General features: G+C 38.5%; 1 protein-coding gene and 1 pseudogene across 1 annotated transcript in view; both read left to right on the top strand.

The window, feature by feature from the left end:
* Positions 1–18,934, top strand: part of LOC138439272 (arylacetamide deacetylase-like 2) — a 27,007-nt gene extending 8,073 nt beyond the window's left edge. The window contains exons 2-5 of the mRNA XM_069588263.1: positions 9,121–9,343; positions 13,977–14,046; positions 16,266–16,437; positions 18,332–18,934. Coding sequence (XP_069444364.1) covers positions 9,121–9,343; positions 13,977–14,046; positions 16,266–16,437; positions 18,332–18,934 — 1,068 coding nt within the window. The remainder of the gene's footprint in view (positions 1–9,120; positions 9,344–13,976; positions 14,047–16,265; positions 16,438–18,331) is intronic.
* Positions 18,935–30,278: 11,344 nt separating this feature from the next.
* LOC138443779 (arylacetamide deacetylase-like 2) lies at positions 30,279–58,107 on the top strand (annotated as a pseudogene).
* Positions 58,108–72,089: the final 13,982 nt, after the last annotated feature.

Raw genomic sequence — 72,089 nt, 5'->3', positions numbered from 1 at the left:
TTTAAAATTTTGATTTCCTTTTGTTTATTGCTACATTTGAAATGATGCTTTATGTATATATTCACTTGTATATTTTGTTCCAACTGAAGATGCTTATTTGCTTTCTAAGGTTTTTTTTTTTTTTAAATCCCGTAATATTTGCTTAGATAATTATGTTGACTGAAAACAGAGAGAAACTGTTATCCTTTTCTTTCCAGCTTTTTCTCTGCCTTAGTGCCCTGACTGTGACTTCCCAGAATTGTGTTGAGTAGAGAGCAGACATACTTGCCTTAAGAGGAAGCATTCAGTCTTTCACTATTAAATATGATTTTTTTTTGTAGATACCCTTTATCAGATTAAAGAAGTTTCTTTTTATTATAAGTTTGCATAGATTTTTTAAAAAATCAAGAATAGGTGATGAGTTAAGCCAAATTGTTTTTCGGCACTGTTATTATAATTATATATTAGGATGAGCATATATAAATTTTCTTTTTGTATTAGTATCATAAATTACATTGATTTACAAATAGTGTACTAATCTTGCATTTCTGGGGCAGAACTCAATTGATAATAATGGATTGTCATTTTTTTATTGAAAAGGAATGTTATTTAATATTTTGTTAAGGATTTTTGCTTCTATGTGTATGCATGCTCAACAGTTCAGTCTGACTCTTTGCAACCACAAGGACTGCAACCTGCCAGGCTCTCCTGTTCATGGAATTTTCCAGACAAGATACTGGAGTGGGTTGACATTTCCTTCTCCAGGGAATCTTCTGACCCAGAAATCAAATCGGCCTCTTCTGTTTGTCAGGCGGATTCTAAACTGAGCCACCTGGGAAGTGTGCATGTGTGTTTTTATTTGAAATCAAAGTAGTATTTTAGAGCTATTTTGAAATGTTAGTATGCCAAAATTTCTGCTTCAAGGCTGTACTATGTGGACCAGCAGAGTATTTATCTTTCATTATTCCTTAAGTAAATATCGTTTTTTAAGTTTGGTCAACTTATTTCTATCAGAGAACCTTTTCTTTCTTCTTTTTTCAATTTAATTTTGTTTTTTCAATTAATTTATTTTAATTGGAGGCTAATAATTTTAAAATATTGTGGTGGTTTTTGCCATACATTAACATGAATCAGCCACAGGCATACAAGCGTCTCCTCATCCTGAAACCCCATTCCACCTCCCTCTCCACCACAACCTTCTGGGTTGTCCCAGGGCACCAGCTTTGAGTGCCCTGCTTTATGCATTGAACTTGCATTGGTCATCTATTTTACATATGGTAATATACATATTTCAATGCTATTCTTTCAAATCATCTCACCATCTCCTTCCACATAGTCCAAAAGTCTGTTCTTTACATCTGTGTCTCTTCTGTTGTCTTGCATATAGGGTTGTCATTACCATCTTTCTAAATTCTATATGTGTGTGTTAATATACTGCATAGTGTTTTTCTTTCTGACTTACTTAACTCTGTATAATAGGCTCCGGTTCCATCCACCTCATTAGAACTGACTCAAATGTGTGTGTGTTCTTTTTTAAAATAGCTGAATAATATTCCATTGTGTATATGTACCAAAACTTCCTTATCCATTAGTCAATGGACATCTAGGTTGCTCCCATGTCCTAGCTATTGTGAACAGTGCTGCAATGAACATTGGGATACATGTGTCTCTTTCAATTCTGGTTTCCTTGTGTGTATGCCCAGCAGTGGGATTGCTGGATCGTTTGGCAGTTCTATATCCAGTTTTTAAAGGAATCTCCATTCTTCTCCACAGTGGCTATACTAGTTTGCATTCCCACCAACCGTGTAAGAGGGTTCCCTTTTCTCCACACCCTCTACAGCATTTGTTATTTGGAGACTTTTTGATGGCAGTCTTTCTGACTGGCATGAGATAGTACCTCATTTTGGTTTTGATTTGCATTTATCTGATAATGAGTGATGTTGAACATCTTTTCATGTGTTTGTTAGCCATTTGTATATCTTCTCTGAAGACATGTCTGTTTAGTTCTTTAGCCCACTTTTTGATTGGGTTGTTTATTTTTCTGGTATTGAGCTGCATAAGCTGCTTGTATATTTTTGAAATTAATTCTTTGTCAGTTGCTTCATTTGCTATTATTTTCTCCCACTCTGAAGGCTGACTTTTCACCTTGTTTTCTTTAATGTGCAAAAGCCTTTAAGTTTAATTAGGTCCCATTTGTTTCTTTTTGCTTTTATTTCCATTACTTTGGGAGGTGGATCATAGAGGATCATGCTATGATTTATGTCAGAGTGTTCTACCTATGTTTTCCTGTAAGAGTTGTATAGTTTACAAATTGTGGAATTATTTTTTCTAGTTCTATGAAAAATACCATTGGTAGCTTGTTAAGGATTGCACTGAATCTTTAGATTGTTTTGGGCAGTATACTCATTTTCACGATATTGATTCTTACAATCCACAAAAATAGTGTATTTATCCATCTGCGTGTATCATCTTTGATTTCATTCATCAGTGTTTTATAGTTTTCTATATATAAATCTTTTGTTTCTTTAGGTAAATTTATTCCTAAGTATTTTATTCTTCTCATTGCAATGGTGAATGGGATTGCTCCCTTACTTTCTCTGTTTTCTCATTATTAGATTATAGGAATGCAAAGGATTTCTGTGTTTTAATTTTATATCCTGTAACTTACTATATTCACTGATTAGCTCTAATAATTTTCTGGTGATATCTTCAGGGTTTTCTATGTAGAGGATCATGTCATCTACAAACAGAGTTTTACTTCTTCTTTTCCAATCTGGATTCCCTTTATTTCTTTTTCTTGTCTGATTGTTCAATCTTTTATTTTTTTCCCCTCCATTTCTTATAGGCTCTTTTGTAAAAACATAATTTAGCAATTAATTATATGTAAAGGAGTACAGTGGAAGTGAGAAATAGATTTAAGGGACTAGATCTGATAAAGTGCCTGATGAACTATGGATGGAGGTTCGTGACATTGTACAGGAGACAGGGATCAAGACCAGCCCATGGAAAAGAAATACAAAAAAGCAAAATGGCTGTCTGGGGAGGCCTTACAAATAGTGGTGAAAAGAAGAGAAGTGAAAAACAAAGGAGAAAAGGAAAGATATAAACATCTGAATGCAGAGTTCCAAAGAATAGCAAGAAGAGGTAAGAAAGCCTTCCTCACGATCAATGCAAAGAAATAGAGGAAAACAACAGATTGGGAAAGACTAGAGATCTCTTCAAGAAAATTAGAGATACCAAGGGAACATTTCATGCAAAGATGGGCACAATAAAGAAAAGAAATGATATGGACCTTACAGAAGCAGAAGATATTAAGAAGAGGTGGCAAGAATACACAGAAGAACTGTACAAAAAAGATCTTTATGACCAAGATAATCATGATGATGTGATCACTCACCTAGAGCCAGACATCCTGGAATGTGAAGTCAAGTGGGCTTTAGGAAGCATCACTATGAGCAAAGCTAGTGGAAGTGATGGAATTCCAGTTGGGCTATTTCAAATCCTGAAAAATGATGCTGTGAAAGTGCTGCACTCAATATGCAAGCAAATTTGGAAAACTCAGCAGAGGCCACAAGACTGGAAAAGGTCAGTTTTCATTCCAATCCCAAAGAAAGGCAATGCCAAAGAATGCTCAAACTACTGCACAATTGCACTCATCTCACACACTAGTAAAATAATGCTCAAAATTCTCCAAGTCAGGTTTCAGCAATACGTGGACCAAGAACTTGCAGATGTTCAAGCTGGTTTTAGAAAAGGCAGAGGAACCAGAGATCAAATTGCCAACATCCACTGGATCATGGAAAAAGCAAGAGAGTTCCAGAAAAACATCTCTTTCAGCATTATTGACTATGCCAAAGCCTTTGACTGTGTGGATCACAATAAACTGCAGAAAATTCTGAAAGAGATGGGAATACCAGACTACACGACCTGCCTCTTGAGAAACCTATATGCAGATCAGGAAGTAACAGTTAGATCTGGACATGGAACAACAGACTGGTTCCAAATAGGAAAAGGAGTATGTCAAGGCTGTATATTGTCCCCCTGCTTATTTAGCTTCTATGCAGAGTACATCATGAGAAACCCTGGGCTGGAGGAAGCACAAGCAGGAATCAAGGTTGCCAGGAGAAATATCAATAACCTCAGATATGCAAATGACACCACCCTTATGGCAGAAAGTGAAGAGGAACTAAAAAGCCTCTTGATGAAAGTGAAAGAGGAGAGTGAAAAAGTTGGCTTAAAGCTCAACATTCAGAAAATGAAGATCATGGCATCTGGTCCCATCACTTCATGGGAAATAGATGGGGAAACGGTGGAAACAGTGTCGGACTTTATTCTTTTGGGCTCCAAAATCACTGCAGATGGTGACTGCAGCCATGAAATTAAAAGATGCTTACTCCTTGGAAGGAAAGTTATGACCAACTTAGATAGCATATTGAAAAGCACAGACATTACTTTGCCAACAAAGGTCCAGCTAGTCAAGGCTATGGTTTTTCCAGTAGTTATGTATGGATGCGAGAGTTGGACTGTGAAGAAAGCTGAGCGCTAAACGATTGATGCTTTTGAACTGTGGTGTTAGAGAAGACTCTTGAGAGTCCCTTGGACTGCAAAGAAATCCAACCAGTCCATTCTAAAGGAGATCAGTCCTGGGTGTTCTTTGAAAAGAATGATGCTAAAGCTGAAACTCCAGTGCTTTGGCCACCTCATGCGAAGAGTTGACTCATTGGAAAAGACTCTGATGCTGGGAGGGATTGGGGGCAGGAGGAATAGGGGACAACAGAGGATGAGATGGCTGGATGGCATCACCGACTCGATGGACGTGAGTCTGAGTGAACTCCAGGAGTTGGTGATGGACAGGAAGGCCTGGCCTTCTGCAATTCATGGGGTCGCAAAGAGTCAGACATGACCGAGCAACTGAACTGATTGACTAAAAGGAGTACAATTGCTCTCATCTCACACTCTAGTAAAGTAATGCTTAAAATTCTCCAAGCCAGGCTTCAGCAATACATTAAATGTGAACTTCCAGTTGTTCAAGCTGGTTTTAGAAAAGGCAGAAGAACCAGCGATGAAATTGCCAATATCCGATGGATCATTGCAAATGCAAGAGAGTTCCATAAAAACTTCTACTTTATTGACTATGTCTAAGCCTTTGACTGTGTGGATCACAATAAACTGTTGAAAATTCTGAAAGAGATGGGAATACTAGACCACCTGACCTGCCTCTTAAGAAGTCTGTATACAGGTCAGGAAGTAACAGTTAGAACTGGACATGTAACAACAGACTGGTCCCAAATAGGAAAAGGAGTATGTCAAGGCTGTATATTGTCACCTGCATATTTAACCTCTATGCAGAGTACATCATGAGAAATGCTGGGCTGGAGGAAGCACAAGCTGGAATCAAGATTGCCAGGAGAAATATCAGTAACTTCAGATATGCATATGACACCACCCTTATGGCAGAAAGTGAAGCAGAACTAAAAAGCCTCTTGATGAAAGTGAAAGAGGAGAGTGAAAATGTTGGCTTACAGCTCAACATTCAGAAAACTAAGATCATAGCATCTGCTTCCATCACTTCATGGCAAATAGATGGGCAAACAGTGGAAAACAATGTCAGATTTTATTTCTCTACGTATTCAAATCACTGCAGATGGTGATTGCAGCCATGAAATTAAAAGATGCTTACTCCTTGGAAGGAAAGTTATGACCAACCTAGATAGCATATTGAAAAGCAGAGACATTACTTTGTTAACAAAGGTCCATCTAGTCAAGGCTATTGTTTTTCCAGTGTTCAAGTATGGATGTGAGAGTTGGAAATAACGAAAGCTGAGCACAGAAGAATTGGTGCTTCTGAACTCTGGTTTGGAGAAGACTCTTGAGAGTTTCTTGGACTGCAAGGAGATCCAATCAGTCCATCCTAAATGAAATCAGTTCTGATTATACATTGGAAGGACAGATGCTGAAGGTGAAACTCCAGTACTTTGGCTACCTGATGCAAAGAACTGACTCATTTGAAAAGACCCTGATGCTGGGAAAGATTGAGGGCAGGAGGAGAAGGGGACAACAGAGTATGAGATGGTTGGATGGCATCTGCAACTCAATGGACATGGGTTTGGGTGAACTCTGGGTGTTGCTGATGGACAGAGAGGCCTGATGTTTTCCAGTTCATGTGGTTGCAAAGAGTCTGACACAACTGAGTGACTGAACTGAAGTGAAAGAGGAGTACCAGTAGCATATATCACAGTGGTCTAGAAAAATGTATTTACATCTTGTCAATTACTAGGCATCTAACTTGGGTCAGAAACTGGAACTTTCTAGGTCTCAGTATACTCATCAATAAAGCAGACAGCTTATATGATTTTTTTAATACCTCATAAAATTTTAGCAATCTCAGATAGCTATAATAATAAATGCCGTGTAATGTTCTTTCCCCCAACAATTTTTTTTGTGACTGTTCAGTCACAATTCTTTTTTGTGACTATTCAGTGGAAGATACTACAAAGATATTAGAAGGCTACCAAAAACAGTAAAGAGAGCTTTATTTCAATGGCATAGAATTTACAAATTATGTTGTTTTTTCCTCCAAGTCTTTCTTAAAAACAGGAATCTGTTTGCAGTTTAAAAAATGGACATAGCTTTATTAATAAAGTGATAAGTATATACTTTCTGAAATTTTATATAAATTAAATTACAATGAGTTAAATGAAAGTATTTTGAATATCCATACAAAGAAGTTGAAAATCTTTTCTCAGATAATTTTTCAGATAAAATTTATAATTAAGAAATAAGTAGACCAATATAAGATAAGCTGCAAGTAAATTGATCAGATTACTCATTAAAAAAACTCTATATATGTGGATTTATTTAGAAGAAACTATAGCATATGTGTTAGGATGTACATTGAGACCCCTACAGTGTTATTATATTTAATTTTTTAATATTAAAAATATTTTGTTTGGGATATAGCCAATTAACAATGCTGTGATAGTTCCAGGTGAACAATGAAGGGACTCAGTCATACATATACATCTATCCATTCTCCCCCGAACACCCCTCCCATCTAGCCTGGCACATAATATTGAGCAGAGTTTAATGTGCTATAAAAGAGGTTTTTGTTGGTTATCCATTTTAAATATAGCAGTATAGCATGACCTTCCCTAAATCCTTGACTTTTCCTTCCCTTGGGCAGATATGAGTTTGTTTTTTGTCTGTGAATCTCTTTCTGCTTTGTAAGTAAGTTCATGTGTATCATTTCTTTTTAGATTCCGCATATAAGGGATGTCATATAATATTTCTCTTTCTCTCTCTGACTTACTTTGCTCAGTATGACACTCTCTAGGTCCATTCATGTTGCTTCAGATGGCCTTATTTCATTCTTTTTAATGACCGAGTTATATTCTATTGTATATATGCACCACATCTTCTTTATCCATCCCCTGTCAATGGACATTTAGGTTGTTTTCATGTCTTGGCTATTGTAAACAGTGCTGCAATCAATACTGAGGTGCATGGATCTTTTCAGGCCATATTCTTTCCTGGATATATGCCCAGGAGTGAGATTGTAGGGTCCTATGGTAGCTCTACTTTTAGTTTTTTAAGGAACTTCCATATTGTTCCAATAGTGGCTGTACATATTTACATTTCCACTGACAGTGCAGGAAGGTACCCTTCTCTTTACATCCTCTCCAGCATTTGTTGTTTGTGGATTTTTTGATGAAAGTCATTTTGACTGATGTGAGGTGATATCTCATTGTAGTTTTGATTTGCATTTCTCTAATAGCTAGTGATGTTGAATATCTTTTCATGTGCCTGTTGGCTATCTGTGTGTCCTCTTTAGAGGAATGTCTATTCAAGTCTTCTGTCCATGTTTTGAGTGGGTTGTTTTGGTGCTACTAATTGTCATAAGCTGTTTGTAAATTCTGGAGACTAACCCCTTATCAGTCACATCATTTGCAAATATTTTCTCCCAATCTGTGGGTCGTCTTTTTTGTTTATTGTTTCCTTTGCTGTGTAAAAGCTTTTGAACAGGTACCATTTGTTTATTTTTGCTTTTATTTTTATTATTCTGGGAGATGGATTGAAAAGATGTTGCTGTGATTTATGTCAGATAATGTTGTGCCTATGTTTTCCTCTAAGAGTTTTATAGTGTCTGGTTTAATATTTAGGTCTTTAATCCACTTTGAGCTTATTTTTTGTGTATGAAGTTAGTGTGTTTGTCGCTCAGTCATGTCCGACTCTTTGCGACCCCGTGGACTGTGGCCCACCAGGCTCCACCTCTGTCCATGGGGTTTTCCAGGCAAGAATACTGGAGTAGATTGCCATTCCCTTCTCCAGTTTGAAGTTAAAGAATGATCTAATTTCACTTCTTTACATGTGGCTGTCCAGTTTTCCCAGCACCATTTGTGAAGAGACTGTCTTTCCTACATTGTGTAGTCTTGCCTCCTTTGTCATAGATTAATTGACTATAGGTTCATGAGTTTATTTCTGGGGTTTTTATCCTGTTCCATTGATCTATATTTCTATTTTTGTGTCAATACCATACTATTTGATGACTGTTGCTCTGTAGTATTAGTTAGGGAGCCTGATTCCTCCAGCTCTGTTTTTCTTTTTCATGATTGCTTTGGCTATTCAGGGTCTTTTGTGTCTCCTTACAAATTCTGAGATTTTGTTGTTGTTGTTGTTCTAGTTCTCTGAAAAATGTCAATGTTAATTTGATAGGGATTGCATTGAATCCGTAGTTTGTCTTTAGTAGTATAGTCATTTTGACAATATTGATTTTTTTTCAATCCATAAACATGGTATATCTTTCCATCTGTTTGTGTCTTCTTTGATTTCTTTCATCGGCATCTTATACCTTTCAGCGTACAGGTCCTTCGTCTCTTAAGTAGGCTTATACTTAGGTATTTTATTCTTTTTGATGCAACAGTAAATGGAATTGCTTCTTAAATTTCTCTTTCTGATCTTTTGTTGTTAGTGTATTGAAATGAAATTTCTGTGTATTAATTTTGCAACCTGCAACTTTACCAAATTCATTGATGAATTCTAGTAGTTTTACAGTATTATTCATTTTTAATTCTTCCTCTTTGATTACATATTACTAAAAACTGAAATATTTAAAGTTCTAATTTTGTTTGTTTATTTTGACAGGCTATGATATTGGAAAAAATAGGCCTTAAAAGCTTTGAAACATTGTATGCCACATTAATAAAAATGGACTATACACAACCAGTTTCAGATGAAAATGTTACAGTGATGGATACAACATTTAGTGATATTCCAGTACGTTTGTACTTGCCAAAGAGGAAGAGAGAAAGCCAGAGACCATCTGTAATTTATATTCATGGTGGTGCCTTTGTCTTAGGAAGTTACAGTAAGTACTTTCTATATAAGCAAATGTGTGTGAGTATATGTGTTTGTATGTGTTGCACATTATAAGTATTTATATTAAAATAATTTTTATATATTATATTTGGCAGAACTTTTGCTGATATAATTTATGTTTGTAAGTAAGTGTACTTAGCAGAGAGATAAACTGTATCAGTCAAGGTTCATATATATATCCTCACATACTTTTTTGTAAATAAATCATAAAAATATCAGGTGAGATTTTTGCTTTAAAAAGTTATTATCAAATAAAGTTACACTGACAATATATAATGGGAGATTCAAGTAGTAAATTTAAAGCTTAGGTTTGAAATTACCTAATGACCTGATTTTAGGTTCAGAAAAACAGAAGTGAATAAGATGATTTAAATGTTGGTTCAGAAGTGATAATATCTGCAACTTGCAAGTAGCAAATACATATTCATATTGTAGACAGTGATGCATCAATACTTATCACGTTGAAGCTTAGACTCCAATGCATATTTTTGAACTTGAAAAATAAAATACACGTGAGTAATCAAGCTCCTCTTCTCAAGTATATTTCTGTCTAATGTTTGAAGATGATTCCAAGAGGTATGATGGAATTGCTAGGACAGTCACAGACTCATACACATTCCCAAACAGACACAAACTCAAACATGCTCAAACACACACACACACACATTCACAAACACACATATATACACAGTTGCTTTTAGACTATTGATATTATTGATTCACCATACAGCACAGAATATGATTGATATTGTATTGAAGGAACTCCAAAATATAAGAAACAAATGAAAAGACTCTTTTCACCAAAGAGACACAGCCTGAGTGATTATACCCAGAATTTTGACTTTGTGATCTGTTAACATTTCAAAATAATCACAAATGCTACAGTAGTTTGGTGAGTGGTCCACTCTTATTTGATAGATACTCACAATATTAGGATTGGAGAAGGCGATGGCACCCCACTCCAGTACTCTTGCCTGGAAAATCCCATGGACAGAGGAGACTAGTAGGCTGCAGTTCATGGGGTTGTGAAGAGTTGGGCATGACTGAGCGACTTCAATTTCACTTTTCACTTTCATGCATTGGGGAAGGAAATGGCAGCCCACTCCAGTGTTCTTGCCTGGAGAATCCTAGGGATGGGGGAGCCTGGTGGGCTGCCGTCTATAGGGTTGCACAGAGTCGGACACGACTGAAGCGACATAGCAGCAACAGCAGCACAATATTAGGATAGGTACTATTATCATGCTTTTAGAGGTAAGGTAGCTACAGAATGGTTCAGTAATTTGTTCCAAGTCTTATTAGCAAGTGGAGGAACCAAAACCCAAACCAAGGCCTGTTAGAAGGATCAACAGGCTTAATCTTCATACCACTGGTGAGCAGTCTCATCCTACAAACTTTCAAGGTGGTTTCAAGATGTTGTCTCTTGTGTGTATTTAGTTACTATCCTTCATATCAATGCCACTTTCAAACGCTCAAGCTCTTTCAAGTCTCTCAGCTTATCCTCCCTCATCTATCAAGGATGTCTGTGCAAATTCAGCACCCATCTACTCTTTTAGTTCAGTTCAGTTCAGTAGCTCAGTCGTGTCCGACTCTTTGCGACCCCATGAATCACAGCACGCCAGGCTGCCCTGTCTGTCACCAACTCCTGGAGTTCACTCAGACTCGTGTCCATCGAGTCAGTGATGCCATCCAGCCATCTCATCCTCTGTTGTCCCCCTCTCCTCCTGCCCCCAATCCCTCCCAGCATCAGAGTCTTTTCTGATGAGTCAACTCTTCGCATGAGGTGGCCAAAGTACTGGAGATTCAGCTTTAGCATCATTCCTTCCAAAGAAATCCCGGGGTTGATCTCCTTTAGAATGGACTGGTTGGATCTCCTTGCAGTCCAAGGGACTCTCAATAGTTCTCCAACACCACAGTTCAAAAGCATCAATTCTTCGGCACTCAGCCTTCTTCACAGTCCAACTCTCACATCCATACATGACTACTGGAAAAACCATAGCCTTGACTAGACGGACCTTAGTCAGCAAAGTGATGTCTCTGCTTTTGAATATACTATCTAGGTTGGTCATAACTTTTCTTCCAGGGAGTAAGCGTCTTTTAATTTCATGGCTGCAGTCACCATCTGCAGTGATTTTGGGGCCCCCCAAAATAAAGTCTGACACTGTTTCCACTGTTTCCCCATCTATTTCCCATGAAGCAATGGGACCGGATGCCATGATCCTCGTTTTCTTAATGTTGAGCTTGAAGCCAACTTTTTCACTCTTCTTTCACTTTCATCAAGAGGCTTTTTAGTTCCTCTTCCCTTTCTGCCATAAGGGTGGTGTCATCTGCATATCTGAGGTTATTGATATTTCTCCCAGAAATCTTGATTCCAGCTTGTGTTTCTTCCAGTCCAGCGTTTCTCATGATGTACTCTACACTGAAGTTAAAAAAGCAGGGTGACAATATACAGCCTTGATGTACTCCTTTTCCTATTTGGAACCAGTCTGTTGTTCCATGTCCAGTTCTAACTGTTGCTTCCTGATCTGCATACAGATTTCTCAAGAGGCAGGTCAGGTGGTCTGGTATTCCCATCTCTTTCAGAATTTTCCACAGTTTCTTGGGATCCACACAGTCAAAGGCTTTGGCATAGTCAATAAAGCAGAAAGAGATGTTTTTCTGGAACTCTCTTGCTTTTTCCATGATCCAGCGGATCTTGGCAAATTGATCTCTGGTTCCTCTGCCTTTTCTAAAACCAGCTTGAACATGAGGAAGTTCTCGGTTCACGTATTGCTGAAGCCTGGCTTGGAGAATTTTGAGCATTACTTTACTAGCATGTGAGATGAGTGCAATTGTGCAGTAGTTTGAGCATTCTTTGGCATTGCTTTTCTTTGGAATTGGAATGAAACTGACCTTTTCCAGTCCTGCGGTCACTGCTGAGTTTTCCAAATTTGCTGGCATATTAAGTGCAGCACTTTCACAGCATCATCTTTCAGGATTTGAAATAGCTCAACTGGAATTCCATCACCTCCACTAGCTTTGTTTGTGGTGATCCTTTCTAAGGCCCACTTGACTTTACATTCCAAGATGTCTGGCTCTAGATTAGTGATCACATCATCTACTCTTTACTCCTTGCCAACCATATGTGTCCTCAAAAATTACAGACTGTATTAACTCTTAACTTTACTTCTTTCTACTTATATTGCAGAAAAATGCATTTTTGTCTTTTCTAAGATTTAATCTCTTTTTTGTCTGTGGTCATATTTCCTACTATTGTTAAAATTTTAATCAGTATTTTTCTTCTGTCTATAAATGTGTCCTCTCTATTGGCACTTAAACATGTTACAACATCTTCTACCTTGATCTTCCTTGTTTCCAAATATCTCTCTCTAAGTAGTCACTTATCACTCTGTTATTTTTCTCAGGCTCAGTTTTATACACTGTGGAATCCAATTTCTCCTTTAAGAATTCTTAAATTGTGTAATTTGACAATGATCCCTCCTCTTTGCTTCACTGAAATTTTCTGCTCCTTTGGTTTCTATGAAACCAATTTCTTTTGACTTTTGCCTCTCCCCCTTAACTTCACATGCTTCTCCTTCTTTAAAATAAAGCAAACATAAACAAAGGCACAAAATAGGCCTGTTTTTACATTTTACAAGTGTTTGTGTTCTCCGGTAGTCCTTTCATTAGTTTTTGACTCTTCATGCTCTTTTATTTAGACCTTTCCACTTTTCAGCACTACCCCTCACACCTATGCTGTTGATTTCCAAAGCTGTACCTCCAGCTGTAATCACGGTCCTAAGTTTAAGATCAATATATATAGAACTTCAGAGCTTGCCAGTATATTTGGATGAACCACAGATAATTTAAGGTTAGCATGATTAAACAACCTGAATCATATCTACTCCCCATCCCAATAGTCTAGGAAAAAAAATTAACCCAAATAAACAACAAAAGTAAAAACAACTTCAAGAAAGCAAGCAGAGGAACTGCTCTCAGCTGTTGTTTTATCAGTGTGAGAATTACAATCAATTACTTGTTTTTCCTAGGCATCCACATTTAATAACCAATTCTATCCACCCGTCTTCCTAAATAGCTTTTTCTCTCTCTCCATGCTTAAAAAAAATTATCATTTTTATTTCCTTCTGTTGCTTCTCCTTTTTCTTTTTTTACTAACCACCATTTCCTTGTTTATGCCACCCTTTTTCTAATTTGCTTCTGTTATATGCAAATCTGGTAATACATTTTATAACTAAATTCTTTGGTAAAATCTATCACCTTGTTGACAAAGAAATCTTTAATGTAACATCCAAGTACTGGTACCAGTATTCCTATTTTCCAATGTGGTTTCACTTTATAGCCTACTTCTCTCTCAATACTTGTTTCAGTTGTACTTACAGTTAATTCCCTGAGCTCTGTATGTATTCTCATGATTCTTTGAATGTATTTTCTTCTGCAATGACCTTCCCCATTTGATGGCAGCCATCAAATCTTTCATCTCTGGATCCTAACATGTGGCAGCAGGAAAAGTGGAAATGTGAGGATTCCACCAATTAATCATATTTCTGTCATGTTTCACAGTGTTGTTGGTTTTCCATTGCCATTTGTTTACAGGGTAGACTTTCATATTGATTTCTTCATTTCAGAGCATACACCTATGGACCTCCTGAATAGATGGACGGCAAACAAAGTTGATGCTGTTGTTGTTGGAGTGGAGTAAGACAGTGATTTTTTTTTTAGTATTATAATTTTTGCCCTTGTGACATAGTTTTGATTTCCAAAGAAGGCACCCAAGACTCCCAAAGGACTTGGAACCTAGGGATCTTATATTTATGTTAGTAACTTTTACTAATGTTACATTATCTTATCTTCCTCAAAGGTACCTAGTTTCCCTTCACCCTGTCATTGGACAGACTTCTGAGAGGCACACAGCCTGAACATCTTTGGCAACCCCACTGTGGTACTTCTAGAAATGTCTAGGTGCTCAGCTACCCATTATACATTTGGGATGTTGAGTTTTGTGGAGGGTTTTTTTTTTTTTTTTTTGAGTTGGTGATAAAAGATTAATTTTATAGACATTCTTTTTTTCACTGAATTGCCATTGATTTACCATATTGTGTTAGTTTCAAGTATACAGCAAAGTGATATAGTTACACTCATATATATTCTTTTTTAGATTTATTTTCATTATAATTTATTAGAAGATATTGGCTACATAGATACTGTTAATTGGACAAACATCAGATGAAAATGTTGGGGCCATCTGAAAATTTAAAATCATTCTCAAAATGAGAGAACTTAAGTGCTAATGATTTTTGCCCAAATTTCCAACAATATATAAGAAAGACTAGCAAATGTCCAGTACTATATGATCTATTCAGGGGTTCTCTGTACTTCATCTTCATAATGAAGTTTTTTCCCCCCATTTTCCAATCAGTTAAGTAGTACAGAAACATACTTAGAGACTCCTAGCCCAATGGCGAACAGAGAACATAGTAGCATAATACAAGTGGAACCACTGCTGTTCTACTCACTAATGCTGCTGTAGGGCAACCAGAAGAATTGGTTGTTTTCAGAAATACTTCTAATTTATAATAATTAGGATGCTCTCCCTTTCTCTCTATGATTGAACCTAATATACCACTTTATTATTTTAAGATACTTTTAAAATTGTGATGTGTATTGTACTGAGTTTAAGAATTCAGTCAGTTACTTCTGATATTTGTTCTTTTTTTTGTACCCTGAAGAACATTTAAAGTAACAATACATTTGTGATACGTTATTTTCCTTAATTTATACTACATTTCAGATATTTTAGATATTGTTACAATATGACAAGATTGCAAGGGTCATCAGGTCAGCATTTAAGGGTTGATATTGACATTATTAATTCACCAATTCTTTTGCAAAGTAAAAGTATAGAGTAAGATTACTCAATCTTAGTAAGTAGGTAAGATTAACGAATAGAGTTTGCCTCACTATTAGAAGAAAAATTAAGTATATATATATATATATATATATATATATATATACAGTTGGATACATTAACAGATGCTCTAATAATTTGCCTTAGAATGATATTTACAGCTGTCATGCAAGATCACTTACTATACTTAAAAATTTATTTTGAATTGTGTTTTCAGGTCATATGTAAGCTCATACTCATGTACTCAGCTTATGATACAAATCTGATAACAGATCACGCTATTCTGTAGAATTTTTACCTAGATAAATTTCTAATATGACACCTACAAATCCTTTGCCCTCAGATTTGCTCTTTTAAAATCTAGTGTGCACTCCCAGGAATGGTTGTAAAAATGTTAGTCACCAGCTCCATAGAGAATCTGATAAGTGTTGCAGAGCATCTCTCTTTGATTGCACTTTTGCTGAAAAATGTACATACAATTTTATGAGTTGATCCTGACCTCTTTCATCTCCCATAGAACCCAATATTTTATTTGTTTATTTATTTTTTCTTTTGATTTTTATTTTTATTAAGGTATAGTTGATGTACTATATTATATAAATTATAAGTACAGTGATTCACAATTTTTGTTTATATTTAAAATGTAATTTTATTATTTTTTTATTTAAATTTTTATTTTTACTTTATTTTGCTTTACAATACTGTATTGGTTTTGGCATACATTGACATGAATCCGCCACGGGTGTACATGAGCTCCCAAACATGAACCCCCCTCCCACCTCCCACCCCACATCATCTCTCCCAATATTTTAAAAACATTATATAAGAATCTACATTTTAATTAAAAAACAGAAGTTAGTAGGAAGTCCAGGTATGACTGGTGAAACTAAAGATTCAAAGTAGGGCCAATTTTGTTCTCTGGACCTGCTGATTAAATTGAGAGATACGTGGATATATGCAACTGAAATTTAATCCTATATGCTTTGTTTCTTTTCTTTTTTTTCTGAAGCCCTAGACTAGCTCCTCAATATCCATTTCCAGCTCCCTATGAGGATGTTGTTTCTGTGGTCAAATTCTTTCTACAGGATAAAATCCTTGCAAAATATGGAGTGGACCCCAATCGAGTTTGTATTTCAGGTGATAGTTCTGGGGGTACACTTGCAGCAGGAGTGACTCAACTGGTAAGCTGTATGTGTTATATGTAATATATATTTATAACACATATACACACGCTATAACTCTAACACAAAATCACTTTCTTTGTCAGGATATTTTTAATGGTTTTATATTTTAAGCTGTTGAGTGGAAAAAAAACAGAAAAAACCTTTTTGTCCTTTTACACAATTTTACCATTAGACAATGTGGCTTTAGCAGCATTGAGGAAAAGTGACATATAATACTAAATAAGGCTATTAATTAGTAAACAATTTTGAAGGAAACAGAACAATGTCTGGGAACCACTGTTTAATATGACAAGGGATTTTTTGTTCTCCTTAGGTATTGTAGTTCATGTATTTCAGTGGAATGCTAGCAGACATTTGGGCCACAAGGCATGCTTGCATGGAAGAATCACTACTGTAATAATGAAAATGGTCTATGTTAAAATCATTGCTGTGTGCAGTTAAATAATAGTTGTCCCCAATAACTATTATAGTTGAAAAATGAATTCAGTACAATAGATAATTTTTACCCCCAAAACTAAATTTTATGGAGCAAAACTAACATAAGAAGAAGGATACCTACCAGTAAAACCAGCAGACTCTTCTAACTGCTCTTGTGTGACTTTGCTACTAGCCTGAGAATGTATTGGTTGAGTTTCTCTGTCTCATTTTTGTTTTGGGGGTTGCTGTTGTTTCTTCCACTCTACTTATGACATGAGCCAGTTGATTTAGAAAATAATTTGTATGGAGGACACTGGGAAGGGATCAAGGGCATAAGAGAGATTGTTAGACAAATTTGTTTTCTTCATTGTCTTTTTGAAACCATTCCCCCACTATACCTTGAGTGTGTAATTTGCAGTTGGTTGGATATCACATCCCCTTGTGAGGTTCTACTGGGGTTAATTTCAATTAATTCTCATTTTGTATGTCAGTTACTTCTGGGAGGGGTTAACATTAAGAAACACCCTCCAGACACTGAGTCTTTCATGTGGAGTGGCAACTGGTATATTCATTTCTACAGATGTCACTATTGAGGCTGTTGGTCTGGGGTTAGTATCCTCACATTTCTTGTAAGTTTTCTTCTTTAGAGTGTAGGAGTAAAATCAAAGGAAAGGAAAATATATGGTGGCTCATCTCACCCCATAGTTGAGATATTAGGATGCTTCTTATTTCTGTAAGAAAGAAAAACTTCAAATACAATGCTCCATGTCTTTTATTGCCCTTCAAATTTTCATTAATTACTATGCTTATTTCCCACCACACTACACTGTTTTTTCCAAAAGACAAGCTGTTTATTGTGCATGTGTGCATTCAGTCACTTCAGTCATATCTGATTCTTTGTGGCCCCATGGGCTCTAACATACTAGGTACCACTGTCCATGGAAGTTTCTGGCAAGAATACTGGGGTGGGTTGCCATTTCCTTCTCCAGGGCATCTTCCTGACCCAGAGATCAAAACCCTGTCTCTTGTGTCTCCTGGATTCAAGGCAAGTTCTTTACCATAGTGCCACTATACTGTTTTTTCCAAAAGACAAGTTGTATGTTAGGAATTTTTTTTTAACTTGATTGAACTCCATTTGAATTTAGTTAATATGTGAGTTTGAGCAATGATATTCTATTATTACATTCATTATTTTTTCTCTACTGTAGGTCAGATTTTTCAGCATAGACTACTTGTCCATAGGAATTACATAATTATTTTTGTTATTTGGTTGTCATATGTGAGAAAACCTGTGTGTGAATCATTATTGATGAAAGTGGGATGACACTTTTTAAAGCACTCAAAGTATAACTATGAGGTACTATATCATTCTTATAATTATTTACATAAGAGCTGATGTGATTGGAGGAAAGCCTCCTACTCCTATAGTTTGGAAGGCTTGGACTCATTCACATTTTACTGTGTCTTTTTTCAGATACAGAATGATCCAGAATTAAAAAATAAACTGAAAGCACAAGCTTTAATTTACCCTGGCTTACAGCTAGTTGATACCTCTGTGCCATCTCACCGAGAATATGAGCATGGTCCACTTCTGCCATGGAAAGTGGCAATCAAACTTGGATGCCTATATTTCACCCAGGATAGAGCAATCCCCCAGGCAATGATGAAAAATCAACACATGCCTCATGGATCAATGCATCTGTTCAAGTTGGTAAACTGGAGCACCTTCCTTCCTGAAGAGTACAAGAAAAACCATGTATATACTGAACCAATTCTTGGAAGACTTAATCCTTCATATTCAATACTTTTGGATACTAGGTTATCACCCTTGGCAGTCAATGATTCCCAGTTGCAAAATCTGCCCTTAACTTACATCCTTACCTGTCAACATGATATTCTAAGAGATGATGGACTTATGTATGTCTCACGACTTCGAAATGTTGGAGTTAAAGTTTTTCATGACCATATGGAGGATGGAATCCATGGAGCTTTATCATTCATGGCCTCACCAATTTACTTAAAACTAGGCATTAGAATAAAAGATAAGTATATTAATTGGCTAGAAGAAAATCTGTAAGTAGTGCATATAACTAACTAGCTAATCAGTGTTATAGTGCAAAGGCTATGTTTTGAGATTTGTGAATTTAAGTGACAATGTGATGTTAGTTTTGATCAATCAAGGTTTAAATCAAAGCAAAATTATTGTGTATCTTTGAAAAAAATTAATTTCCCCAATCTTAGATCTTGCTAAAAGGAAGACATATTTATCCTAATAAATGTCATTCATTCAGTGTGATGCATGTTAAATATTCACCAATTTCATAGTAAAGTATAAAAATAGTATGATTATAGGCAACACACAAATGATAGTTTCCTGGTAGTGAAAGGAATGGTAATGGTGAGTGAGAAGTAATTTTAAGAAAGGAAAATTGCAGTGGATTTTAGATGGGGTTGGGAAGTAATACCTTTCAAGCTTTTTTATCATTTAATGGTCCTTACATAAATTTTTATCCTCTTTGTGTAAGTCATTAGTTTTCTTTTACTCACAAAAAATTTGCTTTCAGACATATTGCTAGCATTCTTTGCTGATAGAGGGAAAAGGGCAACATCTGAACTGTAAATCCTTTCAAAAGCCTAAATTTTTAGCCCCTACTCAAATGTTTAGAAACATCAACCCAGAAGATAGATGAATTACTCCACTGATTTCTATGTACTGATTATCCAAGATGTTCCCTCACAGTTGTACATTGCAGTAAGTATTGAGTATTCTATTATTTTGAACTTCTGGAGTGATACATTTATCTTCACAGAAAGCTATATAACTATAAAAATATTTAACTGATGATATCTGGACCTATGGGCTCTCCTGTGATGATAAGTTCCACACTCATGTTAGTCTAGATGAACCTCATGACTAAACTTCATTCCCATTAGGACACTTCATAAACAGTGTCTCTTTTTCTGAAGTCCCTGTGATGCTACTCTTTGCATGCTATTGTTAGTTCTGTGTCTTATTAAACTGAGTAAATTTTATGCTGTATAAGTGTAATTGTATTTGTTCATTTGTTTGATAATCTAATCCCCAAACACACTGCTCGAGTCTACAGCTTCATTATTTGCTTTTTGGTCACCTCAGCACCTAATCTGTTCTCCAATCTCTTAACATATTCCACCATATTAAGCTCTTCCCTGAAATCCAAACACTGAACTATTGCATCAGGACCCACGAGTATAGACTATTATGTTCTCATTGGTATTTGTTGTCTCATCACATGTATGAAATAACATCTTACTCAACAATCATCTAGTTGTGTTTTTTATAAAAGAGAGACACAGTTCAAAGATACTGTCTTAAATCAGATGAAAAAAATGTGCTTGCCTGAATTAATCATTGGAATCTTGTGAATCTTTGTGGTTCAATATTTATTTTGTAAACATCATTACTTACATTAATTATAAAACTTAACATAAAGCTTATAGCTGTCAGTATTACAAACCAGCGAGTTGATATATAAATACTACAGTGACTAACACATGATTATTGAGGAAAGGAAGCTCTGTGGCATTGAAGACAATTTTTAGACTATGAAAAATTTATGACTCATGCAGATATAAAAATCCAGATATGTTAAAGACTATATTTTAATTCAACTCATTCAGTAAGCAAACCAAGCCACTGTTATAACTCATACAAAAGATAATTCAGAGGACCAATATAATAAAAAGAGGTCAAAGACAATGAGCAATAGAGGATGTGCTTAATGTAGACAATGCATAGTTGTAAAATATTTCAAAGACCATAATATACTAGACCCAGATAACCTAGAGAAACACAAAGATGACACAGAAGAAAGAAGATCTCTTTCTTCTAGGCAACACAGAAGATCGGTTTTTTATTGAAGTACATTTTTTTTTTCTTTAGTGGAAAGGACAAGGTGAGAGTAAATTTCTCAACTCTTTAAAGCATCAGAACAATCTTCTAGGTGAATTATATCTGTACTTATAGAGCTGTATCAATGAACCAATTAAAGAGCTTTAGGAGAGGGGGTTAGGGTTTTGGGGGCTCCAAAATCACTGTAGGTGGTGGTTGCAGCCATGAAATTAAAAGACGCTTACTCCTTGAAAGGAAAGTTATGACCAACCTAGACAGCATATTCAAAAGCAGAGACATTACTTTGCCAACAAAGGTCCGTCTAGTCAAAGCTGTAGTTTCTCCAGTAGTCATGTATGGATGTGAGAGTTGGACTGTGAAGAAAGCTGAGCGCTGAAGAATTGATGCTTTTCAACTGTGGTGTTAGAGAAGACTCTTGAGTGTCCCTTGGACTGCAAGGAGATCCAACCAGTCCATTCTAAAGGAGATCAGTCCTGGGTGTTCTTTGGAAGGACTGACACTAAAGCTGAAACTCCAACACTTTGGCCTCCTCCTGTGAAGAGTTGACTCATTGGAAAGGACTCTGATGCTGGGAGGGATTGAGGGCAGGAGGAGAAGGGGACGACAGAGGATGAGATGGCTGGATGGCATCACTGACTCAATGGACGTGAGTTTGAGTGAACTCCGGAAGTTGGTGATGGACAGGGAGGCCTGGCGTGCTGCAATTCATGGGGTCACAAAGAGTCGGACACGACTGAGTGACTGAACTGAACTGAGGAGAGGGGGAAAATCAAGATGGGAGAGGAGTATGATGTAAAATCACCTCCTTCCACAGAAACGTTGAAAATACAAGTGGAAAGATTCACACAGAACAGCTACTGAGCATTGACAGAAGACCTCAGATCTCTGAAAAGACAAGAAAACTTCCATGTAATCAGGAAAGAACCAAAGGAAGAAGAAAAAGAAGTAATTAGTACTGTGTGTGCCCCAGGGAGGCAGATGTGAAGGAGGAAACGTACCCACAGCTCTGGAAGTCTTCTTATCAACAAGATCAGCCTGGACAGATGGGGAATTTCAGAGCCTTAGAGGAGAGAGCAACAACCAATCTGTGGAAGGTGTAACAGTGAGTAACCTGCCCAGAGAGTCAACAACACCACCCGGCTCCCCACAACCTAGACAGTTCTCTGTTGGTAGGGGTGAGAGGCACATGCTGATACTCAGATTCAAGAGCTCAGTCCCAGGGAGAGGAACAGGGTTGTATGTGGAAACAGCTGAAGAGTTCAGGCTGTAGCAACTGAGAGTGTACTAGGAAGAATCCTGGGCCTGTCAGAGAGGTGAGGCATCATTATTGGGAGGTGCACAAGGAGAGGGGTGGGACCACTGTAAAAGTGTCTTTCCCTGTGAGAGCTCTCAGGCACAGAACACCTCCTACAGGACCTCTGGGGATGGGCACAAATCACCACTGCCATCTTGGGCTCCAAAGATGGGCACTGGCCACCTCTTCCAGACCACAAGCAGATGCCAAGCTTCACATCTGAGGACCCAGAAGGGTATGGGCAGTTCCCACCACTACAAACTTCAAATTTTGCCAGTGAGCCCCAGGACCACTCCCTCCACTGACCCAAATGGGCACAGAGAGCTTCCCAAACTAGTAATTCCACCAACAGGTCACAGGACCTGCCCACACTGACCCAGAAATGAGCTGACAGCTCTGACCTCTAGGAATTCCTCCAGTGAGTCCCAGAATTTGCCTACACTCTCCTCAGATGGCAAGGAAACATTTGTGACTAGGGAGTCTACCAGTGGATGCTGGGACTTGCCCTCCAGTCCTGGGATATTTCCCCTACTAAGTCCATCAGTGAGTGCTGGGACCTGCCCCATTTTCCCAGGTTTATGAGGAAAGCTATATTAGGAAATCTGTCAGTGGATACTGGGATGCACGCTGCTTCATCTCAGTATCCCAGGATGGATAGCTCCTCCAACTAGGAGGCACTGAAGCCATAGCTGAGCCCCGCTGGCTCTGTGACTAAGGAAGAGGAGTTGAAATCTCTCCTTGTAGCTGCATGAAACTCCTTTGATGGCTTCCTAAATTCAGTGTCAACTAGTTCTCTCTACTGTTTCTGTCCTTTATTTTGCCCATCTTTGGGTGAAATGTTCCCTTGATATGTCCAATTTTCCAAAAGAGATCTCTAGTCTTTCCCCTTCTATTGTTTTCTTTTAGTTTTATGCACTGTTCACTGAAGAAGGCCTTCTTGTCTCTCTGTGCTATTCTTTGGAACTCTTTGTTTAGTTGGATGTACTTTTCTCTTTCTCTCTTGCTTTTCATTTCTCTTCTTTTTCCAGCTAGCCATAAAGCCTCCTCCGATAACCACTTTACCTTCTTGCTTTTCTTTTTCTTTGGGATGGTTTTGTTTACTGCTTCCTGTACAATATCACAGACCCCCATCCATAGTTATACAGATGTAATCCCTTGAATTTATTCATTACTTCCACTGCACATTCATAGGAGATTTTATTTAGTTGTATTTTGTTGGCCTAGTGGTTTTCCCCACTTTCTTTAGTTTAAGCCTGAATTTTCCTATAAGGAGCTATTATCTGAGCCATAGTCAGCTCCAGGTCATATTTCTTCTGACTGTATACAGCTTCTCCATCTCTGGCTACAAAAAATGCAATCAATTTGATTTAGGTATTGATCTAAATCATAGCTGATGTCTATGTGTAAAGTCATCTCATATTGTTGAAAAAGAATATTTGCTATGACCAGTGCATTCTGTTGGCAGAATTCAGTTAGCCTTTGTCCTGCTTCATTTTGTTCTCCAAGGTCAAACTTGCCTGTTACTCCAAGTCTCTTGACTTCCTACTTCTGCATTCCAATCCCCAGTGATGAATAGAACATCTTTGTTTTTGGTGTTAGTTCTAGGAGGTCTTCTAAGTCTTCATAGAATGGATCAACTTCAGCTTCTTCAGGATTGGTGGTAGGGGAATAGACTTGAATCACTGTGATGATGAATGGCTTGCCTTGGAAACAAAGCAGGATCATTTTGTCAGTTTTGAGGTTCCACCCTGGTACTGCCTTTTGGACTCTTTTGTTGATTATGAGGGTTACTACATTTCTTCTATGGGATTCTTGCCCATAGCAGTTATAATGGTCATCTGAATTAAATTTGCCCATTCCTGTCCATTTTAGTTCACTGAGTTCTAAAATCATGATGTTTATTCTTATCATCTCCTACTTGAACCATGCCAGAGTTACCTTGATTCATGGGCCTAAAATTCCAGGTTCCTATGCAATACTGTTTTTTGCAGCATTGGGTTTTTCTTTCATCACCAGACACATCCACAACTGAACATTGTTTCAGCCTTGGCCCAGTTGCTTTATTTTTCTGGGGCTACTAGTAGTCCTCCTCCACTCTTCCCCAGTAGCATATCGGATACCTCAGCTCTGGGAGACCCATCTTTCAGTGTCATATCTTTTTGTTTTTTTATACAGTTCATGAGGTTCCTTCCTCTAGTAGATCACGTTTTGTCAGAAGTCTCCCATAAGATTATCAGCTGATTTTTTTTAGCAGAGACTCTTCAGGGTAGAAGAGAGAGGCATGATACATTTAAGTGATGAGAGGGAAAAACCTACAACCAAGAATATCCTACCCAGTAAGTGTCTCATTCAGATTCCATGTAGAAATGAAATGCTTTACAGACAATCAAGAGCTAAGAGAATCCAGTATCACCAAGTCATCTCTACAACAATTGCTAAATGAACTTCTCTAGGCAGAAAATACTAGAGAACAAAAGAGGAAGGGAATAAAAAAGACAGAAAAAACAAACCCAAAACAGTTAATAAAGTGACAATAGGAACATACATGGCTGCATAGCACTGGAGTAGGGAGCAGCCAAGAGAAGACACCCCAGTCCAAGGCCAGTAGTGGAGGCCATGAGGAGCTACCACATATCCAAGGTAAGGAGCAGCAGCTGCACTTTGCTGGAGCAGCTGTGAAGAGATAATCCACATCCAAGCCTTGTTTAAGTCAATGAAACTAAGTCATGCCATGTAGGGCCACCCAAGATGATGGGTCATGGTGGACAGTACTGAAAAAATGTGGTCCACTGGATAAGGGAATGGCAAACCACTTCAGTATTCTTTCCTTGAGAACCCCATGAACAGTATGAAAAGACAAAAAGATAGGACACTGAAAAATGAACTCCCCAGGTCTTTGGTGCCCAATATGCTACTGGAGATCAGTGGAGAAATAACTCCAGAAAGAATGAAGAGATGGAGCCAAAGCAAAAACAACACCCAGTTCTGGGTATGACTGGTAATAGAAGCAAGGTCCAATGCTATAAGAGCAATATTGCATAGGAACCTGGAATGTTAGGTTCATGAAACAAGGCAAATTAGAAGTGATCAAACAGGACAAGGCAAGAGTGAACATCGACATTTCAGGAATAAGTGAATTAAAATGGACTGGAATGGGTGAATTTAACTCAGATGACTATTATACCTACTACTGTGAGCAAGAATCCTTTAGAAGAAATGGAGTAGCCATTATAGTCAACAAAAGAGTCCAAAATTCAGTACTTGGATACAATCTCAAAAATGACAGAATGATTTCTGTTCATTTCCAAGATAAACCATTCAATATCACAGTAACCCAAGTCTATGCCCCAACCAATAATGCTGAAGAAGCTGAACGATTCTATGAAGACCTACAAGATCTTCTAGAATTAACACCCCCCAAAAGATGGCTTTTTCATTATAGGGGACTGGAATGCAAAAGTAGGAAGTCAAGAAACACCTGGAGTAACAAGCAAATTTAGCCTTGGAGTACAGAATGAAGCAGGGCAAAGGCTAATAGGGTTTTGCAAAAGAATGCACTGGTCATAGCAAACACCCTCTTCCAACAACACAAGAGAAGACTCTACACATGGACGTCACCAAATGGCCAACACCAAAATCAGATTGATTATACTCTTTGCAGCCAAAGATGGAGAAGCTCTATACAGTCAGCAAAAATAAGACTGGGAATTGACTGTGGCTCAGATCATGAACTCCTTATTGCCAAATTCAGACTTAAATTGAAGAAAGTAAGGAAAACCACTAGACCGTTCAAGTATGACGTAATTCAAACCCCTTATGATTATACAGTGGAAGTGAGAAATAGATTTAAGGGACTAGATCTGATAGACCGCCTGATGAACTAGGACAGAGGTTGGTGACATTGTACAGGAGACAGGGATCAAGACCATCCCCAAGAAAAAAAAATGCAAAAAAGGAAAATGGCTATCTGAGGAGGCCTTACGAATAGCTGTGAGAAGAAAAGTGAAAAGCAAAGGAGAAAAGGAAAGATATAAGCATCTGAATGCAGAGTTCCAAAGAATAGCAAGGAGAGATAATAAAGACTTCTTCAGCGATCATTGTAAAGAAATAGAGGAAAAGATCAGAATGGGAAAGACTAGAGATCTCTTCAAGAACATTAGAGATACCAAGGGAATATTTCAGCAAAGATGGGCTCGATAAAGGACAGAAATGGTATGGACCCAACAGAAGCAGACCATATTAAGAAGAGGTGGCAAGAATACACAGAAAAACTAAGCAAAAAACATCTTCACGACCCAGATAATCACAATGGTGTGATCACTCACCAGGAGCCAGACATTTTGGAATGCGAAATCAAGTGGGCCTTAGGAAGCACCACTACAAACAAAGCTAGTGGAGGTGATGGGATTCCAGTTGAGCTATTTCAAATCCTAAAAGATGATGCTGTGATAGTGTTGCACTCAATATGCCAGCAAATTTGGAAAACTCAGCAGTGGCCACAGGGCTGGAAAAAAAGTCAGTTTTCATGTCAATCCCTAAGAGAGGCAATCCCAAAGAATTTTCAAACTACCACATGATTGCACTTATCTCACATGCTAGTAAAGTAATGCTCAAAATTCTCCAACACAGGCTTCAACAATATGTGAACCGTGAACTTCCAGGTGTTCAAGCTTGTTTTAGAAAAGGCAGAGGAGCCAGAGATCAATTTGCCAACATCCGCTGGATCATCAAAAAAGCAATAGAGTTCCAGAAAAACACTCACTTCTGCTTTATTGACTATGTCAAAGCCTTTGACTGTGTGGATCACAATTAACTGTGGAAAATTCTGAAAGAGATGGGAATACCAGACCACCTGACCTGCCTTTTGAGAAATCTATATGCAGATCAGGAAACAAGAGTTAGAATTGGACATGGAACAACAGACTGATTCCGAATAGGAAAAGGAGTACATCAAGGCTGTATATTGTCACCCTGCTTATTTAACTTCTATGCAGAGTACATCATGAGAAACACTGGGCTGGAAGAAGCACAAGCTGGAATCAAGGTTGCTGGGAGAACTATTGATAATCTCAGATATGCAGATGCTGCTGCTAAATTGCTTCAGTTGTGTCTGACTCTGTGCGACCCCATAGAAGGCAGTCCTCCAGGCTCCCCTGTCCCTGGGATTCTCCAGGCAAGAACACTGGAGTGGGTTGCCATTTCCTTCTCCAATGCATGAAAGTGAAAAGGGAAAGTGAAGTTGCTCCATCATGTCCAACTCCTAGCAACCCCATGGACTGCATCCTACCAGGCTCCTCTGCCCATGGGATTTTCCAGGCAAGAGTACTGGAGTGGGGTGCCATTGCCTTCTCCTGATAGGTAGATGACACCATTCTTATGGCAGAAAGTGAAGAACTGAGAGCCTCTTGATGAAAGTAAAAGAGAAGAGTGAAAAAATTAGCTTAAAGCTCAACATTCAGAAAACTAAGATCATGGCATCCAGTCCCATCACTTCATGGTAAATAGATGGGGAAACAAAGGGAAGAGTGGCAGACTAATTTTGGGGCTCCAAAATCACTGCAGATGGTGATTGCAGCCATTAAATTAAAAGACGCTTACTCCTTGGAAGGAAAGCTATGACCAACCTAGACAGCATATTGAAAAGCAGAAACATTACTTACCAAGAAAGATCCATCTAGTCAAAGCTATGGTTTTCCTAGTAGTCATGTATGGATGCGAGATTTGGACTGTAAAGAAAGCTGAGTGCCAAAGTATTGATGTTTTTGAACTGTGCTGTTGGAGAAGACTCTTGACTGCAAGGAAATCAAACCAGTCCATCCTAAAGGAGATCAGTCTTGAATATTCATTGGAAAAACTGATGCTTTGGCCACCTGATGAGAAGAGCTGACTAATTTGAAAAGATCCTGATGCTGGGAAAGATTGAAGGCAGGAGGAGAAGGGGACAACAGAGGATGAGATGGTTGGATGTTCTCATTGACTCAATGGACATGAGTTTGAGTAAACTCTGGGAGTTGTTGATAGATATGGAGGCCTGGCATGCTGCAGTCCCTGGGGTCATAAAGAGTCAGACACGACTGAGTGACTGAACTGAATTGAACTGAGGAACATACATATCAATAATTATGTCAAATGTAAGAGGATTAAATGCTCCAAGCAGATGGATAGACTGGCTGAATGGAAATAAAAAGAAGATATGTATACATATAGGCGACCCACTTCACACTGAGGGACACATATAGACTGACAGTGAGGGGACATGGTAAAACATATTTCATGCATTTGGAAATCAAAAGAAAGATGGAGTAGCAATACTCATTTCAGATAAAATAGACTTTTAGGTAAAAACTATTACAAGAGACAAGGAAGTATGCTACATAATGATCAAGGGATCAATCCAAGCGGAAGACGTAACAATTGTAAATATATATACATCTAACATAGGAACATCTCAATATGTAGGGAAAATGCTAACAGTCATAAAAGTAAAATCAATAACACAATAATATTGGAGGCTGGAACACCTCACTTATATAAATGAACATATCATCCAAACAGAAAATAAATAAAGAAATCCCAAAACTTAAATGACACATTGACCATATACTTAATTCATATTTGTAGACCATTCCATTCGAAATCAGCAGAATACACTTTCTTCTCAAGTACAGGCAGAACATTCTCTAGAATGTTCCTAGATCACATCTTGGTCAAAAATCAAGCCTTAGTAAATTTCAGAAAACTGAAATCATTTCAAGCATCTTTTCTGACTGCAATCCTAGGAGATTAGAAATCAATTACAGGGGAATATACATATAAAAAACACCAACACTTGGAGGCTAAACAATATGTTTATAAGTAACCAATGAATCACTGAACAAGTCTAAGAGGACATTAAAAACATATCTAGAGATAAATACCAACAAAAGTATGATGGTCCAATATCTATGTGATGCAGTAAAAGCAGTTCTGATAAGTATATAGCAATCAATCTTACCTCAGGGAGCAAAAAAAAATCCCAAATAACATAATCTTACATCTAAAGCATTAGAGAAACAAACAAGACCCAAAGTTAGTGGAAAGAAATAAATCACAAAGATCAGAGCAGAAACAAATGAAATGGAGACAGAGAAAATAATAGCAAGAATCAGTGGAATGGAAGGCTGGTTCTTTGAGAAGATAAATAAATCTTTAGCCAGGCCCATCAAGAAAAAAAAGAGAGGGCTCAGATCAAAAAATTAGAAATAAAAAAGGAGGAGTTACAATAGACATCACAGAAATACAAATGATCATAAAGGACTACTACAATACCAAAACAACGGACAGCCTGGAAGAAACAGAAAAATTCTTAGAAAGGTACAACTTCTCAAGACTGAAATAGGAAGAAATAGAAAATATGAATAGACCAATCACAAGTAATGAAATTGAAACTGTGATTAAAAATCATCCAACAAACAAATGTCCACGACTAGATGGCTTCACAGGCAAATTCTATTAAACATTTAGAGAAGAGCTAACAGTCATCCTTCTCAATTTCTTCCAAAGTTTTCAGAGGAAGGAATACCCACAAGCTCATTCTACAAGGTCACCATCACTCTAATACCAAACCCAGACAAAGATATAACACACGCACACACACACACACACACAATTACAGGCCATTATCACTGATGAGGGCTTCCCTTGTGGCTCAGCTGGTGAAGAATCCTCCTGTAATGTGGGAGACCTGGGTTTGATCCCTGGGTTGGGAAGATTCTCTGGAGAAGGGAAAGGCTACCCACTCCAGTATTCTGGCCTCGAGAATTCCATGGGCTGTATAGTCCACAGGGTCTCAAAGAGTTGGACATGACTGAGTGACTTTCACTTTCATCACTGATGAACATAGATGCAAAAATCCTCAATAAAATACAAGCAAACTGAATCCAACAACACATTAAATGGATCACACTCCATGATTAAGTGGAATTTATCCCAGAGATGCAAGAATTCTTCAAATATGGAAATTAATATGATACAACATATTAAAATACTGAAGAATAAAAATCATATGATCATCTTGAGAGATGCAGAAAAACTTTTTATAAAATTCAACACCAATTTATGGTGAAAACTCTCCAGAAAATGGGCACAGAGGAACCTATCTCAATATCATAAAGGTTATGACAACCCTACAGCAAACATCATTCTCAATCATGAAAAACTAAAAGCATTTCTTCTAACATCAAACATATAACAAAGATGCTAATTTCACTGCTATTTTTCAACATAGTTTTGGAAGGCCTAGCCACAGTGATTAGAGAAGAAGAAAAAATAGAAGAAATCCAAGTTGTCAAAGAAGCGAAATTGTCACTGTATGAAGCTGACATGATTCTATACATAGAAAATCCTAAAAGTGCTACCAGAAAACTCCTAGAGCTCATTAATGAATCTGGTAAACTTTTAGGATACAAAATTAACACATAGAAATCTCTTAAATCTCTTAAACACATAGAAATCTCTAAATTAACACATTTAAATCTCTTAAATTCTTATAAACAACTGACAATGAAAGATCAGAAGAAGTTAAGAAAACAATCCCATTTATCATTGCAACAACAATGACAAAATAAAATATCTAGTAATGAACCTACCTATTTGGGCAAAAGACATGTACTCAGAAACTAAAATATGGATGAGAGAAATAAAAGATGACACAAACAGAGAAATATACCATGTTCTTGAATTGGAAGAATCGATATTGTGAAATGGCAGTACTGCACAAAGCAATCTACAGATTCAATGCAATCCCAATCAAATTACCAATGGCATTTTTCACAGAATTAGAACAAAATATATTACACTTTGTTTGAAAATATAAAACACCCTGAATAGCCAAATCAATCTTGAGAAAGAAAAACAGAGCCACAGGAATCAGGCTTCTTGACTTCAGATTATGATACAAAGCTACAGTCATCAAAAAAGGATGAAACTGGCACAAAACCAGAAATATAGATCAGTGGAACAAAACAGAAAGTCCAGAAATAAACCCACACACCTACAGTCACCTAATCTATGACAAAAGAAACAACAGTGTACAATTGAGAAAAAACAGCCTCTTCAATAAGCGATGCTGGGAAGACTGGACAGACACAAGCAAAAGACTGAGACTGCAACACTCCATAATACCACAAGTGAGAATAAACTCAAAACACATTAAAGACCTAAATGTATAGCCAGACACTATAAAACTCTTAGAGGGAAACATAGGCAGAATGCTCTTTGACATAAATTACAGCAAGGTAATTTATTACTCATCTCCCAGAGTAATGAATATAAAAGCAAAAATAAGCAAATGGGTTCTAAATTTTAAACTTAAAAGCTTTTTGACAATAAAAGAAACCATAAACACAATGAAAAGACAACCTTCAGAATGGGAGAAAATATTTGCAAATGAAGCCACCGACCAAGGATTAATTTCCAAAATATGAACAGCTCATGTAGCTCAATATGAAAAAAACCAAACAACCCAATCTAAAGGGGCAAAGATCTAAATAGACGTTTTTCCAAATAAGACATACAGATGGCAAAAAAAGCACATAAATGTATGCTCAGCATCACCAATTATTGTTGTTCATTAGGTCACTAACAAATGAACATTGTGTCCAACTCTTTGTGACCCCATGGACTGCAGCACACCAGACTTCCCTGTCCTTCACCATCTCCTGGAGTATGCTCAAACTCATGTTCACTGAGTTGGTGATGATATCCAACCATCTCATCCTAATTTCCCGTTCTCCTCCTACCTTCAATCTTTCCCAGCATCAGCATGTTTTCCAATGAGTCGGCAAATCACACTGCAATGAAGTATCACTTCACACCAGTCAGAATTACCATCATCAAGAAATTTGCAAACAACAAATGCTAGAGAAGGTGTAGATAAAAGAGAATCTTCTTACTCTGTTGCTGGGAATGTAAATTGGTGTAGCCATGATGGAAAACAGTATGGAAGTTCCTTTAAAACTAAAAATAGAACTACTATATGACCCAGCAATCCCACTCCTAGACATATGTCTAGAGAAACAGTTCAGTTCATTTCAGTTCACTCCCTGTCATGTCTGATTCTTTTAAATATGCTATCTAGGTTGGTCATAACTTTTCTTCCAAGGAGTAAGAGTCTTTTAATTTCATGGCTGCAATCACCATCTCCAGTGATTTTGGAGCCCCCCAAAATAAAGTCTGATACTGTTTCCACTGTTTCCCCATCTGTTTGCCATGAAGTGATGGGACCGGATGCCATGAACTTCATTTTCTGAATGTTGAGCTTTAGTCCAGCTTTTTCACTCTCCACTTTTAGTCACAAATAATGAAGTGCTGGGGGAAAAAACAAAAAACAAAAAAACTGTCAATACAGAATTCTACATGCTCCACAATAAATGCCTTAAGAATGATGATGAAATAAAAATAATTTTATGAAATAAAAATAAAGGGAAGTTTTCACTAGCAACACTAACAAGAATAAGATATTAAAGGATATGTTCTCTAGGCAGTCACAGGTGAAAGCACAGAGATATAGATGGAGAAAATATATTTATATTGTATATAAATACAAATATATTTACACTGTAAATATAAATATATTTGTAAAAATATATTTATATTGTATATAAGCAATACTATAAAATGCAATATTTATTGTGCATGTAAACAATAGTTATGTTTTATTTATAATGCTTAATTTTCACAATGCTTTAATGTCATTTTGGGTTTGTCTTAATCCATCGTGGTTGCTGTAACAGAATACCATAAACCAAGTAGCTTAAACAACAAATACTTATTTCTCACATATGTGGAGGCAGGGAAGATCAAGGCATAAACAGATTTTCTGTCTGGAGAAGGCGTGCTTCTTGGTTTATAGACAGTCAGTCATCTTCCTGATGTGTCCCTTAAAGGCAGAAGAGAAGGAGTTGACTGATGTCTACTTGATAAGGGTACTATCCCACTGATGAGAGCTCTGCCCTCATGACCTAATTATCTTTCTAACAGAAATACCTTGGTCATTGGGTGTTCAACATGTGAATTTTGGGATAACACAAACATTCATTGGGTAGCAGTGTTTGTAGAAATATTTGTTTGTGCATATTAGTAAGAGGTTGAGATACATGCCGACTATGTAAATTCTATTTGGTATTATTGGGAAGAAGGAAAAGTTTAAGCTACTTTCAGTTCAGTTCAGTTGCTCAGTCGTGTCCGACTCTTTGTGACCCCATGAATCGCAGCACTCCAGGCCTCCCTGTCCATCACCAACTCCCGGAGTTCACTCAGACTCATGCCCATCAAGTTGGTGATGCCATCCAGCCATCTCAACTCTGTTGTCCTGCCCCCAATCCCTCCCAGCATCAGAGTCTTTTCCAATGAGTCAACTCTTCATATCAGGTAGCCAAAGTACTGGAGTTTCAGCCTTAGCATCAGTCCTTCCAATGAAAACCCAGGACTGATCTCCTTTAGAATGGACTGGTTGCATCTCCATGCAGTCCAAGAGACTGTCAAGAGTCTTCTCCAACACCACAGCTCAAAAGCACCAATTCTTTGGTGCTCAGCCTTCTTCACAGTCCAACTATCAGATCCATACATGACCACTGGAAAAACCATAGCCTTGACTAGATCAACCTTAGTTGGCAAAGTAATGTCTCTGCTTCTTAATATGCTATCTAGGTTGGTCATAACTTTCCTTTCAAGGAGTAAGGGCCTTTTAATTTCATGGCTGCAATCAACATCTGCAGTGATTTTGGAGCCCCAAAAATAAAGTCTGACATTGCTTCCACTGTTTCCCCATCTATTTCCCATGAAGTGATGGGACCAGATGCCATGAACTTCGTTTTCTGAATGTTGAGCTTTAAGCCAACATTTTTACTCTCCTCTTTCACTTTCATCAAGAGACTTTTTAGTTCCTCTTCACTTTCTGCCTTAAGGGTGAAGTCATCTGCATATCTGAGGTTACTGATATTTCTCCCGGCAATCTTGTTTCCAGCTTGTGCTTCTTCCAGCCCAGGGTTTCTCATGATGTAATCTGCATACATGTTAAATAAACAGGGTGACAATATACAGCCTTGGTGTACTCCTTTTCCTATTTGGAACCAGTCTGTTGTTCCATGTCCAGTTCTAACTGTTGCTTTCTGACCTGCATATGGGTTTCTCAAGAGGCAGGTTAGGTGGTCTGGTATTCCCATCTCTTTCAGAATTTTCCACAGTTAATTGTGATCCACGCAGTCAAAGGCTTTGGCATAGTCAATAAAGCAGAAATTGATGTTTTTTCTGGAACTCTCTTGCTTTTTCCATGATCCAGCGGATGTTGGCAATTTGATCTTTGGTTCCTCTGCCTTTTCTAAAACCAGCTTGAACATCTGGAAGTTCACGTTCACATATTGCTATAGCCTGGCCTGAAGAATTTTTAGCATTACTTTACTAGCATGTGAAATGAGTGCAATTGTACGGTAGTTTGAGCATCCTTTGGCATCGCCTTTCTTTGGGATTGGATGGTGTAAAGAAAGGGAAATTGATCAACTCCATGTGTTAGGGATCACAAAAAGCAATACTGAAGGGAATGAGCTGAAAATTAAAAGCACAAGGGGGTGGGATCAGAAAGCAGTTGAGGGAGCTCTTTTGAGGAAGAGACATGTGACAAAATCTCCAGAAGACTTGTATGATCTGCTGATACAGGGCAGCTTCCAGCATTTGAGGTTGACCTGGATTCTAGGGTATAAGGAAAGACATTGTGGAGAGGCTTGGAAACATACAGTGCCCTACTGAGGAACTTGGATTTTATGTTGGAGGAAATGAGAAAATGTTATCAATTGAAAGGTATTTGTGATTGTCTAACTTGAATGGAAATGAGATGTGGGAAGGGTAACCAAAACTCCACAGATATTAGTCGACTGATAAAGATACTGTGTGGTGAAAAATGGTGGGGAAACTGAAATAAGCACATTTTACCCTGAAATGTGTACCCTCACAAACCAAAAGCTGTGCCAGCAGATTTAGGGAAGATTAGAACATAGGTGAATATAAACAAGCATTTTAATAATTAAGCTTATGATAAGTTTTGGAATTAAGCTGATATATCCTTATATCAGACCCCTGACTAAACTGAATTTTATCATAAAAAATATTTCCCTTAAGTACCGATTCCTGTTCTATGAGTTCTTGTGTGTTTATTGATCTGTGACTGTTCATCTATTTAGTTTGTCCTGACGTATTGGACAGAAAAATCTTGTTTCTTGCATCACTAAAGAGCTAAAGATCACTCCAGGTGATCTTTACAGACAAGTCTTTCTTAGGATCTCAGGTGGCAGGAAGCATGAATGCAACATTTACACTTGATGTTTCCTGCCATCCTAAGCTGATTTCTCAGTATAATTTTAAATACTTACCACTTAACCTTATGGACAAAGTCACAATGTAATCCTTTAAAAACAGGATGTTTTCTTTGATACCTGTACTGAACCTGGTGGTACTTCAGTCTAATAAAACTTTCAGCTTGGTGGATAATGAAACTTGAACGAGACCCTGCACTTTTATCTTTGGTCCCAAAGTTTGGTCCATTACAACAAGCAGGATTTGTTAACAGGATTAGTAGTCCATCCTAATAATATGAGACTGGATTCTGATGAACTACCAGGCAACTTTGTTTTAAACCTCCTCTTACAAAATGTTGCAACCAGCCAATCACAGAATTATACTTCATGATTGTCTCATAAATATCATTTAGACTCTGATTTGCATCTTAAATACGTTGGGCTGATGATGCAACCACAGGGTGAGGAAACACTGTGAGAGTTTTCAACTGCATGCAAATAAGTAATGAATTAGATATCTGTGTCAGTGTCTGTCTATTGCAAAACAGGTTTCCACTGGTGCTATAATATTTAAATGAAAATTAGCCTCTTGTTCTTAAGATGATCATATTACCTGAAAGCATTCTCAGTCTACATTTGTTCTGCTACTTATGATTCAGTATTCATGGAAAAAAATTTAATCTTGGCACTGTGAAGGGACTGGAAAAAGGAATATTATTGATAGCTATGGTGAACGATGTTGGATTTGCGATCTCTGAAAAAGAAGATTTAGCTTCAGGACTAGAGACCAGGCTTGAACACTCAGGGCTCTCATGCGGCAGAAGCTTTATCACAGTGAGAAGGGATGGAAAAAGCTTCTGACACAGATATCAGAAGGGGGCAGACAACGCCCCATTCACTAGTCTTTAGCAAGGGAGCTATACAGTTTTAAATTTAGTTATTACAATAAATCAAAAGAATGGCTCAAGATTGTAAAAATTTTACCAGACCCATTCCCAAATTTACATTTTAAGATAACAGGCTTCAGTTCAGTTCAGTTCAGTTCAGTTGCTCATTCATGTATAACTCTTTGTGACCCCAAGGACTGCAGCACCACAGACCTCCTTGTCCATCACAATCTCCTGGAGTTTACTCACTCATGTCCATTGAGTCAGTGATGCCATCCAACCATCTCATCCTCTGTCATCCCCTTCTCCTCTTGCCTTCAATCTTTCCCAGCATCAGGGTCTTTTCCAATGAGTCAGCTCTTTGCATCAGGTGGCCAAAGTATTGGAGTTTCAGCTTCAGCATCAGACCTTCCAGTGAACATTCAGGACTGATTTCCTTTAGGATGGTTGGATCCTAAAGGAAATGGTTGAATCTCCTTGCAGTCCAAGAGACTCTCAAGAGTCTTCTCAAATAGCACAGTTCAAAAGCATCAATTCTTTGGCACTCAATTTCTTTATATTCTTACTCTTACATCCATACATGACTACTGGAAAAACCATAGCCTTGACTAGATGGACCTTTGTTGTCAAAGTAATGTCTCTGCTTTTTAATATGCTGTTTAGGTTGGTCATAGCTTTTCTTCCAAGGAGTAAGCATCTTCTTATTTTATGGCTGCAGTCACCATTTGCAGTGATTTTGGAGCCCAGAAAAAGAGTCTGCCACTGTTCTACTGTTTCCCCATCTATGTGCCATGAAGTGATGAGACTGGATGCTATGATCTTAGTTTTCTGAATGTTGAGCTTTAAGCCAACTTTCTCACTCTCCTCTTTCACTTTCATCAAGAGGCTCTTTAATTATTCTTCACTTTCTACCTTAAGTGTGGTGTCATCTGCATATCTGAGGTTATTGATATTTCTCCCAGCAATTTTGATTCCATCTTGTGCTTTCTCCAGCCCAGCATTTCTCATGATTTACTCTGCATAGAAGTTAAATAAGCAGGGTGACAATATATAGCCTTGATGTACTCCTTTTCCTATATGGAACCAGTCTGTTGTTCCATGTCCAGTTCTAACTGTTGCTTCCTGACCTGCATACAGATTTCTCAAGAAGCAGGTCAGAGTGAGTGAAGTTGCTCAGTCATGTCCAACTCTTTGCAACCCCCACGGACTGTAGCCTATCAGGCTCCTCTGTCCATGGGATTTTCCAGGCAGTAGTACTGGAATGGATGGCCATTTCCTTCTCCAGGGGATCTTCCTAACCCAGGGATTGAATGCAGGTCTCCCGCATTGTAGACAGATGCTTTACCATCTGAGCCACCTCTTCCCATCTCTTTCAGAATTTTCCACAGTTAATTGTGATCCACACAGTCAAAGGCTTTGACATAGTCAATAAAGTAGAAGTTTTTCTGGAACTCTCTTGCTGTTTTGATGATCCAGCAGATGTTGGCAATTTGATCTCTGGTTCCTTTGTCTTTTCTAAATCCAGCTTGAACATCTGGAAGTTCATGGTCACGTTCTGTTGAAGCCTGGCTTGGAGAATTTTAAGCATTATTTTGCTAGCATGTGAGATGAGTTGACTCATTGGAAAAGACCCTGATGCTGGGAGGAATTGGGGGCAGGAGGAGAAGGGGATGACAGAGGATGAAATAGCTGGATGGCATCACCGAATCAATGCACATGAGTTTGGGTGAACTCTGGGAGTTGATGATGGACAGGGAGGCCTGGCGTGCTGCAATTCATGGGGTTGCAAAGAGTCGGACACAACTGAGCCACTGAACTGAACTGAACTGAACTGAGATGAGTGTAATTGTGCGGTAGTTTGAACATTCTCTGGCATTGCCTTTCTTTGGGTTTGGAACGAAAATTGACCTTTTCCAGTCTTGTGGCCACTGTTGAATTTTCCAAATTTGCTGACATATTGAGTACAGCACTTTGACAGTATCATTTCAGGATTTGAAATAGCTTAACTAGAATTCCATCACTTCTCTTTGCTTTGTTCGTAGTGATGCTTCCTTCCTAAGGCCCACTTGACTTTGCATTCCAGGATGTCTGACTCTGGGTGAGTGATCATACCATCATGATTATCTGGGTTGTGAAGATCTTTTTTGTATAGTTCTTCTATGTATTCTTGCTTTTACTTTGAAGTTTTGTTCATATACTGGAAACACCTTCAGTTCAGTTCAGTCACTCAGTCATGTCCAACTCTTTGCGACCCCATGAATCGCAGCACGCCAGGCCTCCCTGTCCATCACCAACTCCCGGAGTTCACTCAGATTCACGTCCATCGAGTCAGTGATGCTATCCAGACATCTCATCCTCTGTCATCCCCTTCTCCTCCTGCCCCCAATCCCTCCCAGCACCAGAGTCTTTTCCAATCAGTCAACTCTTCCCATGAGGTGGCCTAGTACTGGAGTTTCAGCTTTAGCATCAGTCCTTCCATTGGCCCATTTTTTGATTGGGTCGTTTATTTTTCTGGAATTGAGCTGCAGGTGTTGCTTGTATATTTTTGAGTTAGTTGTTTGTCAGTTTCTTCATTTGCTATTATTTTCTCCCATTCTGAAGGCTGTCTTTTCACCTTGCTTATAGTTTCCTTTGTTGTGCAGAGCTTTTAAGTTTAATTAGATCCCATTTGTTTATTTTTGCTTTTATTTCCAGTATTCTGGGAGGTGGGTCATAGAGGATCCTGCTGTAATGTATGTCGGAGAGTGTTTTGCCTATGTTCTCCTCTAGGAGTTTTATAGTTTCTGGTCTTACATTTAGATCTTTAATCCATTTTGAGTTTATTTTTGTGTATGGTGTTAGCAAGTGTTCTAGTTTCATTGTTACAAGTGGTTGACCAGTTTTCCCAGCACCACTTGTTACAGAGATTGTCTTTTCTCCATTGTATGTTCTTGCCTCCTTTGTCAAAGATAAGGTGTCCATAAGTGCATGGATTTATCTCTGGGCTTTCTATTTTGTTCCATTGATCTATATTTCTGTCTGTGTGCCAGTACCATACTGTCTTTGATGACTGTGGCTTTGTAGTAGAGCCTGAAGTCAGGCAGGTTGGTTCCTCCAGTTCCATTCTTCTTTCTCAAGGTTGCTTTAACATAGCCACTTTAGAGGCAATGCTCAATAATGCAATTCTCAGTAAAGTTTGTAGTGCAGTGAATTAAAAATTGAAATTATTCTAGTCTTATTAATTAATTATTCAAGAAGATAGTATCTCTTTAACTTTCTATCTGTCCGAAGAGATTGCTACAGCTGAAAACACTGCATCAGAACTCAGTATGGTTAAATAACATAAGATCATTTCCTTTACCCTTTCCTGTTTATTTTTATTACTATACTTCAAGTTCCTGATCTTATTGGTTTGCTATGCTTTCTATAAGAGATATTTTAATCAAAAAGTTTTACTCGTTCTAGGATTATTCTTGATCTGGGTCATCAAAATGAACTCCTACTTTGTAATATATTATAAATCTTTTTTTTTTCAAAGTGTCGTGATCCTGTGTTTAATAGTATGTTACATATTTATGGCCTGAAAAACTCAGTTTCAATAAGAATACACCACTGAGAGATCAATATTGTTGTATAGCCCAAGAAGACCTCAAGAAGGAATATTAGATTTTTTTTTTCCTACAGGTGTTCAAAAAGATGACTCATTGTTTCATATAAAATTACAATATAAAAAGGTATTTGCCTGGGTTAGGAGGACAAATAGAGTCTGACATAACTTTATTTTGTGGAACTTTTCCATTTTTCAATTATATTACCATAATTAAAAGACAATGACTACTACTATAATTTCAAGATTTTTTTTTTTTTTACATAATGTGTTCTAAAATCATTAATGTTGCTTGCCTGTCACAATGATCTGGATGGTCAATATAGTCAAGGAAACTCTTCTGAACATAGTCACTTATTCTTTAAGAAGAACAACTATTTTTAAATGTAATCACAGCACTTAAATCCAATTAAATAGCCATTTAATTCATTTTTTAAATTTTATTTTTAAAATTTATTTTAATTAGACAATAATTGCTTTACAATGTTGTGTTAGTTTCTGTCATGCAGCAACGTGAGTCAGCTATAACTGTACCTGTATACTCTCCCTCTTGAACCTCCCTCCCACCCCGCTCATCCTATCCATCTGGGTTGTCCCAGATTACCAAGATGGGCTCCCTGTGTTGTATAGCAGCTTCCCACTAGCGTCTTCCATATAGTAGTGTATATATGTCAATACTACTTTCTCAATTTGTCCCACCCTGTCCTTCTCCCACTGTGTCCACAAGTCCTTTCTTTACGTTTGCATCTCTATTCCTGCCCTTAAAGTAGGTTCCTCAGTACCATTTTTCTAGATTCCGTATATATGCATTAACAAGCACTGACCCTTGTTTTCAAGTATGTTGACTCATCATTTATATCTACTTGCTTTAAACTGGAAGTCATACTAGTGCAAACGCATTCTAAAAGATCTACATTTTTATAATTCCCTTCCCCACATTTTGTGACTACATCCTATTTTACATCTTCATGCTTATCTTCTTACTGCTATTTGTATTTATAATTGCTTTGACAATTTTTTTCATTATTTTTTAAAATGTCTACTGGCTTATTTAAGTGATCTTCAGTCCTTTTATGTATACCTTTCCAACTGTGATGTTCCTTTTCTATAGATTCTTATTTCTTTTTTCTCTAGAGAAGACCCTTTAATATTTCTTTTGGGGGTAGGTTTAATCTTGTTGAGTTCTTTTAGTTTTTACTTGGCTGAGAAACGTTTCCTCTCTCCATCTATAATAAATGATCATTTTCCTGAGTATAGGATCCATGGTTGAAAGTTTTTCCCTTCCTGGATTTCGAATATATTATGCCACTGCTTCTGGCCTGCAAAGTTTCTTCAGAGAAATCAGCTGATAGCTTTATAGAAATTATATTTTAATTGATTTTGTTTTTCTCTTGCTGCATTTAGAATCCTCTTGTTACCTTTATTTTTTTTCCTTTTAAAATGATTCTTTTATTTCTAAATTTGATAACTTCTGTAAGATATTTAAATATAGTACATTATATTTGACTTGTATATAAGTAATATATTTAATATAGTACAATAATATTCATTCTTGATTTTGTACTTTTTAAGATTTTGAATTTGATAACATTTATTATATATATATTTTGTTTGTTTGTTTTTTAACTTTTATTTTTACTTTATTTTATGTTACAATACTGTATTGGTTTTGCCATACATTGACATGAATCCACCATGGGTGTACATGAGTTCCCAATCCTGAACCCCCCTCCCGCCTCCCACCCCATATCATCTCTCTGGATCATCCCTGCGCACCAGCCCCAAACATCCTGTATCCTGTATTGAACATAGACTGGATATTCGTTTCTTAAATGATAGTATACATGTTTATTTAGGATCATAAATATCTTTTTTAATTTTAGAAAATAATATAAATTAATTTGATATTTTGAGATAATCATTAAGTTCCCTCTGATCAACTTTTTAAAACTATGTATTTCAATATAGGTAATTTCAAAAGGAAACTGTGATATAAGATATCCATATTTACTGAAGTTTATAGTTTGTCTTTTCTAAATATACTATTCCTACTAACTTGGATCATTTGTCATAAGGTGGCAATGCAGCCTTATGATCTGACTTATAATAATATTTTTATGGCAACATATGATCTTATATATTTGACACATCTTTAAAAATATTTTTAAGATTTTCTTTACAAAAAAGTCTTAATAGTAAATATTAATCAGAAACTATAATTAATGAGGACACCCTATTGACTGACTTATAACAACCTTGTTACTCCAATTTTTGTTTGCTTATTTCCATGTAGTCCGAACATCTCAGTATTGCACAGACTACCTGAAATCCATTGAAAGCAGAAACATTTGTCCTCTTCCATGAATACTGTATCACCATTGCTCTGGGAGCTACTATTCATCTTTGCTAATCAAATCCAGATGAATTGCATAAGCCACAGGATGGTGTCTGTCATTTATTGTTAACCGTGAACTGAGTAATTCTCTACTAAGACAGAGAGATTCCTCAATTCTTCTCTTTTGGGTGAATTAGCAGAATCTCCTTCTCTCCCTAAATTCATCAAGTGGAACATATGTCCAGGGAAAGCAACTTTTCTTGGGATATCCATCCTGGTCTAAAGAAAAACTTTATCTTAATAAGAGTGCCAGATTAAAGAAAAGATTGGCTAACTTCCTCAGGTCTATAAAACCAAAACAACTATGTCAATACAGCAAGTTAAGCTTGACATTTAAAAGGCTTGGAAATTATTATCTTTTAACATTTGAAAGCTGTTTAACTGTGATGGCAAAATTGCCTTACTCGGAAATAGATGGGGAAACAGTGGAAACAGTGTCAGACTTTATTTTTTTGGGCTCCAAAATCACTGCAGATGGTGACTGCAGCCATGAAATTAAAAGACGCTTACTCCTTGGAAGAAAAGTTATGACCAACCTAGATAGCATATTGAAAAGCAGAGACATTACTTTGCCAACAAAGGTCCATCTAGTCAAGACTATGGTTTCTCCTGTGGTCATGTATGGATGTGAGAGTTGGGCTGTGAAGAAAGCTGAGCACCAAAGAATTGATGCTTTTGAAGTGTGGTGTTGGAGAAGACTCTTGAGCGTCCCTTGGACTGCAAGGAGATCCAACCAGTCCATTCTGAAGGAGATCAGCCCTGGGATTTCTTTGGAAGGAATGATGCTGAAGCTAAAACTCCAGTACTTTGGCCATCTCATGCGAAGAGTTGACTCATTGGAAAAGACTCTGATGCTGGGAGGGATTGGGGGCAGGAGGAGAAGGGGACGACCAAGGATGAGATGGCTGGATGGCATCACTGACTTGATGAACGTGAGTCTGAGTAAACTCTGGGAGTTGGTGATGGACAGGCAGGCCTGGCATGCTGTGATTCATGGGTTCACAAAGAGTCGGACATGACTGAGCAACTGAACTGAACTGAGCTAAAAGTAACAGATGGGACTTCCCAGGAGGCACTAGTGGTACAGAACCCACCTGCCATTGCAGGAGACGTGGGTTTGAACCCTGCATTGGGAAGATCCCCTGGAGAAGGGCATGGCAACCCACTCCAGTATTCTTGCCTGGAGAATCCCATGGACAGAGGAGCCTGGTGAGCAACAGTCTATAGGGTCAGCTTGGCAGGTAAGAAAATTGTTTTGCTCCATCCTGACATCAGATATTTAACCATCATAATTTTTGTCTCAAATTTGGATTGTTTTCTTCCTTATCTGTGGAAACAATATTCACAATTATGATATAATTAATTTGTCACTAACATGTATTTGCCTCATAAGAGTTGAATCAACTATAGCTGTTTCAATGCAACAGAATTTTAGATTCCCATTCTTGTATGATTATGTTGAGGGTGATTTTAATGAGGATTCAGTTCAGTTCAGTCAATTAGTCATGTCCGACTCTTTGTGATCCCATGAACTGCAGCATTGCCAGGCCTCCCTGTCCATCACCAACTGCTGGATTCTACCCAAACCCATGTCCATTGAGTCGGTGATGCCATCCAATCATCTCATCCTCTGTTGTACCTTTTTCCTGCCCTCAATCTTTCCCAGCATCAGTGTCTTTCCAAATGAGTCAGCTCTTCGCATCAGGTGGCCAAAGTATTGGAATTTCAGCTTCTGCATCAGTCCTTCCAATGAACATGCAGGACTGATTTCCTTTAGGATGGACTGGTTGGATCTCCTTGCAGTCCAAGGGACTCTAAAGAGTCTTCTCCAACAGCACAGTTCAAAAGCATCAATTCTTCGGTGCTCAGCTTTCTTTATAGTCCAACTCTCACATCCATACATGACTATTGGAAAAACCATAGTCTTGACTAGATGGACCTTTGTCGACAAAGTGATGTCTCTTCTTTTGAATATGCTGTCTAGGTTGGTCATAACTTTCCTTCCAAGGAGTAAGCATCTTTTAATTTCATGGCTGCAATCACCATTTGCAGTGATTTTAGAGCCTCCCAAAATAAAGTCAGCTACTGTTTCCTCATCTATTTGCCAAGAGTGATGGGACCAGATGCCATGATCTTCTTTTTCCGAAAGTTGAGCTTTAAGCCAACTTTTTCACTCTCCTCTTTCACTTTGAGCAAGAGGCTCTTTAGTTCTTCACTTTCTGCCATAAGGGTGGTGTCATCTGCATATCTGAGGTTATTGATATTTCTCCTGGCAATTTTGATTCCAGCTTGTGCTTCCTCCAGCCCAGCATTTCTCAGGAAGTACTCTGCATATAAGTTAAATAAGCAGGGTGACAATATACAGCCTTGACGTACTCCTTTTCCTATTTGGAACCAGTCTATTGTTCCATGTCCAGTTCTAACTGTTGCTTCTTGACCTGCATACATGTTTCTCAAGAGGTAGGTGAGGTGGTCTGGTATTCCCATCTCTTTCAGAATTTTCCACAGTTTCTTGTGATCCACACAGTCAAATGCTTTGGCATAGTCAATAAAGCAGAAATAGATATTTTTCTGGAACTCTCTTGTTTTTTCGATGATCCAGCAGATTTTGGCAATTTTGATCTCTGGTTCCTGTGCCTTTTTAAAAACCAGCTTGAACATCTTTAATTTCATGGCTTAAATATTATTTTCCTTAAATAGCCAGGTTTTTTTTTAAATATGGAAATTTAAGGGTAAGAGATTTTTATTATCCAGATAAAGAATAAAAGAATAATATATAAAGAATTTCTATCTCTCTGTCTCTCTTTCCTTGGTTTCTCTCTCTCTCATCCAAGACACCTCCTGCTTTAAATTTGTTTTTGACTCACATGTTTATTTTTGTTTATTGCCTATCAATTAAAATATATTTTCTTAAATAAATAATGGGAAGTGGCCACCAGATACCTACTTCTTTTGAATCTTGTCTTACCCCTGAGACCTAGAGAGAAATCAACCAACCAACCATCAGACACATTTCCTCTGTGTTATGTTTACGTGTTTTTCATTACTTTTACCATGTCTGCTGGATTGTTTCCTTCCCACCTCCCATGTCTCCAGGGATTTTTTTCTAAAAATTGTTTTCTTTCTTTCCAATATCTTCAAAATCTCTAACTTTGTTCTTTTACTTTAGTATATAATCAATCATATCTAAGCTTTCTCATCTTAAACCTGAAAACAAAAAGACAAAGCTAATGAGCTTTCTGTAACCACTTATCCAACATTCCATCCTATCTGTAGCCTTTATTTTATATCCAACTTCACTTGAAATCTAATTCTACTCTTTTCCTACATATTCATATAATATCCTCAGATTATCACTTTGTGCTTTTTCCTGGCCATTCCTTTTAACTTGCTGTGGCTAAGTTTGTCAATAATTTTTGTTTTCTAAATCTAAGGGCATTTTTGTTGTTGTTCTTTTTATATAACTTCTTCTCATCATTTAAAACCCTTGCCAGCTTTATAGAAAACTTTTCCAGTGAGGTCTATGATAGCACTCTCTCTTTTTCTCCTCTTACTTCTCTTCTATTCAGTTTTACATGAAACAAACTCTTCTTTAAATCTGGTATTTCCAGGTCTCAACACTCAGTCTTTCTTTTATCCCCTTCTTTGCCTGGTATCCTGGCTTCATCTATGCCTTCCACTGAGACCCTGTTATGAACTCAGAACCCACATATACAAATAGATTTCTCTACCTGGATGTGCCATAAGTTCCAGAAAGTCCTCCAGCCACACCTTCTCTATGTTACCTCTATATTTTCTGAAGCAGTTTATATAAAGTTACAGTATGTTGTTGCTATTGTTCAGTTGCTAAGTCATGTCTGACTCTCTTGCAACCCCATGAACTGTAGCTTGACAGGCTCCTTTGTCCATAGAATTCTCCAGGCAAGAATACTGGAGTGGATTGTCGTTTCCTTCTCAGGGGATCTTCAGGCCCAGAGATCAAACCTGCATCTCCACACTTACAGTATAGGGATTGTCTTATGATTTGTTGCCTGTGTATATCCCCAGTTAGACTCTAAGTGTTTTGAAAACTGGGATAATAATTTTTAAAAAAATCTTTATATTTTCGAAACCTGACAGCATACCTGTCTTCTCTCTCCACTCTTCAGAATAGCTTAGGGTTTGAACTCCTCCTCTCTTTAACTTGTTGTACCTGATTAGCTAGTATTTAAGCTGTCCCATTGTGGAATAGAAAACAATCTCACAGGTAATCCTTAATGTCTTTGTAGAAAAAAATTAGAGCTCTTGTCACAGAGTACCTGGTAGAGCTCGCTGTGTCATACTGTAACTTCCCACAAGCTATCTGTTTTACATAAGGTAATGCATATGTTTCAATGCTAATCTCTCAGTTCACCTTACTGTCTCTTACTTGCCCAAGAGAATGTGGGTGGATTCTCTTTATCTCTCCCTGTGCAGGTTGTCATTGTTTGTTTCTTTCCTTGGTTTTTGATCCAAACAAATGAAAGAAGTCCATACATGTTATATCAGAGGAAATGAGGAAAGTATAGTGAGTGATAAATGGCAACCCACTCCAGTATTCTTGCTTGGAGAACCCCATGGACAGAGGAGCTTGGTAGGCTACAGTCCACAGGGTCGCAAAGAGTCGGACACGACTGAGTGACTCCACTTTCACTTTCATAGTGAGTGATGAGGTTTGAAAGACTGGTGGGGCAAATCATGAAAGGACCTTGTGAGATATGTTTCCTTGATTCCGAGGGGACAATGAAGTTATTGAAAAGATTCAATCACATTCTTATTTAAAAATGACTGTTGTTGGGACATCCCAGGCAGTCCAGTGGTTAACACTTCACCTTCTAATGCAAGTTCCAAAAACCCAAAACATAAAACAGAAGCGATATTGCAATAAATTCAATAAAGACTTTAAAAATGGTCCACATCAAAAAATAATAAAAATTAAAAAAACTTTTGTTAAAAAATGGAGAGTAAATTGGAAAGTGAGAAAAGCGGGAATAGAGAAAGAATTTCAGTACTTTGAGCAACAAATAGAGTGCTGTGGATTAAGATAGTGGCAGTGAGAATGGAGAAAAGTGGATGAATTAGTGAAATAAAAAGAAGTGGAATTGACAGATCTGGGAAACTATAGTATTTGATTTGGGGAATAATGAATAAAGATGAGGCAAGGAAGTAGATTTGAGAGTTTTATGATTTATACAAGAGGCAATTCAATATAAAACAGTAACCAGAATGTCTTGCTTGGAAGAAATACACATTGAATACTAGTAATCATGACTTCTCAAAGAGTAGATAGCTTTAATCCAAAGTGAACTTCTGGGAGCTAGGTGTGTATTTAAAAGTGGAGGTGGGGCTGGCCAAAAATGTGTATTCTAGAGAAATAAGGGAAATAACAATAGGAGAGAACTGGGTAACAGACCAGATTAAGCAAGTGATTGAAATGGTAAAAGGAAGTAATGTATGATGTCGCTGCTCCATCATATAATAATACTTACATGGGTTTGGGGAAGCATATGTTTTTCAGAAGCCTTTTGTGGTTTGAGTCATGGTTTATGTAGGAGCTATTAAGATGTTTGTCCAGTTCAGACAGTACCTCTGTATCTTCAATCAAAAATGGAGCTAAGCCATCGTTTCCTATGGTTTGCCTGCTGGAAGATTAACAAACATTTTCTGAAGCATTCCAAAGATAAGCTGTTGGGTTCCTTCATCATTTATTTCAATGACAATAGGAAATAGTCAGTATTTATTGAGTGTTTTCTGTATGTCAGAAACTGTACTATAAACTTTATCTTGCCCTGGCAAAAACCATATGCCACACTTACTATTATTACATCAATTTCAAAGATCAAGAAACTGAGGGTTTACAAGGTTAAGTAACTTGTCCAGGATTCAAACTCAGATATGAAAATCTTAACCATGGAGTAGCACTGATTTCAAGCTCCTCTTTCCCAACTGACTGGGTATTGCACTTGGGCATGGGTCACTGTGAATCTGGCCCGTTTATGTCATATGCTGTGCTGCAATGTCCTACTTTTACAACATAATGGGAGGTGGGATTTTTAGGGGGTAATAAGAAACAGGAAAGGATGGGATGAATCCATAAAGAGGAGAGTAAGTTGGGTTCTTTAAAAGGCCCTGTCTTAGTCTGTTTGAGCTGCTGTATATAATACCAGTGTCTAGGTTGCTTATAAATAACAGAAACTTATTTCTCACAGTTCTGGAAGTTGAACTGGGGCCCTCTCCCAGCTCACGGGCTTTTCATTGCATCCTCACATGATGGAAGGGGAGAGCTAGCTATTTGAGGCCTCTTTTATAAGGGTATTAATCCCATTCACCAGGGTTTCACCTCATGACCAAATCAGTTCTCAAATGCCTTCTTACTAAGACCATCACCTTGGTTATTAGATTTTTAATATATGAATAATGGGGGCACATTTAGATAACATTTAGACTATAGCAGGCCTGGTGTGGGATTTCTCCAGCTTCCAGTGTGGTTGTAACATGTGTCCTAGAATGAGACCAAAAGACCTCTCATATTGGAATTCCTTCATGGTCATCCATAGTACATCCAGATACTCACTGACTATCTGTGTTTTGGTAAAATTGGGTGTGGTGTAGGGGGTGGAGTTAGGTCAGTGGAGAGGAAATTAGTTGGTGGGGTGGGGAGAGGAGGGAGATCACATTATTATAAAGCTAGGTGTTCAAGATTGAAAAATAACAGATTTGCTGAGCTGTTTGAGTACAAAGACATTGCTAGCAATGTAGGAACACCATAAATAAGTTAACATTTTGCACACATCCATTCTCTGTGAGGATGAGATGGCTGAATGGCGTTACCAACTCAAGGACATGAGTTTGAGCAAGTTCTGGAAGCTGGTGATGGGCAGGGAAGCCTGGCATGCTGCGGTCCATGGGGTTGCAAAGAGTCGGACACCACTGAGCGACTGAACTGAACTGATTTTTCTATGAATGACAGGCAGTGGGTAAGCTGCTGCAGATGCGTAAGGCTTTGGATAGATAACACACTCCCAAACCAGGAGTCTAAGTTTGGAAGGGACCCTTGTGAACCAGTCAATAGAGAGAGGCAGTGGATAATGAGGGATTCAGTGCAAACTGAAGTATAGTCCACTGGCAGGAGGAACCTACCACTCTCCAGGAAGGTACCATGCTCTAGATAGTCGATCTCAGGACATTTGGCAGGTAGAAGAGGACTTAATAATGCTTCAGGCAGCCTGGAACAGGCTTTATACCAGGCATAGGTGTTCATGACACAGAAAACTGCTATGAGTGGGCTTCAAAATAGCTGAGTTTGTGGACTGATACAGGCCTCTCTGGGCACGGTAGTAAGTCATGAAGCATCATCTCTTCACTGACTCTGTGACCAAACAGTCCTCAGCCATGACTCACAGCTCCTGGGGATTGGTTGTGAACAAAGAAATTGATGTAAGAGTGTACATGTAACTCCAAGCTTTTAACCATAATATAGATGTCTTTCATGAACTGGTCCCAAATTTTGCTCTCAAATATGGAGATCAAGGAGATCAACTTTTACCATGATGTTAATAAATTACTCTCACAATGACAATAATATTAGTGGCAAGGCCTATAATGTGAAAAATTAGAGATTCAAATTAGGTAATTTAATAAATAAGGTAAAGAGTGAATAATTTATATAGGAGAAATTTTCTTTACGTAGGGCTTCCCTGGTGGCTCAGAGGTTAAAGCGTCTGCCTCCAATGCGGGAGACCCGGGTTCGATCCCTGGGTCGGGAAGATCCCTTGGAGAAGGAAATGGAAATCCACTCCAGTATTCTTGCCTGGAGAATCCCATGGATGGAGAAGCCTAGTAGGTTACAGTCCATGGGGTCGTAAAGAATCGGACACGACTGAGCGACTTCACCTCACCTCACCTTCACCTCACCTCACCTCAGCCTGAATTTAGGATTAGTTCAGTTCAGTTCAGTTCAGTCACTCAGTGGTGTCCGACTCTTTCCGACCCATGAATCGCAGCACACCAGGCCTCCCCGTCCATCACCAACTCCCAGAGTTCACTCAAACTCACATCCATTGAGTCAGTGATGCCATCCAGCCATCTCATCCTCTGTCGTCCCCTTCTCTTCCTGCACCCAATCCCTCCAAGCATCAGAGTCTTTTCCAATGAGTCAACTCTTCGCATGAGGTGGCAAAAGCACTGGAGTTTCAGCTTTAGCATCATTCCTTCCAAAGAACACCCAGGACTGATCTCCTTTAGAATGGACTGGTTGGATTTCCTTGCAGTCCAAGGGACTCTCAGGAGTCTTCTCCAACACCACAGTTCAAAAGCATCAATTCTTTGGCGCTCAGCCTTCTTCACAGTTCAACTCTCACATCCATACATGACCATTGGAAAAACCATAGCCTTGACTAGATGGACCTTTGTTGGCACAGTAATGTCTCTGCTTTTGAATATGCTATCTAGGTTGGTCATAACTTTCCTTCCAAGGAGTAAGAGTCTTTTCATTTCATGCTGCAGTCACCATCTAAAGTGATTTTGGAGCCCCCCAAAATAAAGTCGGACACTGTTTCCACTGTTCCCCTATCTATTTCCCATGAAGTGATGTGACCAGATGCCATGAACTTCATTTTCTGAATGTTGAGCTTTAAGCCAACTTTTTTGCTCTCCTCTTTCACTTTCATCAAGAGGCTTTTTAGTTCCTCTTCACTTTCTAAAATAAGGGTGGTGTCATCTGCATATCTGAGGTTGATATTTCTCCTGGCAATCTTGATTCCAGCTTGTGTTTCTTCCAGCCCAGCTTTTCTCATGATGTACTCTGCATATAAGTTAAATAAGCAAGGGGACAGGATACAGCCTTGATGTACTCCTTTTCCTATTTGGAACTAGTCTGTTGTTCCCTGAGGAACTAATCTGTTGTTCTAACTGTTGCCTCCTGACCTGCATATGAGTTTCTCAAGAGGCAGGTCAGGCAGTCTGGTATTCCCATCTCTTTCAGAATTTTCCACGGTTTATTGTGATCCACACAGTCAAAGGCTTTGGCATAGTCAATAAAGCAGAAATAGACTTTTTTTTGGAACTCTTGCTTTTTCCAAGATCCAGCGGATGTTGGCAATTTGATCTCTGGTTCCTCTGCCTTTTCTAAAACCAGCTTGAACATCTGGAAGTCCACGGTTCACATATTGCTGAAGCCTGGCTTGGAGAATTTTGAGCATTACTTTATTAGTGTGTGAGATGACTGCAATTGTGCGGTAGCATGATCATTCTTTGGTATTGCCTTTCTTTGGGATAGGAATGAAAACTGACCTTTTCTAGTCCTATGGCCACTGCTGAGTTTTCCAAATTTGCTGGCATATTGAGTGTAGCACTTTCACAGCATCATCTTTCAGGATTTGAAATAGCTCAACTGGAATCCCATCACCTCCACTAGCTTTGTTCATAGTGATGCTTTCTAAGGCCCACATACTTCACATTTCAGGATGCCTGGCTCTAGGTAAGTGATCATACCATCGTGATTATCATGGTCGTGAAGATCTTTTTGGTACAGAAGATCTGTGTATTCTTGCCACCTCTTCTTAATATCTTCTGCTTCTGTTAGGTCCATACCATTTCTGTCCTTTTTCAAGCCCATCTTTGCATAAAATATTCCCTTGGCATCTCTAATTTTCTTGAAGAGATCTCTAGTCTTTCCCATTCTGTTGTTTTCCTCTATTTCTTTGCATTGATCGCTGAGGAAGGCTTTCTTATTTCTTCTTGCTATTCTTTGGAACTCTTCATTCTGATGCTTATATCTTTCCTTTTCTCCTTTGCTTTTCTCTTCTCATCTTTTAACAGCTATTTGTAAGCCCTCCTCAGACAGCCATTTTTCTTTTTTGCATTTTTTTTCCCCCATGGGGATGGTCTTGATCCCTGTCTCCTGTACAATGTCATGAACCTCAGTCCATAGTTCATCAGGCACTCTATCTATCAGATCTAGGTCCTTAAATCTATTTCTCACTTTCACTGTATAATCATAAGGGATTTGATTTAGGTCATGCCTGAATGGTGTAGTGGTTTTCCCTACTTTCTTCAATTTAAGTCTGAATTTGGCAATAAGGAGCTCATGATCTGAGCCAGAGTTGGCTCCCAGTCTTGTTTTTGCTGACTGTATAGAGCTTCTCCATCTTTGGCTGCAAAGAGTATAATTAATCTGATTTCGGTGTTGACCATCTGGTGATGTCCATGTGTAGAGTCTTCTCTCGTGTTGTTGGAAGAGGGTGTTTGCTATGACCAATGCGTTCTCTTGGCAAAACTCTATTAGCCTTTGCCCTGCTTCATTCTGTATTCCAAGGCCAAATTTGCCTGTTACTCCAGGTGTTTCTTGACTTCCTACATTTGCATTCCAGTCCCCAATAGTGAAAAGTACATCTTTTTTGGGCAGGTGCAGGAGGGCCTAGAAGTGCTACTCCACGTTCAAGGTCAGGAGGGACGGCGGTGTCGAGATACCCCTCGTCCAAGGTCAGGAACAGCAGCTGCACTTTCCTGGAGCAGCCGTGAAGAGATACCCCACGTCCAAGGTAAGAGAAACCCAAGCAAGGTGGTAGGTATTGCAAGAAGGCATCAAAGGGCAGACACACTGAAACCATAATTACAGAAAATTAGTCAGTCTAATCACACTAGGACCACAGCCTTGTCTAACTCAATGAAACTAAGCCATGCCCTGTTGAACCACCCAAGACTGGCAGGTAATGGTGGAGATGTCTGACAGAATGTGGTCCACTGGAGGAGGGAATGGCAAACCACTTCAGCATTCTTGCCTTGAGAACCCAGTGAACAGTATGAAAAGGCAAAAAGATAGGATACTGAAAGAGGAACTCCCCAGGTCAGTAGGTGCCCAATATGCTACTGGAGATCAGTGGAGAAATAACTCCCAAAAGAATGAAGGGATGGAGCCAAAGCAAAAACAATACTCGGCTGTGGATGTGACTGGTGATAGAAGCAAGGTCTGATGCTGTAAAGAGCAATATTGCATAGGAACCTGGAATGTCAGATCCATGAATCAAGGCAAATTGGAAGTGGTCAAACAGGAGATGGCAAGAGTGAACATCGACATTCTAGGAATCAATGAACTAAAATGGACTGGAATGGGTGAATTTTAACCCAGATGACCATTATATCTACTACGGTGGGCAGGAATCCCTTAGAAGAAATGGAGTAGCCATCATGGTCAACAAAAGAGTCCAAAATGCAGTACTTGGATGCAATCTCAAAAATGACAGGATGATCTCTGTTCGTTTCCAAGGCAAACCATTCAATATCACAGTAATCCAAGTCTATGTCCCAACCAGTAACTCTGAAGAAGCTGAACTTGAATGGTTCTATGAAGCCCTACAAGACCTTTTAGAACTAACACCCCACCCCCCCAAAAAATAATTTAGGATTGATGGTGTTTAAATAGCATCATATCCCTTGTATTCTTATTGAAAAAGATAAAGAATGTGCTTTGTTGAACATCTTCCTTAATCATTTAACTACTGAGCTACACAAAGGTCTTCATTTTTTGAAAAATTAATACAAAGTGAAATGGACAATTTAAATACCGTTACTGATGTTTAATCCTCAAGAATGTTTCTATGAGCTGGGTATGTTTTTCAACTTTCTTGACTTTGTACTTTCATTCTTGTTTCTCCAAAATAATGACATCCTGAGATGAATGTCTTACTTATATTTTTTTTTGCATTCATGTACATATGAGTTGACCACAACATGAGGAATACATATCCATTTATATGATATTCATGTCCATTTTTTAGTGTTCCATTCAGAGTTTTTTCAGCATTAATATTTATGGTTCAAGATTAATGTTTATTTGGACCTTTGCATTCTGATTAACTGGTTGTCTTTGAGTCCAGGTGGCTTTAGAAGGAAATAACTAAGCTACATTTCAGTGTTATTTTGGGGACCTACTTGTTATATGCCTGTTACTTCTTTTTATATCCTGTGACTTCTGGTCCCAAGAATAGTGTCCTCTTAACAAAATTATAAAATGAAGAGCAACATTTATTCATTCATTTTCTATTATTTTTTCAAACTGTATTGAGCATTTTACTATCTCAGACCCAATGGGAAATAAAATGATAACAAGTATTGAATCAGTATGTCAAGGCTGTATATTGTCACCCTGCTTATTTAACTTCTACACAGAGTACATCATGAGAAATGCTGGGCGGAGGAAGCGCAAGCTGGAATCAAGTTTGCCAGGAGAAATATCAATAACCTCAGATATGCAGATGACACCACCTTTATGGCAGAAAGTGAAGAAGAGCTAAAGAACCTCTTGATGAAAGTGAAAGAGGAGAGTGAAAAGTTAGCTTAAAGCTCAACATTCAGAAAACTAAGATCATGGCATCCAGTCCCATATCTTCATGACAAATAGATGGGGAAACAGTAGAAACAGTGGCTGACTTTATTTGGGGGCTCCAAAATCAATGTAGATGGTGATTGCAGCCATGGAATTAAAAGACGCTTACTCCTTGGAAGGAAAGTTATGACCAACCTAGTTCAGTTCAGTTCAGTTGCTCAGTAGTGTCCGACTCTTTGCGATCCCATGAACCGCAGCATGCCAGGCCTCCCTGTCCATCACCAACTGCTGTGGTCTACCCAAACCATGTCCACTGAGTCGGTGATGCCATCCAACCATCTCATCCTCTGTCGTCCCCTTCTCCTCCTGCCCTCAATCTTTCCTAGCATCAGGGTCTTTTCCAATGAGTCAACACTTTGCATCAGCTGGCCGAAGTTTTGGAGTTTCAGCTTCAACATCAGTCCTTCCAGTGAACATCCCAGACTGATCTCCTTTAGGATGGACTGGTTGGATCTCCTTGCAGTCCAAAGGACTCAAGAGTCTTCTCCAACACCACACTTCAAAAGCATCAATTCTTTGGCACTCAGCTTTCTTTATAGTCCAACTCTCAAATCCATACATGACTACTGGAAAAACCATAGCCTTGACTAGATGAATCTTTGTGGACAAAGTAACGTCTCTGCTTTTGAATATGCTATCTAGGTTGGTCATAACTTTCCCTCCAAGGAGTAAGCATCTTTTAATTTCATGGCTGCAGTCACCATCTGCAGTGATTTTGGAGCCCCCCCAAAACTAAAGTCAGCAACTGTTTCCACTGTTTCCCCGTCTATCACATATGTATGGTTATAAGTATTTAGAAAATGTGTAGAAAATATCTGAAAAGTTTACAACAGACCGATAACACAGATATTGAGACTATGGCAGAATTGCCAAATGTGAAGGATCTAATTAGAAGCTGCTCTCCCAATATCTTGAAAATGGTTGACTTTGAAAGCAGCTTTGGAGGACAGGAGAGAGACAGGAAAAAGGGTTAAATGGCAAAAGGAGGCACAATAGGGATGTAGGGGTGGCAAACAGTGACACATGCATAGGAAAATGATTTATTTCATGCAATAGTACAGAAAAGAAAGTTAGAGCTAGATAAGAGAGTTGGTAGATTCCTTTTTGCCTCATCCCCGGGCATATGGTCCCTGTCTCTTAAGTGTGGGACACTGAGAGTGAGTTGTAGATAGTGGACCTTTGCTCATTAGATCATCTACCTGAGGGTACTTGGGAGAGCTTTGGATCTAGGGAAGTTTCCATAAGGGGGCTTTATCTTGGCTCATTTTTATTATATACTTGTGAGATGTCTAGCACCCTGAGCATGCATTATGGAGGTGCATTTCCCTTTCTGATGGTCCTCTTGAATTTCACTGTATTCCCTCCATTAGGTTCAGCTAGCCACTGTGGTGAGAGGTTGACCAAGAGATACATCCTTCAGCCCTGAGCTTTTACCTGTAGCAGTAGCAGGATTTTTCATTTGTCCAGATGCCACTGTCTCAGATGCCACACTTTGGCTGAGACAGTTGTTACTTGGACGCTATCCTGAGGTTCTCTATGGTAGTCTGCAGGGTCACAGATGAGACCTCAGGATCCCCACTACCTCTGGAAAGGAAAATCCTTGTCAATTATTCCACATCTTTTCCTTGCATGTAAAACTGTGTGACTATCATCAAGATGTTTTTCATAATTTTATTCCTTTGTTTTGCAAACACATTACTATTTTTTCACAAGCTAAGTTACCTATTGATTGGCTTATCTGTTTATTCGTTGTCTTGGTATTTCTACATTTGGATATTTCTTAAAAATGTATGGCATGATGTTGGGAACTTTTCTTATTAGCCAAATAACAGTATGTTAAGTGTTAAAAATATTTTAGAATATTTTAATTTTTAACATTTATTTTAAATATAGAAACATTTATCTTTAATTTTAAAATGAAATAAAATTATTTTAATAGTTACTTTGATTTCTTCTATTCACTTTGGTTACTTTCAGCCAAGAATTTTTACAAATTTATATATACTGTCAATTTTCCATAGGAATGTCTTATTTAGGTAATTTCTGTCGGTGATTTTTGACAAAAACACCATAAATGTATGTACCTTCCTTTCTCCTCTCTATCTCTCCCTCTTATTCTTTATTGTCCCCCTTGCCCACTGTGCTGAACTCATTCTATGTACTACCTCAACTGATTATAAGACACCAATTTGCTAACACAAATCTAAGCAATAGTTTGTGCTGTTATTGTGGTAATGGAGCCAAGTTGCTGATACTTTTGTCACCATCTCAGACTGAAAAGCTCACAGAGGCTGCAGCTCCAGTTTCCCCAGTTTCTCTTGGGTATACACCAATAGTGCCTCACCTTCTGCCATATGACTTTAGAAACATTTGTATTGAGATGTAATTGACATATAACAGTATATCAGTTACAGGTGTACAGTATAAAAATTATATACATATATATATATATAAAACAAAAAGACCACCACAATAAATCTAGTTAATATCCATCACCACATGTATTTAGAACTTTCTTCTTGTGATGAGACCTTTCAAGACTTACTATCTTATCAATGTTTAAATATACAACATAGTATTATTAGCTATAGTCACCATGTTATACATTACATATGAGACATTTATTTTATAACTGGAAGTTTATGTCTCTATCAGTCTCACCCACACCATGAAAATTTTTAAAACTTTACTGTTGAAATAAGTTTGACACTTTTTTTTATCACTGAAAGACATAAGTATTGTGAAAATAATTTTAACATCCATCAATTTATATAGACTTTTTATCTCAAGGTTGCATAAATTATTAATATTATATTTCCTCCTCTTGGAGTTTCAGAAGTCTTTGCATTACAGGATACTATCTTTTTTTTTTTCAGGTCAAAATGATCTTGAAATAAAACATAAAATCAAGATACAAGTTTGCTTTACCCTTTCTTACAGTTAATTGATTCTTATTCACCATCTCACTGAGAAAATGAACATGGTATAGTTTGACAAGAGACATATCCATAAAACTTCTGAGTGTGTATTTAACCAAGGATGAAGCATTTCCCCAAGCAATGAGAAGAATCCAACATATGCCTCTGGAATCAAGACATTTGTTCAAGTTTGTTAACTGGAGTACTCTCTTACCCAAGAAGTATAGGGAGGGCCATATTTATACTAAACCAATTTTTGGAAGATCTAGTTTTCATCACCAGTATATCAGATTATCACCCTTGTTGGCCAATGATTCCCAGTTACAGAATTTGCCATCAACCTATATTCTTACCTATGAATATGATGTCCTGAGAGATGATGGACTTATGTATGTTTTAAGACTTCAAAATGTTGGAGTTCAAGTTGCTCGTGACCATATTGAGGATGCAATCCATGGAGCTTTATCATTTATCACATCACTGTATTTAAATCTAGGTCTCAGAATAAGGGATAATGTATGTTAGTTGGCTGGATAAGAATTTATAAATACATTTATATAAAATATGTATGATCATCACTTAATGGGTTATAATTTTTGATATTTTGTAATTGTAGTGCCAAGAATAATATCATTTGTGTTGTCTATATTTAGATTTGAATGTTACAACATTACTTGTATGTCCTTGAATAGGTTATCAATTCTTCTGACTCACAGAACTTGCATACAAAAAAAGTATATAATCACAACTATTTTCACTTTGTGTGTGTGTGTGTGTGTGTGTGTGTATGCCACTCAGTAGTGTGTGAGTGTTAGTCACTCAGTATTGTTCAACTCTTTGCAAGCCAGTGGACTGTTTTACATCCCTGGACAGCCTACCAAGCTCCTCTGTCCATGTACTTCTGCAGGCAAGAATTGGAGTGGGTTGCCATTCACTTCTCCAATTTTCTCTTTGCTGTTGCTGCTAAGTCACTTCAGTAGTGTCCGACTCTGTGCGACCCCATAGACAGCAGCCCACCAGGCTCCCCCATCCCTGGGATTCTCTAGGCAAGAACACTTGAGTGGGTTGCCATTTCCTTCTCCAATACATGAAAGTGAAAAGTGAAAGTGAAGTCACTCAGTCGTGTCAGACCCTCAGTGACCCCATGAACTGCAGCCTACCAGGCTCCTCCATCCATGGGATTTTCCAGGAAAGAGTACTGGCATGGGGTGCCATTGCCTTCTCTGACGCAATTCTCTCTTTCTCTAAAAGGCTGGTGTAAAGTGCTTGTCCATGAAGATGAGTTGCCAGGGTCCAGCCCCAGTGGATCCAGGGAATTCAAAGCAGGGACGATGTCGGTGAGGAAAAAACATTTATTTATTAATATAAGATTAGATTAGGAAGAAATAGTGTAGTAGGAAAGTTAAGTGGATAAAGAAGGCTGAATAACTTGGCTTACAGGGAAGGCCAATAAAGTTCCAGACAAGGAGCTTGCACCATTTACGTTGGGCCACCAGCACCCACTTGAATATCGGGGGGTGCCCCGCCTTGGGCTCCCCCTCGCATGGATCTTAAAAGCCGGGACAAGTAAGTAGACATGGTGAGCCACCCCTCTCCAGATGGGAATTCAGCCTGAAATTAGATTAAAGAGGAGACATGGGGGAAACCAGTCCATGACTGGCTCTGTCCTCTATTGTTCAGAAGGCCTTTTATACTTTTGATAAAACATGGAGATCAATGGGTAACACAAAGTTATGCAGCGTTAGCAGCCCAGACTCTTATCAAAAACCAGGCTTTTCTCTCTGCATACCTAATTGTATACACAAGTCTTAGGTAATTTACATCATCTTCTGGCCAAAAAGGCCAATTAACATTGTATAGCCTTTTTTCTGATAAGGGTTTGTTAACCAGAAGACTTATTTGTGTTGATCTTCCCAAAGTCTAGTGCCACTCTCAGCAAGCCCTAAATAAAGTTACATTCTTACATAGCAAGGACACAAGAGGAATGCAGTGATATATAACAAAGAGAAAAGTAATTAACTTAAAACTCTAGTGTTGCTAACATCAAAACTACTATATATCTTTTTCCATATCCCATTTACATTGATTAACATCCTCCCAGGTGCCTAAAAGATAAAGAATATGGAGGCCTGGCAGCAGTCATTGAGTCAACAGTGAAAACCCTCTACCAATATAATTTTTAACTTTTTAGAAAAGGCTTTGTATCTTTAAGATGCTTTTAAGCTTTATGCCTCTCGCAGTTGGGGGGCTGTAAGCAATTCACAAGCTGTAAGAGGTCCGGGGCAACATGTTAGGCAAGCTAGAGAGTTATTGAGGGGGTTTAACTGAAACATCCCTTTCCAATGCAGAAGGCTAAAGCCCTGATTTAACTTTTTCCAGAGAATATTAGAAGAGTGGGAAAGCAGGCAGATTCTCATTTTTTGGGGGGTGGATGCTCAGGAAATCCCAGGGGGAAAACCTGAGTGTTGGAGATTACAAGTGAAATGACACAAAACAAGACACACACACACACGAGACAGACGATACACACCGGCCGGAGGAACAGAACTGCACAAACTATTTGCGCTTTATTATTATAAAGCCCCCCTAGGCAGAATTCCAGACTGCATGAATAAGCCTTTTCAGTACAGCGCAGGTGCATACCATACATGTTATCGTACAGCAAGAGGGAATGAAATTCCGGCCTACTGCAGAGTCTGTCCAGAGCCCTCACAAGAAGGAAATGTTCCCTCGTTTGCAAGGGACCATTAGTCTCAAGGCTGTGTCCATCTCCTTGGCAGAATATCTTGTTTGTAAGCAGCATATCTCCACTTTCCCTATTGTGGCCACATTAACCCTTCATCTCCCCCTTTTTTATTTTATTTAAGCCCTCGAGACATTTGTATTGATGTTCTGTAGAGCAAGGCGTAAAGCTGTAGGGGGCCAACGTCCAGCCTCGCCAGCCCCTCTCGTGGCTGTGCCTGTCTTAGGTTGACCTCCTCTGAGGGTCTTACCCGTCATTGGCTATCCAGCCAACTCTTGGGGGCTGGGTGGAATTTTTCTAGATGTTGGGCATCTAGAACTCTTTATTTATATGTCTTGGTTAATCTCTTGAAGGGCTCATGTTAAATGGTACAGGTGTTATACAAAACTGAGAAGCATTCCAATCACATTTCAACACACTTCGTGTAGATAAAACAGCCAGTTGATCTCCAAGCCAGGAAACAGTGTGTTGAAGATTGAGCACGTCGGTAGCAAGTTGGGCATCCAAATCTCACTGTTGTTGCCATAACAAATGAGAGTCTTTATGCCAGTCCCGAATAAAATCAGCTGTTTGAATTTCTTGGTGTAACACAAGACCTGCTACAGCTGCTGTTGCAGTTACTGACGCGACTGCTAGAATCAAAGCAATGACCACACCAAGCATACGTCAAGATCAGTGTAGCAAAGTCTGTACAGCAGTTACTAGATGAGAAACAGCAAAAGAATCTGACCACGGCCGAGTCAGATTTATAGGTAACCATACTTCTGTCCGAGCCTTAATAATTACTAACGAGAAATTGGAGTTATAGGTTCATCTTTCAAATTCTTCCCACCAAGACTGATTTACACATTGAGTTAGATTACAATAGTCACATGACACAGACCCCACAGTATCATTCCAGGTCCAATTCCCATATAACAATGCAAAAGGATATTTTACACATGCCATTGTGGAATAAGATTTATTAACATGTAAATTAACATGGAATGCACCTGAAGAGTCACTGCTGTCCAAAGTATAGTTTCCTGACCAGATAGTGAGATTACCAGAAACCGCCCATAGTTTCCAAATATCTCCTTGAATGTGCGGATATCCTTGTAATTGTAATTGAGGAGGGACAAGTGCAAATTGCTGCCATTTAACTGTTTCATTACCATTGCCCATCAAAGTGATATTTGCATGATGCCACCTAAAAGATTTATTTGACCATTTTTCTAAGAATTGCCCATGATCTGGACTACAATGATGGCCCCAGAATAATTCATGACTTTAAAGGGTCGATGACCTCGGCAATGTTCCCACTCCAAAAATTCTAGAGAAGGAACAAAAAAGTTAACAGGACATAGCGACATGTGTTTTCCATTATGAATGTCTATCAGTTCTGTCAAGGTGTTAAATCCCCTGGTGGAAACAAGCACAGTAAAAGTAGCAAAATGGTAATTATTATACTTTACCCCCCATGTATTATAAGAATGATGAGAATGTTCCTTGGTGGACAGACAAAAGGGGTGTCTTCCTATACACAAAGGAATATCTTCCACTGCAATGGTCAAATTACTAATATTATATTGCTGTTTATGATGAGATAGTTGTTCTATTCCCCCGCAAGCTGGCGGGGAAAAGAAGGCAGTCTCATTAGTGCATACCTGCACTTCTGCCTCCCCCCAGGAAACTGCTCTTACTAATGGGGGATTAGGTATATATGCCCAATATGTATGATTACTTGCCAATACACCGATTACCTGACATGTCACCACCACCATCATGGCAAGCAAAAGATTGGCAGGATTCAGAGGTTGCCCCACCTTCATTAACATTTTCTTTGCTTCCTGGGTCAACCTCTTCATTTGACCCCATGTAGGAGGTGTTGCATCCCTTGTATGGGAAGTAAGGCTTCTCTGCATAGTAAGCTCTTCGAATTTTTTAACAAGGGGATCAGCCATTGTTGATTTTGATCAATTTTGCTGGGGTCCAAAACCTGTAATTATCAACAGAAATGAAAGCATACCCTCGTCCCAAATATATTAATGATGCTGGGATCCAACCTTTCTCTTTATCTTTATACCAAATAGGCATATTCAAGATCTTCTTATCCTCTTCTTTCCCTTGAAAATGCAACTCTGCTGCTGATAGATTTCCCTTGCTCCAAACATTCAAAAAATTTAGGGTAAGTAAGGTCTTATTCAGAATGTCTTTAGGTTTCATAAATCTTTAGGTTTCATAAATCTCTCTTGTTCCCCCTTTTTTATTTTTTCAAGATAATCACACAAGGTACGATTAGCTCTTTCAATGATAGCTTGCCCTTGACTATTATAAGGAATACCAAAAGTATGAGTTATATGGTATTGAGATAAAAAGTGAGCTAATTTTGCGGATTGGTAGGCAGGTGCATTATCAGTTTTAAATTCAATTGGTAATCCCATAACTGCAAAACAAGATAACAAATGAGTAATAATAGCATCAGCCTTTTCAGAATGTAATGCAGTGGCCCATTGAAAATGTGTGCAAGTATCTATAGTATGATGCACACATTTTTGTTGTCCGAAGGAAGAAATGTAAATTACATCCTTTTGCCATATCTGATTTGCTTGTTGTCCTCTCATGTTGACACCTGGTGGGGTAAATGGCAAAGCAAAGGGTGCACCTATGGAACAAGAACGAACAATATTTTGAGCTTGTTTTTGAGTAATAGCATGAGATTTTTGTAACCCTTTGGAGTTGGTATGTTGTAAGAGATGTTCTTGTTTTGTTGCTTCTATAGGATAAAGTAAGGCATCAATTGTAGCATTTCCAAATGATAAGGGTCCAGCAAGGGCAGAATGTGCACAGGTGTGAGTAAAGAAAATTAACTCTGAACGCTGCAAGAGCAATTGTTGTACTTGGTAAAACAATTTATCAATAGCTCTTTTAAGGGTCAGTGGAAGGGAGACATGGGGAAGCTGTAGGCAAGAAAGAACAGCATATTGAGAATTTGAAACGATGTTAATAGGAAATTGGGGGAAATCTTGCAAAACTAAATAGATAGCCCATAATTCAGCAGGCTGTATAGAAGAAAATGAGTGGGGGAGAACCTTGGAACTTTCCGGGGTCCAATATCCAGCAGTATTTCTATTTGCCTCTGTAAAAATAGTGGGTCCCTTAACTGGAACATCTGAAATTGGGGAATGAGATATCATATTGTTAGTCCAGAGAAAATCAATCAATTTAGATGATGGATAATGATTAGAAAACGAACCAGGATATGAGGCAAGAGAAATTTGCCAGTTTTCATTAAATTGTAAACATTGAGATATTTGAGCAGTTGTTAACTGAGTAACAATCTGGTGTGGTTCACATTCTGACAATTGTAAAATACAATGGCGACCCTTCTGTATAAGGAAGGCTAATTTATCCATATATATAGTCAATTTTTTGGAAAAACTGTTAGGTAAGAAAACCCATTCTATTAGTCCTTTTTCTTAAGCAACTACACCAGATGGAGAATAAGGGGTATGAAATATTATAAAAGAAATAGGTTGAGACGCATGTCAGTGAGTCAAAAAGCCGTCATTTAGTCGTTGCTCAACAAATTGAAGTTCCTGTAAAGCCAATGGGGTTAAGGTCTGGGGGCTATCCAGAGCTGTATCTCCTTCTAAAGTAGAAAACAAATGTCGTAATTGATAAGTAGGAATCCCAAGTACTGGGCGTAGCCAATTAATATCTTCCAATAACTTTTGAAAATCATTTAAGATTTTGAGATGATCTCTTCTAATTTGCAACTTTTGGGGCCTAATTCTATGTTGTTCCAATATTGTCCCTAAATATGAAATAGGAAAGTCCTTTTGAATTTTTTCCTGGGCTATTTGCAAATTGTATAGTCTCAAAGCCTCCTGTACTTTTAAAAAGAATTCATCACGTTCAGCAATACTAGGAGCTGCTAATAGGAGATCATCCATATAATGATATAGAATATAATTGGGGTATTCTCGATGGAAGGATTGTAAAGAGCGAGCTACGAATTCTTGGCATAAGGTAGGACTATTATTCTTTGTGGTAAGACTGTCCATTGATAATGCTTAACAGGCTGAGCATGATTAAGAACAGGGACCGTAAAAGCAAATTTATCTCTATCTTGCAATTGTAGGGGAATGGTAAAAAAACAGTCTTTAAGATCTAGCACCATTAAGGACCAATGCTGAGGAATAAGAGCTGGAGAGGGGAGTCCCAATTGCAATGCTCCCATAGGTTCAATACATTTATTAACTTCTCATAAATCAGTTAACATTCTCCGTTTTCCAGATTTCTTTTTTATAACAAAAACAGGAGAATTCCAGGGTGAGGTAGAGGGCTCTATATGACCAAGTTGGAGTTATTCTTGTACTAACTGTTCTAACGCCTCGAGCTACATTTGTGGTAATGGCCACTGCTCAACCCATTTTGGAGTATTAGTTAACCATTTTAATGGGAGTGCTCGAGGAATTTGAGCAGCGGCTACTAGTTTTCCGATGGAATGGTTACAGAAGCCCCCAAAGGAGAAAGAAGATCTCTTCCCCATGTATTAATAGGTATATTTACAATATAAAAGGTAACAAACACTGATCTTCCATTATGGAATTGACATTGCAAGGGATGGGTACTCTTCCAGACATCTGCAATGGAGCCCAATCCCATCAGCATTAAAGGGCTTTTTTCTTTTTCCCAATCTTGGGGCCATTGTTGAGAAGAAATGACTGAAACATCTGCCCCTGTGTCTATTAGTCCCTCAAAGTTGTTTCCTTGTATAATCAAGGAGAGAACAGGGTGAGAATCTTTGATAAGCATTTCCCAAAATATATATTGCCCAGTACTTCTAAATCCTCCTGTTCGTTCATTAGGAAGAGCCAAAAAGGGGTGATAAGGTAGGAGAAGTATTTGAGCAATATGTTCCCCAGCTAACAATGAAAGTGTGGTAGAAGTAGAGACCATAATTAAAATTTCCCCAACATAGTCAGAGTCTATTAACCCAGGAATTATGGTTAAACCTCTCAAAGCCGCATTGCTATGGCCTAATATCAAGCCAAAAGTGCCTTTAGGCAGTGGTCCAAATACATTTGTTTTTAAGTTATAAATGCCTCTCCCTGGTGACAAAAGAACATTATCAGCTGGTGGCAAATCAGCAGTAGCACTCCCTGAAGTAGCAGACCGTAAGTCCAAAATCATCATCTGAGGTCCTTTTAATGGGGCATCGACTTGTAATGGTTGCTGGGAGGGAACAGGGTTGGGGCAGGTGGGATGGCAGGAGGGCAAGGAGGAGAAGTCCCTGGTATTGTTCCTGGGCCCCAAGGACTTAGGCCCGCAGGATAGTTTCCCAGTATTGGGTTGCCCATTTTGTCTGTTTTAGATGTGCACTCCTTAGTCCAATGAAGCCCCTTCCCGCATCGACAGCAAGGTCCAGGAGGAGTCTTATCCCTCCCAGCAAAAGATCTGTCTTTAGGAATTGAACCTTGATCAGCTTTTAATTTCCAACACTCTCTTTTCATATGACCAGGTTTTCCACAATGGAAGCAGTTACCTCCCTTTGGTGGTCTCATAGTTTTGGCCAAGGCTGTAGCAGAGACATTAGCTTGATGCTCAGTTCCTGTTACTCCCGAGCAGGCTCTGATATATTCAGCTATAGATGTACCCTGTCCTTTTAATGGCCCCAGTATACGTTTGCATTCAGTATTTGCATTTTCAAATGCTAAAGTTTGTAATAATATCTCTGAATTTTTATCTTTCCCCTAATTTGCCTTTCCCCAATGAATCCAGCATAGCCAAAATAAAGGGAGATTGGGGATCATATTGTGCTACTGCAGCTTTAAGATCTTTAAAAAATTTATATTCCAAAGGAGCATATTGAACATTTATCACATTGCTATCCTGCTGTCTCTGGATGGGAAATAATTGTGGAGGATCGATAAACCCACCAGGGGGAGCAGCAAGTCATCATCATGAAGCATAGACAAAGGAAAGGAGAACCGACAATGTTCCCTGCCCACATCGGGCTGATTAACCTCAGTGGGGAAAAGAGAAGCACAAGGAGGAGCAGAAGGGGTAGATTTTTTTTCCTCCTTACAGGATTTCCACCATTCCTGGAATAGATGGGTCATTTCTTTAATCTCTTTGCCCTCCTCTGACGAAACCGAAGAAGCCTCCGATTCTGATTCTGAACTATCAGATGTTTCACCATTTACAGGAGGAGGCTCATTTATATCCTTGCCTTCAGGTGATGCAGAAGCATCACCAATGTCTGACACATTCCCATAAATTATTTTTCCCCTCCTTGAAGCATTAGATTTAGTTTCATTATCAGTAGAGAGCAAGGTCAAAGCCTGTGTTATAGCACTACACAAAGTCCATAACTTCAAAGGGATCACATTACCCTTCTGATGTTGCTTTCTCAATTCCTTTTGAATTATTTTCCATTCCTTCAAGTCTAACTGTAACTTAGTTTGATATTGAAACCAATGACAATATTGCTCCACCAAGTGAAAAAGCTCACTCAATCAAAGAGTCGAGGCTTTAACGCCTATGGAGTGGAGAAGTCCTTTGACTAACTCCATGTATTGTGCCCGTAATGATGATGATGAATTCCCCATGATTTTCTGAAAGTTCCCCTGCTAGGGTGAGGAATTCCCCATGATTTTCCCGAAAGTTTCCCTGCTATGGATTTAAAATCCCCCCAGGGTTACTCACTCTTTCGGTTTCACTCGAGCCCGACGTTGGGCGCCAGATGTTGGAGATTACAAGTGAAATGACACAAAACAAGACACACACACACAAGAGACAGATGATACACACACTCCAGCTGGAGGAACAGAACTGCACAAACTATTTGCGCTTTTATAGGCAGAATTCCAGACTGCATGAATAAGCCTTTTCAGTACAGTGCAGGTGCATACATGTTATCGTACAGCAAGAGGGAGTGAAATTCCGGCCTACTGCAGAGTGTGTCCAGAGCCCTTATCACAAGAAGGAAATGTTCCCTCGTTTGCAAGGGACCATTAGTCTCAAGGCTGTGTCCGTCTCCTTGGCAGAACATCTTGTTTGTAAGCAGCACATCTCCACTTTCCCTATTGTGGCTGCATTAACCCTTCACCTGAGGTCTGATTAGCCTTGCCATCAGAGCTCTGCCGCATGACCTTGTCACGGGTGGAATTCCTCACACTGGCTCCCGGCAATGAGTCAGGCAAGCAAGCGAAGGAGAGAGGAATTCGGGGCAGAAGCAGGCTGTTTACCCCACTGCCTGCTGCTTCCCACCTCTGCCAGCCCCTTTGCTGCTGGGTGGGGTCATGTGTCTGGTTCTGTCCAATGGGCTGTGAGTATAAGGTATAAGAACCTTATTGTAAGTATGTTGGTTCTAAAGGAACAAGTGCTTATTAAATTTGAGAAATAAGATGGTTACTAGCAAGTTAGAGAAGATAGTTTCCAGACAGGCACAAAAATTGCAGTAGCAAGTGGGAAGAGGAAAAAAAAAATTGCAAGGTAATTGTATCAGTTTCCTGTGGCTATTGTACTAAATTATTGTAAGTTTGGTGGCTTAAAACAATCGAAATTTACTCTCTCAAGGTTCTAGACAGCTAAAGTCCAAAATTAGTATCATTGGACCAAAATTCAGGTTCTGACAAGAGCCATGCTACCTTTGAGGCTCTAGTCAGGCCTCCTTGACTCTTTCATCTATGGCTGCCAGTGTTCCTTGCTGTAGACAAGTCACTTTAATCTTGAAGGTCAGCATCTTCAAACTTCTCTCTTCTCCATCTTTATATGGCCTTCTCCTCAGCCATCCTCTCAGAAAAATACATGTTTTTGCATTTTGGGTCCACCCCAATAACTCAGGATAATCTTCCTAGCTGAAGATCCTTAATTACATTTACAAACACTCTGGGTTTTTTTTTTGTTTTTTTTTTTTGTTTGTTTTCTCCCATACCTGGTAACATTCATGGGGTTAGGATTTGCATATTTTGTAGGAAGCTTTTTTTCCTCACATTTTCAGCCAATTTGTAGTTTTTAAATGGCAACAGATCAACATTATAATTTATTATAACTGAATCAAATCTCAATATGTACTCACCAATATAGCCCATCTGAAAGTGAAGTGAAAAAGGTTTTTCAAAAAAAACCAAAAACCCATCAAATATATCATCTCAAAATACCCAAATAATAAATCATATCTGCAAGCATTTTGTTGAGTGGAATCATAAAACAGAATACTTTTTGTCGTAAAAACAAATCTATAGTACAATGGTATGAAATATGAATCTTGGGTATTATGCTTAATCAGTTGAATCAAGAAGTTGAAAATGTAGTAAGAAATTCTGTGTGTGTTGTTAGGGAGTGGCAAGAAAATCTAAACCCAGCTGACCCAAGAGGGAACTGAGAGATCTAACTTCTTCAGTTGAGAACAGACATTGTGGCAAACCTACACATTTCAGATGGCAAATTAAAAATGACAATCCACAAACCACACACATTTTTCAAATGTAGAAATAAATTAACTATGAGCAAAGAACTGTTTTTCTTCAGCTCAATTTAAGCACTTGAAGGATGAAAAATAACTCCATGACTGTCACAAATGAAAACAAAAGTCATTGGAATCAGTTATTTTTCTGCATTGTCGTTTATACACTCTTCATAGAAATTTGACAATGTAACAACTTATGTTTTCACAGTTTTGATTTAATTTCCTTTAAACGCTTTTAATATATATTTTAAAAGTTGTTGTAAAAGTATTTCTTTTTTAATAATAATGAATCTCCTTCCAGTTGTCATCATGTAGAATATTGGCTACTAGTTCTTATCAGGAAAAGAAAAAACCCTTTTGGAAATCTCTTCATTATGAAAGCATATTCCTCAACAATAACTGATGTGTAAGCAAACCATAAAAACTGCAGCTTGCCAGAAAAAATACTTTGTTGGTTGTTCCACAGTCTGAATATATTTTACAGTAATTCTTGACAAAAGATTCTTTCAATCTTATGAGTGTTAGTGTGAGTCTCACAAGCATATAGCTTTACATCCTTGGACAGGAAGGGTGGCCCACAGCTAGAGAAAAGCTCATGGAGTTTACGTTTTGATTCCTGAAAAACCTTATACTCCACTGAGCAGGAAATCACTTGTTTTATTCCTTTCCTCCCTTTTTTTTCCCTACTTAAAACTGTGGATAGATGTATGCTAAGGTAGCCCAGTCAATCCTCATTTATTTACTTGGTGAATTTGGTCTCAGAACATTTCTGGAAGAGACCTTTGAAAAGAGCCTGGCTAGACTTCCACACGGAGAAGGCAACAGCACCCCACTCCAGTACTCTTGCCTGGAAAATCCCATGGACGGAGGAGCCTGGTAGGCTGCAGTTCATGGGGTTGCTAGGAGTCGGACACAACCGAGCGACTTCACTTTCACTTTTCACTTTCATGCACTGGAGAAGGAAATGGCAACCCACTCCAGTGTTCTTGCCTGGAGAATCCCAGGGACGGGGGAGCCTGGTGGGCTGCCATCTCTGGGGTTGCACAGAGTCGGACACGACTGAGGTGACTTAGCAGCAGTAGCAGACTTCCACTGCAGTCTCTTAACAGTGGGCATCTGGCTTCCTCTTAAGTTTGGAAACATCTAAGCAAAAGTAATCTTTTGTAATTGCTTTATTGGCAGTATAAGGGAAGACCTGACTGGATCCCATACCACAATATCTAAAATTTCCAAGCTTTTTATTCTTTTCTCTAGCTATATTTTCCCAAGCCTCTGTCCTAGCCTCTGGTAGTTCCTTACTTTGAGGCAGCGCAAATCCAGTCATCACATGCTAGTCTCCCTGTATACATGTGTCTATTCAAATTTTCTCCTTTTCACAAGAATAAAAATCATATACGATGGGGGCCCACCCTAATAAACTCATTTTAACTTGACAATCCCCCATGGTGGGCTCTGGACTCCGGAGGCCCATGTGGATGGGCCCGGTCTTAGCCCCACCTCCATAGCACCGCACTGCCTGCACAGGACCTTTGTGGGTCTCTTAGAACGGTGTGGCACCGTTCAGCATGCGTGCCACGATTTCCACGTGATGAGGTCATCATGGTTCCTCTGGCCTGAGCCACTGCTGGGGAGCCTGGTGAGGCGTCATTTTTTCAGCCTATTATGGTAATTATAAGGCCAGGGCATTTTGCTACATTCCAGACTGTTTACGAATGCGTGTGTGTTAAGATGCTTTAAACGTGACCGAATCTGTGCGACTCCCGACTGCAGCCTGCCAGGCTCCTCTATCCACGGGGTTTCTCCGGGCAATAATACCGGAATGGGTTGTGGGTTGCCATCTCCTCCTCCAGGGACTCTTCCCGGACACAGGTATTGACCCCCACCCCTACCCCCACACCCCAACCCTCGCCGCTAATGCCACCTGGGAAGCCCATTTATGAATGAGAAGCATTCAAATCAACTGCTGTCAGTGTGATATATCTTCAGCTTTTATGTGAACTCAATGATGAAATCCCATGGACAGAGGAGCCTGACGGGCTGCACTTCATGGGGTCACAAAAGAGTCGGACACAACTTAGAAACTAAATAACAACAAAAATGAGGAAATTTGCTTTTGATTGTATGACAATTCTTTTTGCTTTGTTTGCCTCTTGGGGAATCATCCTGTTCACTAATCTTCCTGCAACTGGTAGTTCATAAAGCAGTCTTCCGACTCAAGTCCTGAGATATTGCCTCACTTCAAAAACGTATTGGTGGATGTATGTTGTCCTTCCTGTTATCACAAGGTACGGCATGTGGGGCAGGGTCAAACTTACATGATTTTATATTCCACCACCTTTGGGCTGTTTATCATTACACCCTTTTCCATTAATGTGAACGAGTGCTCAGTCATGTCCAACTCTTTGTGAGCCCCATGGACTGTATCCCTCCAGAATCCTCTGTCCATAGAATTCTCCAGGCAAGAATACTGGAGTGGGTTGCCGTTTCCATCTCCAGGGGCTCTTCCTGACCCAGAGATAGAATCGGGGTCCCCTGCATTGACAAGCTACTACTGAGCCACTTGGGAAGCATTAATGGGAATTCTTGGACATTATTTCTTTCATAAAATATGTTTGCAAAATATTTCCACAGAGGCCAAGAGAAATGTTTAACAAAAGTGCTGGTGTCATAGTAATTCTGTGAATTTATATATATTTGGATGTGTGTGTGTATAACATTTTGGTTCCTTAAAAAGCTAAAAATAGAGCTACTGTATGATCCCACAATCCCACTCTTGGGCATATATATGGAGATAACCATGGTTCAATAGGATACATGTGCCAATATCATTATAGTACTATTTACAATAGCCAAGACATGGAAGTAACCTAGGTGGCCATTGACAAAGGAATGGGTAAAGAAGTGGTACATGTTTATAATGAAATATTACTTAGCCTTTAAAAAGGATGAAATAATACCACTTAAAGCAACAGGGATGGATTTGGAGATTATCATACTAAATGAAGTAAGTTAGAAAAAGACAAATGTCATATGATATTGCTTATATGAGGAATGTTTAAAAAAATTATACAAATGAACTTATTTGTATCCAAACATTTAAAACATATAACCAACCAAACAGAAACATTTAAAATAGATACCCTACTATTAAAAAAAATAAACTAGTAGTTTTTGATGGCCAATATGACAAATAATGGGACTTCTCTGGTGGCTCAGATGGTACAGAATCTGCCTGCAATTCAGGAGACCTGGGTTTGATCCCTGGGTTGGGAAGAGCCCCTGGAGAAGAAAATGGCTACCGACACCAGTATTTTTGCCTAGAGATTTC

Source organism: Ovis canadensis, chromosome 1 (assembly GCF_042477335.2).
Source record: "Ovis canadensis isolate MfBH-ARS-UI-01 breed Bighorn chromosome 1, ARS-UI_OviCan_v2, whole genome shotgun sequence".
NCBI lineage: Eukaryota > Metazoa > Chordata > Mammalia > Artiodactyla > Bovidae > Ovis > Ovis canadensis.
Note: the sequence above shows the minus strand (reverse complement) of the source record. Positions and strands in the feature narration are given on the sequence as shown.